Source organism: Lynx rufus, unplaced genomic scaffold (assembly GCF_022079265.1).
Source record: "Lynx rufus isolate CCGP_SWC_20201006 ecotype Redwood Valley unplaced genomic scaffold, mLynRuf1.p SCAF_3, whole genome shotgun sequence".
Lineage (NCBI taxonomy): Eukaryota > Metazoa > Chordata > Mammalia > Carnivora > Felidae > Lynx > Lynx rufus.
This window is the reverse complement of record NW_025814845.1, coordinates 167,682,913-167,754,521: the sequence shown is the minus strand read 5'-3', so window position 1 is coordinate 167,754,521 and position 71,609 is coordinate 167,682,913. Positions and strand designations below refer to the sequence as shown.

At 46.5% G+C, this 71,609-nt stretch overlaps 1 protein-coding gene across 1 annotated transcript; it reads right to left on the bottom strand.

Moving 5' to 3' along the window:
* Positions 1-32,635: 32,635 nt before the first annotated feature.
* On the bottom strand, positions 32,636-49,639 carry RHOBTB2 (Rho related BTB domain containing 2). Its single transcript, XM_047091870.1, has 10 exons — positions 49,106-49,639; positions 44,875-45,076; positions 44,095-44,198; positions 43,411-43,596; positions 41,761-42,782; positions 41,335-41,453; positions 39,532-39,682; positions 35,966-36,054; positions 35,041-35,146; positions 32,636-33,734 (listed from the first exon to the last, which is right to left on the bottom strand). Exons 2-10 carry the CDS (start codon positions 45,064-45,066, stop codon positions 33,517-33,519), a joined length of 2,187 nt encoding a protein of 728 aa, XP_046947826.1. The 5' UTR covers positions 45,067-45,076; positions 49,106-49,639; the 3' UTR covers positions 32,636-33,516.
* Between the last annotated feature and the right edge of the window lie 21,970 nt (positions 49,640-71,609).

The following is a 71,609-nucleotide window of genomic DNA, read 5'->3' as shown; positions in this document are numbered from 1 at the left end:
CATTTTTGTTCTTTCTGAAGAATTTTTTAAAGTATATCTTGCATGTCAGTGCGATTGGCAACAAGTTCTCTCAATTTTTGTTTGAGAAGGTCTTCATTTCTCATTTCTTCTTAAGGATAATTTTGCTGGATACTAAATTCTAGGTTGGTGGGTTTTTTCCTTTCACACTTTAAATATTATACTCCACGTTCTTTTCTTTGCATGGTTACTGAAGAGAAAGTCATCATAATTCTTATCCTTCCTCCTCTATAGGTTAGACAGTTTCTCCCTCAGGCTTCTTTTAATATTTTTTCTTTCATATTCTGCAGTTTGAGTATGATATGCCTATACATAGAATTTTTTTTTAATCCTGCTTGGTGTTCTCTGCGTTTCCTAGGTATGTGGTTTGCTATCTATCATTAATTTGGGAAAACTTGTTTCCCAAATTAATATTTATTATTATTATTATATTATTATTATTATTATATTGCTATTGTTATTACTGCTTCAAATATTTTTTCTGTTCCTTTTCTTTTTCTTCTACTTCTGGTATTTCCATTATGTGTATGTTACTCTGTTTTTAATTGTCCCACAGTTCTTCAGTATTCCATTCTGGCCTTTTCATTCTTTTTTTTTTTTCCTCTTGTTGCTTTGGTTTTAAAAGCTTCTATTGACATTTCTTCAACCTTACTGATTCTTTCCTTGGTCATATCCAGTCTATTCATGAGCCCATGAAAGGCATTCTTCATTTCTATAACAGTATTTCTTATTTTTAATTTTTTTCTTAGTTTCCATCTCCCTGATTACATTTCCCATCTGTTCTTGCAATTTGTCCAATTTTCTCCTAGAATCATTAGCATATTATTCATAGTTGTTTTAAATTCCTGTATGGCAATTTCAACATCTCTGCCATATTGGTCTCTCATTCTGGTGCTGGCTCTATCTCTTCAAACTCTTGCTGTTTTTTGTCTTTTAATATGCTGTCTTTGATTTTTTTTTTTTGTTGAAAACTGAACATGATATACTGTGTAAAAGGAACTGAGCTAAATAGGCCTTTAGTGTGAGGTTTTATTTTTATCCGGCTAGGAGTTAGAATGTGTTTACTGTTTGCTATAGCTTTTGGTGTCAGAGGCTATAATTTTCTTTCTTATCCTTATCTTTATATCCTCTGTTGTTTTTGGGTTTCTCTTAAGACTTGTTTTTTTTTTATAGATAGTGCAGACAGGGGTAGTGGGGGGAGAGAGAGAAAGGATGTGGGGCTCAATCCTACAATCCTGGAATTATGACCTAAGATGAAATCAAGAGTCCAATGCCCAACTGACTGAGCTACCCAGGCACCCCCCCCCCTTTAAGACTTCTTTATAAATAAAGTGTGAGACATTCCTGTGTTCATTTTTCTTTCCTTCTCCTTTCCCACATTCTTCTTCCTGATTATCCTACTTTTTCTTCTCAAAAAAAAAACTCCTTTGTGATATGAGCATTTAAAATTTTTTTTTAATGTTTATTTTTATTTTTGACAGAGAGAGAGAGAGAGAGAGACAGAGCATGAGCAGGGGAGGGGCAGAGAGAGAGGGAGACACACAATCCAAAGCAGGCTCCAGGCTCTCAGCTGTCAGCACAGAGCCCGACACAGGGCTCGAACTCACACTGCGAGATCATGACGTGAGCCAAGGTCGGACGCTCAACTGACTGAGCCATCCAGGTGCCCCTGAGCATTTTTAATATGTCACGTCAATACCACATTTTATTATAGTTGTTTTACTGTCTTCCTACTAGATTGCAAGTCCCTTGGAGCAAGTACAGCATATTTTCATCTTTGTATATTATGCCTGGTATATAATCAATGCTTAATAAATATTTATAAAGTTATTATGTGCAGTGCTAATAAACATTTTAGCATTGTCTGCTATTGGTACTCCCCATTATATATCTCTTCCTTCCAGATTGAGTTTATTCCTATCCAGTGGTTCTTAACTCTGATTCATAATAGAATCACTTTTAGCAAGAGATTTTATTTTAGTTTAGTTTAGCTTATTTATTTATTTTGAGAAAGAGAGCAAGAGAGAAGAGGGGAGGGGCAGAGAGAGGAAGAGACAGAATCCTAAGCAGGTTTCACACCGTCAGCAAGGAGCCTGTCATGGGGCTTGAACTCACAAACCGTGAGATGATGACCTGAGCCAAGATAAAGAGTTGGATACTTAACGAACTGAGCCACCCAGGTGCCCCTAGGAAGAGATTTTAAAATATATGTTCAGTCTATAGAAAAGATTGTCAATATGATTAGAAAATAGAATATCTCAGCACAGAAATGGCAAGTATAAAACAAGAATCAAAAGGAAGATTTAGAACTGATAATTCCATTATCTGAAATGAAAAATTTAGTTGGATGTTATTAACAGTTTGAACATTGTAGAAGAAAGAATGACTGAACTTGAAGAGAGATCAATAGGAACCATTCAATCTGAAGAACAGAGGCAAAAAAGAATTGAGAGATAATAAGGAACAGAGTCTTGGTGACCTGGTGGGGGGGGGGGCAATATCATGCAATATATGTGAATTTGGAGACTTAGAAGAAATGGCTTAACAAATGAGAAAAAATTGGCTGCAATTTTATCAAATGTAGTGAAAAACATCAATTTACATATTCAAATAGCTCAGAAAACCCCAAAGAAAGATAAATATAAAGAAAATACCACCTGTGCATATCATAGTCAATGACAAAGAGAAAACTTTGTGCATGAAAAAAATTTTTTTGCATTCAGAAGAATGAAAACTGACTAAAAAAAACCCTGAAGCCCAGAATCTTCAAAGTGGTAAAAACAAAACAAAACAAAACCCTATTGCCCCATTATTCATTTACGTCCAGTGAAAATATCCTTTAAGAAAAAAGCAAGGGGCACCTGGGTGGCTCAGTTGGTTAAGTGTCAGACTCTGATTTCAGCTTAGGTCATGATCTCACAGTTGTGAGATCAAGTCCCACATCAGGCTCTGCACTAGGCACGAAGCCTGCTTGATATTCTCTCTTTCCTTCTCTCTTTGCCCCTTCCCTGCTTGCACATGCACTCTCTCACTCTCACTAAATGCATACATACATACATACATACATATATACATATCTATGTGTGTGTGTGTGTATATATACATATATATATATATATATGAAAAAAGTAAAATGAAAAATTATGGCAGATCATATTTTCCAAATATGGCCATAACAATAAATGTAACTAGAATAAACACTAATTACATGATTGAAATTCTCTGAAAAAAAATAGCAAGCTGAAATTATAAGCTGTCTAAAACATACACACTTTAAATGCAGAGTCCCAGATAGATTGAAAGTAAAAGATGGGAAATGATATACAGTGCAACCAGTAAGCATAAGAAAGCTTGGTGTGGCTATCTTAATGCCAAATAAAGTAGATTCAATATAGGGCCTATATTAGCAAAGGTAAAGAGGGATAAATACTCATAAAAGGGTCAATTCATCAGAATGACGTAGCACTCAATATGTATGTGCTTAATAACAGAGTAAAGACGTGAAGCAGAAATTGACAGAATTAGTGGCAGAAATAGACAAATCTACAGTCACAGAGATTTTTAATACCCCTTGCACAACAATTCATAAAACAACTTGTCAGAAAAAAGATCAGTAAAGTCATAGATGTGAAGAATTCATCAATCACCTTGATCCCACTAGCATTTATGGAGCACTATACCCAACAACTGTAGAATGTTTATTCTTTTTGAATGCACATAGTACGTTCACTAAGGTAAGCCATATTTAGACTATAAAGCAAGTCTCAAGTTCTAAAGAATTAAAATTGTACCACAGGGGCGCCTGGGTGGTGCAGTCGGTTAAGCGTCCGACTTTAGCCAGGTCACAATCTCGCGGTCCGTGAGTTCGAGCCCCGCGTCAGGCTCTGGGCTGATGGCTCAGAGCCTGGAGCCTGTTTCCGATTCTGTGTCTCCCTCTCTCTCTGCCCCTCCCCCGTTCATGCTCTGTCTCTCTCTGTCCCAAAAATAAATAAACGTTGAAAAAAAAATTTTTTAAATTGTACCACAGTACATTCTCTGATTGCAATGGAACTGAATTAGAAATCAGTAGCACTAAGATATAAATAAAAGACCAGCATATTTGGAGTTTAAAGAGCATACTTCTAAATAATCCCTTGGGTCAAAGAAGAAACTTACATGGAAATTAGAAAGTATTTCCAACTGAATGATAATGATAATGTAATGTATTAAAATTTATGAGAAGCAGCTAGAGCAAGTCTTACAGAGTGTGAATGTTTAAATTAGTAAAGAAAGGAATATAATCAGTTATCTAGTTTGCTACTTAAAAAGCTAGAAAAAGAAGAGCAAAGTAAGCCTAGGATAAGTAGAAGAAAAGTAATAAAGAGAAGAAATCTATGAAGTAAAAAACAGAATAAACTGAAAAACAGAGAAAATTAACATAGGTAGCATAGTTATTTGAAAGATTAATAAAATTTATAAATCTCTAACAAAATTCATCAAGGGAAAATACAAATTACCAAAATCAGAATTTAAAAAAAAGGATATCACTATGATTATTAAAGATAACAAGGGAATAGTGTGAACAACTCTATGCCAATATATTTGACAACTTAGATAATGAATTCCTTTCAAAACTTCACTTGTCAAAATAGACACATAAAGAAATAGAAGATGTGAATACCACCACTTCTATTACAGTATTTGAATTTGTTATTAAAAATTTACCCCCACCGTCTCTCTCACACACACTCCTCCAAACAAAAACAACAAACTTCTAGGTCTAGCTGGTGGCATTGGTGAATGCTGTCAAATGTTTAATGAAAGCAAGGAAGAAATAATACCAATCTTATACAACTCTCAAGAAAATTGAGCTTATTTTATAAGGCCAACATAACTCTGATACCTAAACCTTACAAAGACATTAGAGAAAGAGAAAAGTATAGACCAATATCCCTCACAAAAGATACACAAAAAAATCCTTAGGAAAGTGTTATCAAATCAAATCTAGCAATATGTATAAAGGACATATTGGCAAGTGAAAATCTCTCCATCCATGTCATCCCAAATGGCAAAACTTCATTTTTTATGACCAAATTAATATTTCATTGTATATATATATGTATATACACCACATCTTCTTTATTCACTCGTCATTGATGTAAATCCATCAATTTGATTTATCATTTTAGTAAAGGACACAAGTCATATAATAGCTCAATAGATTAAGAAAAATATCTGGCAGTAATCAAGACAATGCTATATTGATACACATAATAGATCAATGGAACAGAATACAGAGTCCAGGAATGGACCGTATAGATGGTCAATTGAATTTCAACAAAGGTGGTAAGACTATTCAATGGGGAAAGAAAGTTTTTCAATAAATGATGTTGGAACAACTGGATAAATGTATGAAGACAAACGAACTTGAATTCCTACTATCCTGGGACACACAAAACTGATATGAGTGGAGCTGGAAGCTTCCTTGGGTTCCCTTCTCTCCTACCCCCTACCCACCCCTTAAATCACTCTGTGAGCATTACAAAAGCAGGATCTAGACTTGTGTGGCTTTGAGAATACTGGACCCCACCACCCCCACCAACTTGGGCCCAGCAGAGCGCTGAGTGGGGACAACTGGTAGAGACTGACCCATGAGGGGACTCCCCTTCTTGGCCCACTGAGTTTCATATGGCAGTTAGTCACCAGCAGTTCTACATTCCAAGAGCTTTACACAGTCTAACAGGGAAGGAAATCCAGAAGAAAGGCGGAAGTGGGTTTTTCCAGTTTGTTTAAGCAGGTGCTGTAAGGTTGAGATGAGAACATGAAAACCTGAAAGACAGATGATGGACCTGGAAGTACCCAAATGTGCAGAGTGGTGATTGGGGAGATGTGAAAGCCTACTGGCCATCTGAATTCCTAACCCACAAGTCATTGCCTCTGTGTCCATTCCAATCACCCATCTGCTTTATGCCAGGCAACTCCTATTGAGATACTAAGATCAAGCCTCTGACTGAGAAGCCTCACACTGGGACAGAGCTGCAAAGTGACTCTGGATAAGTGACATCCATGCACCTGGTCAATGAGGAGCAGAAGCTGAGAGTGAGCAGAAAATGGTAGAGGAAGGGAGGAAGTTCAGGGTTTATGAACAGGTGAGACATTGGCCCTAGGAAGGGGTCTAGAACAGGAAGGGCCTTGAATGCTGACCTTGAGCCTAATTTCCCTGCTCAGACCAGAAGGTGCAGCACCTCCAATTGGCCCCACACTGACTGGGTAATACCAACTGGTGTGAAAGTAGGTGAGGCCAATGGGCTCCTGGCATTCACATAGAACCCACAGAGAACAGTGCATGGGGATAGAGGCAGCTCCTGACTGCCAGGTGCCTGGTGGCTGAGTGGCTGGGACAAAGAACACTCCTTAAAGGCTTGGAGCAGTGGGGACTCAGAGCACACTGACAGCCTTGGACACCCAGGGAAAGGTGAGTCCAGATGCCATTGCCAACTCAGGAGGGTGGGGGGCAGGCCTCCACATTGGGGCGCCAGGACCGTTGTCTTCCTCGTTTTCAGTGTCCTGCTGCTGGTGAGCCCCCACCGTGGTTCCTGGCCCAGGAAGGTGGGCCTGGTGGCCAGGAGCTGGCAGGGGGAGTGGGGGACATGGTGTGGTGGCAGTGCTTGCCCCAGTCATCAGCAGCAAAGGCGAGTCAGGGCAGGACCAATAGTGGGCAGACCCTGGGGAACAGCCTTCTGGGCAGCAGAACCTACCTGGACCCATAGAGAGAAGAACTAACACCCCTCCCCCCCCCCCCCCCCCCGCCCTGCATCCTGGTCCCAAGCAGGTCTGGCTGCCCCAGAATGAATTCCAGAATCCAGGAAGACTCCACTGTGTGAAAGGTGAAATAAAATGGACTCCCTTATGTCAAGGGGCTTTAAAATGGAGTTAGAAGGCCTTTCAGGAGATGCACCTCCTTATAATCCTTAGTAGGTAGAACCATGAATTTTTTAACTGGAGCAAATTGCAAAGATTCCAAGGATTCTGCAAGAACACCTACAACTTGTTATAGTAAAGGACTTTTGCTTATTGATAGCCCTAGGAACCAATTATGTTTAGCCAAGATTAGCTTTCTGGCACCAACACTGTAGCTGTGGCCCAAGGGTGCAAGATTCAGCCACTCCCTGCTAACAAAATCCAAAGGCAGAGAGAGCGGGAGTGGTGAAACAAGAAAGGAATTTATTTCAGTGAGACCCAACACTAGGAAGGTAGTGACCAGTGTCCCCAAAACAGTCCCCAAAGTGCTTAAAATTCTGTAAAGAAAATGTGGGACAAAGGTTAGTGGATATGTTCATGTCTGTGGTAAAGGTCAAGTCCATCACTTTCTTGGAGTCAATCACATGGAGTCTTTATTGCTTGAGGGGTAGATTGGTTTTTGTCATGGGATGCTTAGCCAGTGGGGTCTTTTGCCTGAGTTAGAAGATAAGCTGGGGCAGAAAAAGATAAGCTGGAAAGAATTTAATCAATTAGAAAGTACAGACAGAGGTAAAAATGGAGTTAGTGGAAGTCCTTTCAACACAATAAAAATTCTTGTAGGCAACAAACACAACTTTTTCTTTTTGTCTTTAGAAACTCCTAATTTTTGCTCCCTAGTGGGACATTATTGGGTTGTTACCCAAATATGTGTACCCTGAATGGCAATTCTTTGATCCTAAATAAATTCTTTTGCTTAAATTATTGCTTCTTGACAATTTTAGGTTGACATTAGCAAGACTTGATGTGGCCTTTCTCTTCCTTTCCCTTTCCTTTCTTCTTTATGCCTCTGTTTTGTGAAAATTAATAAAGGGAAACCTCACTAAAATGGAGTCAGGAGGTTCAGCCAGAAAAACTCTCATGCCCTACCACTCCTCCTTAACTGCAGACTCAACAGGAAGAGACAGACCTTGAAGTGGATAGTAGTTCACTATTCCAGTAGGAGGATGGAAGGCAGCCCACCAGCCTAGCCAATGAGAGCCACAACTGATGGACAGCCACTATACTTTCAGCTCCCAGTTTACTCCAGTAGTCTTTGCATTTATAAGAACTTTCCCAACTTCCTGCTTTCCTCTATAAAAGAGCATTCTCCAACTTTGTTGGGGGAAGCTGCCTATGGTTTTACCCTGGCTTTCTTGTTCTGGATTGCAATTATCTGTTATCCTCAAATAAACCCAGCTTTTGCTGGTAAAATAGCTAATAGTTTTATATTTAAGGTTAACAGTTTAAATTCTAAAACATGCAAACTGTGTCTATTTTTCCAATCAATTTTTACAGAAAAGCAACTTTCCCACCTACTTTTGATTCAGTTCCCCTGAGTGGCCACTGTGAGCAATTTACCAATTTTTTTCTAGTCACTTCCATCCATAGGAATGCATACAGGGCTCACAAGGTAAACCACCAATAATCATACAGCAGGACCCAAGATCTATCTTAGTTTAGGAGGCTGGTGTGAAGCTCTTGTTTTGATTTTGATTTTGATTTTGATTTTGATTTTGATTTTGATTTTGATTTTGAGAATGCAACTGGTAAGGATGTGCATCCTGAAGACACTTATTATGGAAATATATGCATACTTGGAATTATTTTCCAAGTTAGTGGAAACTCCAGCCAATTACCCTTTTCAAGGTTACTTTTATGTTAAAAAAAAAAAAAAAGACAAACCCAAATCAAGGTTATAGAAATCATAAAATTGTAAATGTTTTCATTGAATAAATCAGCAAAAAATTCAGAAAAGCAGTAATACTTCAGAATTTATTTTTAAAATATCAGTTTATATTAGGTAGAGCCTGTGTTTACACTGCATGATGAATGGCTTATTTTAGTAAGGCTGTATTACTCCAGGATAAATGTAAGGATGACCTGTGTAGACAAGATCAAAAATCTGGATTTGATGGTTTGGGGAATGTAAGCCCAAACACGCCTGTTAGCCTCCCATAAGTCTTGCCTTTTTCTATGCATTTAAGATGCACTTCTTAAAGCTAATAACAAATTACATTAGCTGTTTTATGTCAGTACATTCATATTTATCTTCATTTTTTAAACAGTGGTATTTTATTGCGTGATAGAACCAAAGATTATTTTATTCTTCCCTTTTATGCATAGCTGCTTAGATTATACACTGGTTTTGGTTTTGCTAATTCCAACGTCATGATAGTAATTACACTTGTATTGATATGAAAAATGATTTTAGGATTTTGTTTTTATATCGGTAAATTCTTCTCCAAAAGAAAGTTGTTCCAGTTTTACACTCACATCACACATGCATAAGTGTAAGCATCCAGATCGAGGAAGCACCGAGAGCCCCCAACAAATTTAACCCAAGGGGGTCCACACCAAGACACATCATTAAAATGGCAAAAGTAGTGATAAAGAATTTTAAAAGCAGCAAAGGAAACAGTTACATACAAGGGAAACCCCATAGGGCTATCAGCTGATTTTTCAGCAGAAACTTTGCAGGCCAGAGGGAGTGGCATGATATTCAAAGTACTGAAAGGAAGAAAAGCCACAATCAAGAATACCCAGCAAGGTTATCCTTCAGAATAAAGGAGAGATAGGGTTTCCCAGACAAACAAAAGTTAAAGGAGTTCATCACCACTGAACCAACCTTACAAGAAATGTTAAAGGGACTTATTTGACTGGAAACAAAAGTTCATAATCAGGAGTAAGAAAGCTATAAAAGGAAAAAAATTCATAGGTAAGTGCAAATATATAATGCAAGTAGTAGATTAATCACTTATAAAACTAATATGGAAGTTAAAGCACAAAAGCAGTAAATTCAATTATATCTACAAAAGTCAGTCAAGGGATCCACAAAATAAAAAGAAGTAAAGTGTGACATTATATACATAAAATATGATGGGGGAGTAATAAAATTTAGTGCTTTTAGAATGGGCTCAAACTTAAGTGACATCAATTAATATAGACTGCTATACATTATATATGAATCTAATCTAACCACAAACTCAAAACCTATAATAGATATGCAAAAATCAAGGAGAAAGGAATCCAAGCACAATAAAGGAAGCCATCAAACCACAAGGGAAGAGAGAAGAAAGAGAAGAAGAAAGGAACAGAAGAACTACAAAAGCAACCATAATACAAGTAACAAAATGGCAGTAAGTATATACCTCTCAATAATTACTTTAAGTGTGGATAGACTAAATGCTCCAATCAAAAGGCATAGAAGGACTGAAATGGATTAAAAAGCAAAACCCATCTATGTACTGTCTCCAAGAGACTCACTTCAGACCTAAAGACCCATGTGGATTGAAAGTGAAGGGTTGGAAAAATATTTGCCATGCAAATGAATGTGAAAAGAAAGCCAGGGTGGGGGCGCCTGGGTGGCTCGGTCGGTCGGTTAAGCGTCTGACTTCAGCTCAGGTCATGATCTCACAGTCTGTGAGTTCAAGCCCCACGTCGGGCTCTGTGCTGACAGCTCAGAGCTTGGAGCCTGTTTCAGATTCTGTGTCTCCCTCTCTCTCTGCCCCTCCCCTGTTCACGCTCTGTCTCTGTCTCAAAAATAAAATAAAATAAAATAAAATAAAATAAAATAAAATAAAATAAAATAAAATAAAATAAAACGTTAAAAAAAAAAAAAAGCCAGGGTAGCAGTACTTGCAACAGACAAAACAGACATTAAAACAAAGACTGTAATGAGACAAAGAAGGACACTACATAATGATAAAGGGAACAATCCAACAAAAAGTTGTAACAATTGTAAATATTTATGAACCCAATTTGGAAGCACCCAAATACATGTAACTACCATTAACAGACATAAAGGAAGGAATTGACAGTAATACAATAATAGTAGGGAACTTTAACACCCTACTTACATCAGGGGATAGATCATCCAGGCAGAAAATCAACAAGAAACAGTAGCTTTGAATGACACATTGGACCGGGTGGACCTAACAGCTATATCAGAACATTTTGTCCAAAAACAGTGGAATACACATCTTTTCAAGTACACATGGAACATTTTTCAGAATAGATCACGTTAAGCCACAGAATAACTCTCAATTTAAAAAAAAGGAATGCATAATTGTGCCTGATTCCTTTTACCCTTGTTACACTAAACTTTCATTCTTTGCTAGTCTAAGAGGTACAAAATGATGCACTACCGTTGTGGTTTTGATTCCTTGGTGCTAACAGAGGTTTACAAGGATCCATGAGATTTCTGGGAGAAGATGATCAAGATACCTTGATTAGGTGGCAGGGGAGTGGAATCCCAGTCGTTCACCTGAACTATGTCACCTGGGGCCAGTTACTGGCCACAGCTCTACCTGTAATGAGATGTCACCCATGTCCTGGGGCTGTTGGAAGGATTACATCAGTTGGGACCCAATGCTGAGCTCTTTCCTAACCCTGCGTCTTTACTCTGCATGTGCTAGAATGGTCCCACTTCTATTCTAGGTCTTTTCCTTCCAGCTCCCTCTCTCTATGACAGTAGGAATTGTGAGCTTCAGAGGCTCAGAAGCTCAGTTAGGCTGAATGGGCTCTGATATTGGAGCTGGACACAGTGGCCCTGCTCTGCTCCTTTCCAGCTTTGGGAGCCTGGTGTGGCCCTGCTTCTTCAAGTGTAGAATGGGGAGGAAAAGAAAGCCTGCAGGGCCCTTTGTTAACTGCTGAGGGCTGTGTGGGCACTTCTGTGAGGCTGTGTGGGAGTTCAAATCACATCCTCAGGGAGGTGTCAGTCACTATGATGTTGACAGGGTCACAGGGCCACATGGTTTCCACCCCGGCAGTGGCTGCCACCTGCTTGTATTGGCCCCTTGGTATGGGCTCCCTGAGGTGGAGGCAGGAGCTTCTGAAAAGCTTCTGAGGGCTGCAGATGACTGGCCACCAATTATGGCAGCTTAAAAGTCTCACAATCTGATGACAGTTAACTAGAGAACCAGGAAAGCAAGTGGTTTAATTCAGTCAGAGTTTGAAGCCCTGAGAACCAGAGGAGCCAATATGTAGAGTCTAGTTTAGATTGAAGGCCTAAGGACCAGAAGTTCCAAGAGCAGGAGAAGACGGACATCACAGCTTTAGCAGTCAGGACCTCGAAAGATTACATGATGCTCACCCACTTTGGGAGGGCAAACTGCTTCACTGAACCACCAATTCAAATGTCAGTTTCGTATGGAAACACCCTCACAGACACACACAGAAATAGTATTTAGCTGAATATCTGGACACACTGTGATCCAGTCAAGATGACACATAAAATTAACCATCAGAGTGTGGTTTTCTTTATATTGCAGTTGGTTGGATTTCTTAGACCTTTGGCTTTATAATTTATATCCAATTTGGAAAATTTTTGACCATTATTTCCTCAAATATTTTGCCCATTTTTTCTCTTTACTGGGTCTCCAATTGCATGTATGTTAAATCCTTGATACTATTTCAGAGCTAATATAGGATCTGTTCATTTTTCCCTTATTTTTTCTCTTTGTTTCATTTTGGGTCTTCCTATTGCTCTGTCTACAAACTCACTGACATTATGCAGTATCTAATTTGCTGTTAATCCCGTTCAGTGTATCTTTAATTACAGACATTGTACTTTTTTAATATCTAGAAGTTTCATTGATGTTTTTAATACCAGCCATTTCCTCCTGATCGTATTCAGGAGATTTAATACACTGAAGAATATTAAAAGATTTAGATTAGCTGTTTTAAGTTCTTCATTTAAATTCCATTATTTCTCTTATTTTTCTTGATTGTTTCTATTGATTGAATTTTTCCTGTTTATGGAGATATTTTTTTGCCATTTTTGATGTCTGGTGATTTTTTATTAAATAGTAGACATTGTTAAATTTACTTTGTTGGGAATTGAACTTTGTAGTATTCATTTAAAGAGTGTTGCGTATTATTGTCATCAAAATTAAGAAAACTGAGTATCAGTTGGATCATCTGATACTGCCTTTTAAACTTTATGGCTTGGGATACAGTTACCTTACTTGGGCTAATTTTAACTACTAAGACTCTAATAATAAACTTCTGATAACCAGCTGGCATCCCTTTATGCAGTTCATCCATTCTGATGAATGGGAGCAAAAACAATTCCAAGACCTGGGCAAGCCTCAACCCTTGTCCAGCCTGCTGATTTCTGATGGTCTCTTCTCTGCCTGGGTGGGTCCCTGTCATGCATGCACAGATGAGCACACATCCAGACACTGGACATCTGCAGAACACTTTCTGTTCAGCATCTTCTCCAGCCCTCTGCACTGCATTCAGCCTCTTGGAACTCCTGCCTGTGTCTCCTCAACAGAAGTCACAGGGCTCCCTTTGGGTCCCCTCCCTGTGCTGCAGCCTGGAAACTTTCCTTAGGGATTGCAACAAGGCCATCCCTAGGCTCACCTTCTTTGTTTCCTAAGAGAAGGTGTTCTTATTAACCCGCCAAGCAGCTAACAAGCCCTTTACTCAGGGAAAGTCTGGGCCCTTGGGGAGGGAAACAAATGACCCATGTTTATCCTAGTCCTGGGAGGTCACAGTTTGGTGGAGGAGATGAGATCAAGGACCTAAATAACTAAAGGAAAATAGCATGGGGTCTCGTCATCCTCACCTTATCCCATCTCCAGAGAGGCTGCGATGGTGTTGGGGAATGTTATTCACCTGTATTTGGACTCTGACAGAGTTGTTGCAAGATCCCAGGTTATAATATTGCTGGCCTGGAGGATGTGATTTTAATTAAAGTCAACCTTGTGGCTAATGTTTATACCAGTCACAACATGTACTTACAAACAGCACTTAACATGTGCCAAGCTCTGTTTTTCTGCCTCCCTCTCTATACATACACCGAACCATGAGCCCACGTCTACAGGTTGGCACAGTCGATCTCTGGCTACACCCTCGGTCTCCAGAAGCAGAGATAACCACAAACTAGAATGGCTTATCCTCTACTCTGCCCATTACTTTGACTTCTCTCTTGTCTGATCCTGTTCCTGTGGACTTTCCCCTCTATGTCCACTAGTGTCCCTACACCCGTGGCATTGTCACCTCTGCCTGGGCAACCCCTCCAAGCCCTTTTCACTGTTGTCAGCCTTGTTATCTGTGTGTCTGCCTCAGCTCCCTGTGACCTGGATCTTTCGTAAGGAAAGGAAGGCCCATGTCATGTCACTGATGCTCCTTCTACAGTGTTGATCACCAGGCTCAAGACATGCCTTCCCCAGGTGAGTGGGTGGCTTGGGCTCTAATTCTCTGTACTGACACTGACATGATCTTGTCCTGTTGTAGAGTATATTTAATGTGGGTGGTGGGAAATATGACAGGTAGGTTGAGGATAGAAAAGAGGTCACTGAATATCATCCAGAGGAACTGCCCAGATCCATGAGCTCCAGGAGCCAGGTGTCAACTTTTCAGTGGGTGAGCCCTGATCACACTAGCACCATTACAGATATTTGTTTATAAAAATAAAATTGTTTGCTCTTTGGATGGGGGACGAGATGTGTGAACTCAGATGTGCCCTGAGGAGCATTTGGTACATGTCTTAGTGGTTAGGGTAAGTGTTTAGGTTGTATCAGCCTGAAAAGGAAAGTGGCAGGTGACACTGATGTGAGGGAAACAATTATGATAACACTGGCAGGGGATGAATTGAGTTCAGTAGCCCAGGTTTCCTAACCTGAGAGGTGGCAGAGGTCATTAACAAAGTCAAAGAGCACCTGGGTGGCTCTGTCAGCTGAGCATCCAACTTCAGCTCAGATCATGATCTCACAGTTTGTGGGCTGAAGCCCCCACATTGGGTTCTCTGCTGTCAGCATGGAGCCCACTTGTCTCCCTCTCTCTCTGCACCTCCTGCACTCACGCTCTCTCTCTCTCAAAAATAAACAAAAAAACAAAGTCAAAGAGTAAATTGGTAGAAAAGGGCTTAAGAATTAGGACTATGAGTGTGATTTTGGAGACAGTAGTAGCATTTCATTGCCAGAAGACTGAATGAAGGTTTCAGGTCGAACAATGACAACAAATGGAAATGTACATGTTGAGAAAGGAAGAAAGATCACCAGAAATAGAAAATATGAACCAAATGTAAAGGACTGTTATATCCTCTTAATTTCTTAAAAATATATACAAATATTGTTACATTGTTTGTGTGGTTTATAACATGTATATAGGCAATTCCTAGAACAGCTACTGCAAAAAGAATGAGAAGCGGTAATGAATTGATCTATCTTGTAAGTCTCTTACTTTTTACACTAATATTATGCTATGAAATTCAGCAATGAAAAGGCATGAAGTATTGAAATACAGAACAACATGTATGAATTTCAAAATAATAATTTGGAGTGAAAGAAAACAGAAAGGAATACATCCTCTCTGATTCCACCTATGTGAAAATCTACAAACTTCAAACTATTCTATTGTGACAGAAAGTAGATCAATAGTTCCCTGGGTCCAAAAGGGTCAGGGCAGAAGGGAGGATTATCAAGGGGCAAGAGGAAACTTTAGGGGTGATGACATGGTCATTAGGCTGATTGTGGTGGCATTTCACAGATGCATATGTCAAAATCTATCAAATTGTGTAATTTAATGATGTGCAGTTTATCATATGTCAATTATTCCTCAATAATCTCTTTTTAAGAGCCTGTCAATAGACTGAAAACAATTAAGGTCGTGTATTTTACTACCTATACCAATTGTATATTCATGATGGAAATATGTATAGTGGCACCTGGTTGGCTCAGTTGTAGAGCATGCAACTCTTAATCTCAGGGTCATGAGTTCAAGCCCCAACTGGGTATGGAGCCTACTTAAAATTAAAAAAAAAAATAGAGATGATGAAAATATGTATAGATGAAAAGCCAATACACATACAAAATGGAATTCTAAAAAATAATTAACATCAAAGTATGCAGGGAAGGAGGAACATGGCGGGGGGGAAAGACTGGACAAACAAAACAAATGGTAACTTATACAGCTATTTCAACCATATTAATTTTTATGTTTACTATAAATCCCATAAACACTGCAATTCAAAAGTAGAAGAGGTTAGAGGAATGAGAGAGTGAGACCAACTACATAATGTCAATTAGAGATGCAATTTTTTTTAAGTTTTTATTTATTTTGAGAGAAAGAGTGAGCAGGGGAGGGGGAGAGAGAGAGGAGAGAGCAAGAATCCCAAACAGGCTCTGTGAGTGCAGAGCCCAATGGGAGCTCAATTCAGGACTCGAATTCACTAACCGTGAGATCACAATCTGAGCTGAAGTTGGATGCTTAACCTTAACCAACTGAGCCACCCAGGCATCCCTAAAGACACAATCTAAAAGCATGACACAGATATATTGAAAATCAAAGGATGGAAGAAGATATACCATTCAAATAGTAGAGGTAAGAAATCTGCTGTGGCCATCTTAATGTCAGATGAAGTTGACTTCAAGACAAAGAATATCCTGAGAAAAAAAGAAGGAACTTTATTTGTCCTAATGGAAGGGGAGGCAGAGGGTGTGGACACTGAAGCCAAATGCGTGGGGAGATTCCCTGAATGGAGCCCATGGAAGTTTTCTACAGAGAGCTACTTTCTCCCTGAGGTAAAGTCATTTGCTGAGACTGAAAAGCAGTGAGGAGGTGCTGGACGAGAAGAGTAAGTGTGAAATGGTTTTTACAAAGCAGGAGAGTAAGGGGTCTGGGGACTCAGTGGCTCCAGAGCAGCAACGGGCCCATGTGTGGTTGCTGCATGTGTGGTGGTGTTTTGTTTTTGTTTTGTTTTTTAAGATTCCACATATAAGTGAGATGACACGGTGTTGGTCTTTCTCTGACTTATTTTGTTTATCATAATGCCCTCAAAGTCCAGCCATGTGATCACAAATGGCAGGATTTATATATATACATGATATGTATACAAGATAATATACGTACCTCAATTTCGTATTCATTCATCAATGAATAAGCACTTAAGTTGCCTCCATGTCTTGGCTATTGTAAATAATGTTACAGCAAACATGGGTGTGCATATGTCTTTTCAACTTAGCATTTTCCTTTTCTTTGGAGAAATATCCAGAAGTGGGATTGCTGGATTATATGTTGCTTCTATTTTTAACTTTTAAAGGAAATTCCATACTGTTTTCCATAGTGACTGCACCAATTTACAGTCCCACCAGCAGTACACAAGGGTTTTCTTTTTTTCTCCACTTCCTTGCCAGTTCTTGTTATTTCTTGTTTTTTGTTTGTTTGTTTGTTTGTTTGTTTTTATAATAGCCGTTCTAACAGGTGTAAGGTGATACCTTATTGTGGTTTTGATTTGCATTTCTATTAGTGATGTTGAGTATCTTTTCATGTCTCTGTTGGTCTCTGTCTTTGGAAAAATGGTGGTTCAGATGCTCTACTTTTTATTTTACTTTTTGAGAGGGAGAGAGGGCGTAAGTGAGCGAGGGTCAGAGATAAAGAGAGAGGGAGAGAGACAGAGGTAGAGAGGGAAAGAGAGAGAGAGAAGCGGGGCTCACCTAGGGCTTGTGTTTTACCCAAAGCAGGACTCTTGCTCACCCAATGTGGGGCTTATCTGTCTACTTTTTAATTGGATTGTTTGTATTTTTGCTATTGAGTTGTATGTGTTCTTTATATATTTTGGGTAATAACCCTATATCAGATATATGATTTGCAAGTATCTTTTCCCACTTGGTAGGTTGCCTTTTCATTTTCTTGATAGTTTCCTTTACTGTGAAGAAGCTTTTTAGTTTGATGTAGTCCCACTTATTTATTTTTGCTCTTGTTGCCTTTGCTTTTGGTGTCAGATTCAAAAACTAATCACCAAGACCTATGTCAAGGAGATTACCACCTATGTTTTCTTTAGGAGTTTTATGACTTCAGGTATTATGTTCAAAGTCTTTAATCCACTTTGAGTTAATGTTTGTGTATGGTATGAGATAGTGATCAAGTTTCATTCTTTTGTATATGGCTGTCCAGTTTTCCCAATATTATTTATTAGAGACTGCCCTTTCTCCGTTGTATGTTCTTGGCTCCTTTGTAGTAAATTAATTGATCTTATATGTTTGGGTTTATTTCTGGGTTCTCTGTTCCATTCCATTGGTCCATGTTTTTATTCCATATCTGTTTTTATACCAATACCATACCATTTTGATTTCTATAGCTTTGCAAGAGTGAATTTTTTGTAATATTAACAAGACTAATTCATCAAGGAGTCATAATAATCATATATGTATATGTAACTCATACAGTTTCAAACTACATGAAGGAAAAATCTACAGAATGAAAGGGAGATTATAACACCCCTTTATAAGCAATTGATAGAATGATTACATGAAAACTCATTGAGTCATAAGAAATCTAAACATTATAAAGCATGTTGATTTAATTAACATTCATAGAGCACATTTGCAGTATCTACTTTAGATTCATTCTTTTCTAGTGAACATGGTACATTGGCTAAGATATACCACGTCCTGGGCTATAAAACAAGTCTAAATTAAATGTAAGCGCATGAAATCATACAAGCACCATTCTCTAACTCAATGAAACTAAAGTGGAAATGAGTAACAATATCTAAGAAGACCCCCAAAATTTGTATATCAAGCAACACACTTTTAAATTATCCATGATTCAAAGAAGAAAAGGAACTTTAAAAACTCCTCTCAATAAATGCCAATGAAAATATAACACATCAAAATATGTCAGATGCTGTGAAAACCAGCAATCAGATTAAAATGTATAGCTTTCAGTGCCTTTATTAAAGGGACAGAGTGTTGGGGCAACAGAGTATGATTACTAATGGTTTCTTTTGGGTGTTAAAGAATATTCCAGAATTGATTCTAGTGATGGTTGTGTAACTCTCTAGATATAACAATTGAAATGTATACTTTAAATGAGTGATTTATATAAAGAATCATAATTATTAATTGTGTGAATTATATCTCACTAAACCTGTTAAGAAGAAAGGAAGAAATATATAAAATCTGTGACCTCAAGATCAGCATTAATCAACCATAGAGATAAATATAAATATAAACCAAGTGAAGTAACAAGCATAGAAATCAGTGAAATAGAATATTCTGACACTGATTACCAGGAGTTGGTACAGACTCCACAGGTTAAGGGCTTGGTCCCACATGACCATCCCCACTTCAGACATCAATCACAAGCAGTGGGCTCCCACGTGATCCACACTTTTGTCTGACTTGGCTGTAAATTGGGGGTTCCCATGACCCTCTCCTCAGATTCAATAATTTACCATAACAGCTTAAATAACTCTGGGAAACATGTTTATCGATTTATTATAAAGGATACAAATGAGTAGACAGATAAAGTACATTGGGTGAGGTCCAGAAGAGTCCAGAGTGCAGGAGCTTCTGTCCCTGTGGAGTTGATATGTACTACCCTCATAGCACATGGATGTGTTCACCAACCTGGAAGCTCTCTGAACCCCATACTCTTGGGATTTTATGGAGGCTTACTCACACAGTGCACTGTCAATTATTATCTCAATCTCTACCCCTCTCACTTTCCCCAGAGAATGGGGGTGAGGGGCTGAAAGTTTCAAACTTCTAATCATGGCTTGGTCTTTCAGTGACCAGCTTTCACCCAGAAGCTGTCCTGGAGCCCACCTAGAGTGGCCTCATCAGAAAAAAAGACACTCCTATCGCCCCCATCACTGAGGAAGTCATAAAAGTTCCAGGATCTCTGTTTCAGGAACTAGGGGTAGAGACTATACACACACACACACACACACACACACACACACACAACCACATGCTTCCATTATGTCACAGATACAAACAATAAAAAATACTACTGACAAAATGGAAAGTTGGTTTTCTGAAAGATCATCAAAAGTAATAAACTTCTAACTAGACTAACAAAGGAAAAGAGAACACAAAATTCCAGTATCAGGAATTAATGATTAATGTCACAACAAATTCTGCATCCATTAAAATGATATCAAGGGGATCTAGGGCACCTGGCTGGTTCAGTTGGTGAAATGTGCAACTCTTGATCTTGGGGTGGTGAATTTGACCCCCATATTGGGCATAGAGATTACTTAAAAATAAAATCTTAAAAAGGGGGGTCTTACAAAGAAATTCATGCCAATAAATGAGACAACTTGGATAAAGTGTATAAATTCTTTGAAAAATACTACTTAGCAAAATGGACACAAAATGAAAATATAATCTGAATTATCTTGTACCTAGTTATGAATTGGGATTCATTATTTAAAAACTTACCACAAAGAAAACTGTAGGCCTGGGCTGTTTCACTGGTAAATTCTATAAATATTTATGGAAGAAGTAACACTAATCTTACACAAATTCTTTCAGAAAATATAGGAGTTCTTCAGTGGTTTATGAAGCCAGCACAGCCCTAATGCCAAAACCTGACAAAACATCTCAAAAGAAGAAATATACTAATTAATATCCCTCCTGAAATTAGATGCAAACATCCTGAACCAAAGTGAACTAAATTCAGCAATATTTAAATAAGATAACATATCAGCCAACTGGGGTTAATCACAGGAATAAGTGTTGGATTAACATTTGAAAAATTAATCAGTGTTTTTCACTATATTAACAGTATAAGAGGAAAAATTATATGAATAGATGAAAGGATGCAGAAAAAGCATTTAACAACATTGAATCCCCCGTTCATGCTAAATGCTCCTATTATGTTAGGACATCTGATAAAGACCATTTTCTCATGCAGTCATATGGCAGATTAGGATAAGATGGAGCATGAGGCAATTTTCTGAAATAATGCTTATGTACCATGACCTCATAGGGCATTTGGGCTACACACACGATTGCATTTTTCAAAGCTCTTTGAGTGGTGCCCTTAAGAACTGGGCGTTTCTCTCTTTGTAAGTTTTACCATGAAGAAAACTGTCAACAAATATTGAACCCTAGTTATTGAAATATATGATGAAGTATTAAGAGAAATGTACTGATATCTACAACTGAGTTTCATCAGCTGAATGGGCAGAGGGATGGATATGGAAAGAAATATGGAGTAAAGCAGATTTGGCAAAATCTTGGTTATAGAATCTAGGTGGCAAATATATGGGAGTTCATTATATGTCTTTAAACTCTACTGAATTCTTGAAAATGTTCATAATAAAATACTGAGGGAAAGAGTCTGAGGAGGAGAACCGGGAAAGACAGGAGGGAAGAGCATTATGGGAGAGGAGAAAGGAGACCCCGCATTCCGTGGACTCAGAGGAGGCTCAGCCTGGAACAGGGAGGACATGAGGGACACACGGGAGCTTAGATGTCACCAAATGCTTGGCAGGCTTTATGTGGGAGAGGTCTGCATTTTACCTTGTTTAGATACAGTCGATTGAACTGGGCTCAAAATAAGCTGTTTTTGTTTTTTTTTAACTTTTTCTTTTCTTTCTTTCTTTCTTTCTTTCTTTCTTTCTTTCTTTCTTTCTTTCTCTCATTTAATTTAACTTTCTAATTTAAAACACTCTCATGTTAAAGGAAAGTTCCAAGACCCTGACCCAATTTCCTGTGTTGCTATTTTCTCTTTTTCTGTATGACTCTTTGGTATTTTATGAGACACTGGCAAGCTCCTTTGGGGTGAGCTTGTCAGGTTAAAGTCAGAAGTTCGTTACTTAACATGTGATCCCATATCCTGATATTTGTTTGTTTGTTTGTTTGTTTGTTTGTTTGTTTGTTTGTTTTTAAGTAGGCTCCATGCTCAGTGTGGGGCTTGAACTCATGACCCTGAGATCAAGGGTCACATGCTCTACTGACTGAGCCCACTAGGTTCCCCTCTATGTCCTGATTTTTAAAAAGTGTGCTCATAATATAACCCTTAAATGTAAATATGTGTGTGTGTGTGTGTGTGTGTGTGTGTTGTGTGTGTGTGTGTGCAAGAGAGAGAAAGAGGAAATGAATTCACACATAAGGTCAAATAAAACAAAAGGAACAAAATAATGTTGTCTCTAATTGAGGACATCACATGTGGTTTCATATTCTTATAAAAACTTTCCTTGCCCATGTTTTCTGGAATAAATACATTTTATTGTATTACAAGAGAAAAAAATACTGGAAAAATTTTTCTGGTGTGAAGTTAACTTGTTAGCACCGAAGGCCAAGGGACAAACATGAATACAAAAGAAAGAGAGTATAGAGCAGGAGGAAAGGTCCCAGTCTGTTTGCTTTTTTTGGCTGGGGTGGAGAGAATGTGAGAAGCATCCCAAGAGGGAGGAGAGTCTGGCTGCCACTCATGCCTGTCTTTACCTTGTCCCCACAGGCCCTAACTTCCTCAGCCATTCTGCAGGGCAAGACAGAGTTCACCAGCAATTAGCTGCCCCACAGAGATGAGAGCCCAGCCCCTGGGAGGGGTTGTGTCCAGCAGGTACTTTGGAAGACTGATTTCCAAGCCTTACCCTGCCCTTGTCTTCATGTCCCTCTGGTCTTCTGTTGCCTGCAGGTCCTGGTCCTTTATTTCCCTGGTGTTTATTGGATGTCTCCTGTGTGCCAGGCACTGTGTTAGTGGAAGACATGGGGCCCCTGCTTTCTGGAACTCTCCTTCTGGGGTGGCATCCAGACAGACAGAAGAATGTGTCAGTTAAGACATACTAGGAACCCCAAGAATAATTGGGTGACGGATAGGACAGAGACTAGGAACCCCAAGGATAATTGGGTGATGGATGGGACAGAGACAGATGGGAATGGTGACTTTGATACAGAGCCACTGTCTCTGGTGCAGGGAGCCAGGGAGAGGTCCTAAGAGGGCCCCCAGGAACTATTGCCCCTGAGTGCAGGGACTGGGCTTCTTTGAGCAAAGCTGGAGGGCAGCTGGGGTGAGTGGAGGGTGAAGAAGTCAGAAGGACAGGTAGAGGCAGATGACATATCCTGGACACCATGTAGGGAGCATGGGTTTTATTTTTTGAGTGAAATATTAAAGAAAGTAAAACATCTGAATGTTTTATATGGATTACATATTGAAATGATACTATGTTGGCTATTTTAGGTTAAAAAATATATTGTTCAAATTAATTTGACCTCTCTCTTTGTACTCTTTTAGAGTGGTAACTATGAATTCGAATTTAATGTGTGGCCTGTAATGTACTTGTGTTGGCAGTGCTGGTCTAATGTACATGGTAGATGGAGGATCAAAAAGACCATGGTCAAGTGCAGGAGAGTTGCTTGTTCAGATTCCACTGGCGACCAAAAGCTGAGTGCCCAACCCGCACTGCCAGCCTCCGGGAATCCTGTGGGGATTCATTCACCAGCTTCACCTCCTTCCCGGACCCATGCATCAGAAGAGAAGAGAGATTGTAACACATGCACACAAGGAGTGGGTTTTACCAATTGTTCGAATACTCCCTTTTCTGCATGCCCTGCAAATATGTCACTCAGGCACAGAACCTGTGGGCCCCATGCCCAGAGGTGGATGCAAGGTGGTGATTGCATGGCAGTCATGGCCAACCTGAAACCTGGATTCCAACTGGGTCTCCATCATGCCCTGTTATACAGTGATGCATTAGGTCCATAAAATACAATAAAAACAGAAATTACTTTTATAACGCATGCCTCCTGGTAGGGAAATCTTCTAGAACATCAGCTGGACAGAGCTCATCATTGGAGCTGTATAGGTGCAGCTAGGCCTGGCCAAGTGGAAAAGTGCTAGGTTTGAGCCATGAGCTGGGCCTGGGCCTGGGCCAGGCCCCACTTAGCCCCATGCCTTGTGCTCGGGGCTCTCTCTGCCTTCACAGCCCAGGGCCCTGTGCCTCTCCAGTAGGGCTGGGCTTGGGGAAGCCACCCAAGGGCTCGTTTCCAGCTGGAGCCCCATCTCTTGCTACCGATCCTGTGATCTAACAGATTCTTCACCCCAATCCTGATGTAATAAATAATGAAGAGTCGTACTTTTTATACATCTGTTAGTGACAGGTGAGTGGTGGCTGTCCTTTGTGTGCCCCATGTATGTTGCTGCAGAAAATGGCTCCCTCAAATTACTTGGTCAACTGAGTCAAGCTGAGTGGAAGAGGGTTTGAGTGGTGATGAAGGATTGAGGGTCGTGAGGGAAACATATCACCAAATATTTATCCCTTGTCTCTAGATGAGACGGTTAAATCCATGCAGCAGGACCACAGGCATGGAGTGTCCATGCAAACCTGGTTACTCTTCTTGGAAAAGATTCTCCTGAGTTCTGTCAGAAGTGCCTCACTAGGTGAGATGTGGGGGCCTCGGGGGCTCTTAACCCACAGAAGACCCGAGTTTCCTTGTACCCCTTTCTCCATCCTGGTTTCATGCAGCCCTGCCATCCCCTCAGCACCTCCCTGTTCCCTGAGCCTGCAGTGGTCCCTGTCTGTCCATTTTTTTTTTTTTTTTTGCATGGCCCCACACTGCCCCCAGCAGTGGCACCTTCCCACACCTCCTCAGCACCTTTTCCTCCTGGCCAGTTGAGTTTTCCACTGGGCACAGTAGACCGCTTCTTAGGGCACTTGATGATTTATTTCTTTTTGAAATATGAAGCAAAAAATTGAATAGAGTATGACCTGGTTTATGTTCATCTTTATTTCAATTCAATCATAAGATTCATTTTTAACACTTCATTATTCAAGAGAAGGCCGACGAGGACAAACGTGGCCACAGCCTACAAAGTCATAGTAGGACCAAGCTTGTAGCTCCCAAAGTTTCCTCATCCCAGGCCCCCTTCCCTCTTTAAGATGCGTCTCTTCCCCACTTTTTGGATTCAGGGGCAAAGTGTAATTGTTCTTCTCTGACACTGCATTTCTGGCTGTGATTGTAGGAACAGTCAACGGGTGGGGGACAAGAAATTCCTGCACTAAGGCTGACTGGACGATGGGGTTCAGCTTGGGAACAAAGGGGCTTCTGATCCCTGACCTGGAGAGATTCCCCTTCACAGGGGCCCCCCTACAGCCCAGGGAAGCTCCATGTAGGTCTTGAAAGGAAGCCCAGCTCCTGAAGGTGCAACTCTGAACACTTAACAGGGCCCTAGGGATTGAAGCGCGCAGGCCCAGATCCCTCCCCACCCAAACAGGGGGAGTGAGGGGACCCGGCCCTCCAGGCTGTTCTTCCCCCACTCTCTTGTCAGGGACACTGGGCCCCTGGAGCTTGCTCCCCCTTCCTCCTCAGCTTTCCAGCCTTCCCTTGCGGATCCCCTCCCTGTGCCTGTACCCAGGTGCCCGATGGGATGGTGCAGGACAGTCCCTGCACCCTCAGGAGCAACCTCAAGTGTGTCAATCAAGAGTCCAGTACCTGGCCCGTGGGGAGCCAGTGACCACTGGCCTGAGGCTGCCCACCACCAGCCCTGTCTCAGGTTCATGCTCACCTTAGCTCCCCGACCACATCCAGGATGGCAAGCTGGTTCCTCAGGTCTTCAGGGCCCCCAGCTGGGACAGAGAGGTAGTCAGTATCTTGAATGAGTGGCAAGAGTCAGGAGGAAAGGGTCGGGGGCTTATACAGCTTTGGTCAGAGCAGAAACCAACAGAGATTTTGTGTTTATTTTCACTTCATCCCTCCCCCCCTTTTCTCTCCCCTCCCTAAGCGTTCACCAGAGTTGGAATGCCCCTCCCTGTCACCAGGTCCCAGGGGCTCCTTGTTCAGTGTCTGAGGCCCCAGCCCATACCATGTCCTCCTACCATCCTTGTGGAGAGAGATGAGGCAGAGAGGGCCCTCCCCTCTGCTAAGGTGAATGCCCCCTGTCTTCTAGGCTGTGAAGTGGACCCCAAGTGCACAGACAGAGTGAGTTAGTTTCTCCAGGACCCGTTGGCATGAGACTGTCAGGATCTGCTTGCTGCCCACAATAAGGTCCTGGGTGGATGCAGGCCTCATCTGTCCTGCACTGACCCTGGCTCTCTAAAGTGGCCTGGGGGCTCTGGCTGGCTGTATGAGGGCACCTGGCCCATTGGGACCAGCCCCCAGGCCAGTTGGCCATGCTGAGCCATGTCCTTCCTCGTGCTTGTGAAACACCTTCACCCTACAGCCCTGCACTCTGGAGCATGGAAGGTGTCAGGCAGGGGTGCTGAGCGTCCTTTAGCACAGGTTCAGAGTGTGGTGTCAGCTCTGTGCACAGGTGCCGGTGCAGTCCTGGGACCTCCCTCTCATGATCCATGTAGTTTCCCTCCTTTGAGGACCTGTTGCTCCCACAGGCTGTCCTACCCTCTGACTCTTACCACATTCTGCTTTCTCACTCCATAAGCCATCTATCCTCCCAGATGGGCAATCAGCCCTGCCTTAGGGCAGGATTATCAGTTGACCTTGACTCCCCCAGGGCCTCCTGCTCAGGTGAGGCCCAGGCAGTGTGGCCTGATTTTCTGCTGATGGGATGCCCATAAGGAATGCAGAACAGCAGGCTCACCAGTAGGGGGAGCTCATTAGGTTCCACTCCTGGGTCTAGGCTTGACTGCACATCATCTGTCCTTTCTGAAATGTGTCCCAACTCACTGTCTCTGTGGCTTTCACCCAACCTAGGCTGAAACTCATCTCTGATGACTTTGCAAACTTGTGTTCTTTAATTCCTGGAACCTACTCATGCGGCAGATGGACCTCCAGGACAATGAGATCCCTGCGGCCAGGGCTCTTTAGGCATGCAGGGTGCCTTGTATGAAATGCTGGTGACCTGGCTCAACAAAACCAGGCAGGATGTTTCAATCAACACCCTACTGCAGAGAATCCAGGACTGCCTGGTAGGCCCCAGAAAGTGCATCTATGAAGAAGGCGGGACAGGCTCTGCCGTGTCCTGAGTGGAAAGACTTTTTAAGAATCTGAGCTTCCCTTTTTGCCTTTTCTACTTGAAGGGGAAGTATAAGTGGACACCAACCTGGAAGAAAGAGCAGATACTTGATGAATACTTGAAGAAATTGTAATTCAAAACCATATAGCTCTTCACAAGAGACTCTTTTTAAAATGTTTATTTATTTTTGAGACAGAGAGAAAGCAGGCTAGTGCATGTGCACCAGCAGGGGAAGAGCAGAGAGTAAGAGAGAGAGACTCCCAAGCAGGCTCTGCACCATCAGCACAGAGCCCAGCACAAAGCCCAACTTGGGGCTCTAACCCACGGGCTGTGAGATCATGATCTGAGTCGAAATTAAGAGTTGGATGCTTAACCAACTGGACCACCCAAGAGTCCCCACAAGAGACTCTTAATGATAGAGAACAAACTAAGGGTTGATGGAGGGGAGGTGAGTGGAAGATAGGCTATATGGATGATGGGTACTAAGGAATGCACTTGTTGTGATGAGCACTGGGTGTTGTATGGAAGTGATGAATTATTGAATTCTACTTCTGAAACCAATATTGTACTGTATGCTAACTAAAATTTAAATTAAAAAAAAACAAACCATACAGCTCTTGGAATATTCTAGAACTTTTTCAATGTGCTTGGAATAATTTTTATGAAATGTTGAGTGTGATAAGTGAACTGTGGTAATGTGTACAGTAAGATTCTATGTGGATTATAGTTATAGGCATACCTTATTCTACCATGTTTCCCTTTATTGCACTTAAAAGATATTTCATTTTTTACAAACTGAAGTTTTGTGGCAACCCTGAGTTGAGCAAGTCTATTGGTACCAGTTTTTCAACAGCATTTTCTGACTTTGTATCTCTGTGTCACATTTTGATAACTCTTGCAATACTTAAAACCTTTTCATTATTACTAATTTTGTTATAGTGATCTACGATCAGTAATGTTTGATGTTATTACTGTAATTATTTTGGGGTGCCACGAATTGCACCCATATAAGATTGTGAACTCAATTAGTAAATGGTGTGTGTCTTCTGACTGGTCCACCAGCTAGCCATTCCCCAATCTGTCTTCCTCTCCTTGAACTTCCATATTCCCTGACTTACAGCATTATTGAAATTAAGCCAATTAATAACCCCAAAATGACCTCTAAGTGTTGAAGTGAAAGTGTCAGTCACATGTCTCTCACTTTAAATCAAAAGCTAGAAATGATTAAGCTTAGTGAGGAAGGCACGTCGAAAGCTGAGATAGACCAAAAGCTGGGCCTCTCGCACCGAGCAGTTAGCCAGGTTGTGAATGCAAAGGAAAAGTTCTTGAAGGAAATTAAAAGTGCTTTCCGGTGAACACACGAATGATAAGACAGCAAAGCAGCCCTGTTGCTGTTACTGAGAAAACGTGGGTGGTCTGCATAGAAGATCAAACCAGCCACAACATTCTGTTAAACCAAAGCCTAATCCAGCACGCCCTGACTCTCTTCAATTCCGTGAAGGCTGAGAGAGGTGAGGAAGCTGCAGGAGAAAAGTCTGAGGCTGGCAGAGGTTGGTTGACGAGGTCTGAGGACAGAAGCTATCTCCGTGACATCAAGGTGCAAGGCGAAGCAGCAGGAGCTGATGTGGAAGCTGCCGCAGGTTCTCCAGAAGATCCGGCTCAGATAATTCATGAGGATGGTGACACTGAACAACAGGTTTACAACGTAGTGAAGCAGCCTCTGTTGGAAGAAGATGCCACCTAGGACTTTCACAGCTACAGAGGCAAAGTCAATGCCTGGCTTCAAAGCTTCAAAGGACAGGCAGCTGGTGACTTCAAGTGAAGCCAGTGCTCATTTACTATTCTGGAAGGCCGAGGGCCCATAAGGATGATGCTAAATCCATCCACTCTGCCTGTGCTCTGTACATGGAACAACAAAGCCTGAATGACCACACTTCTGCTCACTGAGTGTTGTAAGTCCACTGCTCGCTGACAGTGCACGGGTCACCCATGAGTGCTGATGGAGATGGACAACGAGGTGAACGTGGTCTTTGTGCTTGCTCACACAGCATCCATTCTGCAGCCCATGGGTCAAGGAGTCATTTCAACTTTCAAGTCTTATTATTTAAGAAATGCATGTTGTAAGGCTATGGCTGCCGCAGACAGGGATTCCTCTGATGGATCTGGGCAAAGTAAATTGAAACCTTCTGGAAAGGAGTCACCATTCTAGGTGCCATTTAGATCATTCGTGACTCACGGGAAGAGGTCAAAATAGCAACATGAACAGAAGTTTGGAAGAATTCGATCGCAGCCCCCATGGAGGACCGTGAGGGCTTCCGGACTGTGGTGGCGGAGGTGTCTGTGGGTGTGTGTCGGGGGGAACGGCGAGAGAGCCGGGACTGGAAGAGGAGCCTGGATATGGCACTGAATTGCCGCCGTCTCGTGAGCAGACTTGAACGGATGAGGAGTTACTCCTTCTGGATGAGCAAAGACTATGGTTTCTTGAGGTGGGAGCTACTCCTGGTGGAGATGCTGTGAAGATGCTTGAAATGACAACAGAGGGGTCAGAACATGACATAAACTCAGTCGATAGAGCAGCGGCAGGGTTTGAGAGGCTTGACTCCAATTTTGAAAGAAGTTTTGTTGTGAGTAAAGTGCTATGAAACAGCATCGCGGGCTGCAGGGAAATCGGAAGACTCGATCAACACGGCAGATTTCATTGTATTATTTTCAGGAATTGCCGCAGCCACCCCGACCTTCAGCAACCACCGCCCTGATCAGTCGGCAGCCACCGACATAGGGACAAGACCCTCCACCGGCAAAAAGATTATGACTCGCTGGAAGCGTGGATGATGGTTAGCATTTTTTAGCAATAAGGTATTTTTTAATGAATACATCGTTTTGGACATAATGCTATTGCACATTTCAATACACTACAGTATAGTGTAGACATAAGTTTGGATGCACTGGGAAACCAAATAATTCGACTCGCTTTATTGTGATCGTCGCTTTATCGGGGTGGTCTGGAAGCGAACCTGCAGTATCTCCAAGGAATGCCCGCTCAAGTTTGCATGTGCACTGCGAGTTGTTTTAGGGTGGCATTCTTTTCAATTCGTGGCACTTTGTCCTCTTAACAGCGTTGCACGTTTTACTTGCATTTATTATATTGTAAGATGCAGTCATGTCGGATGTGTGCATTTATGTGTAACTATTAAGGCTACAAGATGTGTATCTTCCGTTTTTATATTTTTGTATAGATTTATATGAGCATAAAGAACCTTTTGAAATGTACTCATTAGTTGGATTACCCAAGTCACCTGAATGGGAGGAGGCCACCATGAAATGAGGAGGAATACAAAGGGGGAAGATGAAAAAGCCCACTTCTAGGGATGGCACTGGTGGGTTCGGTGCTCCCTCATACCCAGTTAGCGCTTTCCAGGATTAGACAACCAGAAACTTCTAAAGTGCCCACTCTTTTCAACATGATACTTTTGTGGCTGTATGAGTATTTATGTTATTGCTAGGCAGATGTTTCCAAGTAAGGAGAGTGAGGGGAAGTGGTATCCACGTGTAGCCCTGTGTTTGGGTGCTCCCAAACACACTGAGGGCAGTCAGGCGTGGGCCTCCTCACCTATGGATGGGGTGGGGGCAGGGGATGGGTTAGATCTGAGTGGCAAATAGGTTCTATGTCATGTGTCACTGCACATCACAGGAGTAACCCTTCAGCCCCATTTTCCTTCTCTAGTCCTTCCAGCATATCTATATTCCAGTCGTGGCGGGATGATGTTATAGAGGTCATGCTCGGGGCTCTTGTTTTTTTCCATCTCAAAGGTCTGTGTGTCCCCAGACTGGTATGGCTGGACCCAAACTGGAATCGCCTGAACGTCTGGGTACTTTCAGGGTCTCGGTGTTCTAGTAGAGTTCTGTGGGGGCACAACCCTCACGGCCTTGCTGTTTGTCTCTCTCCCACTTCCTTCCAGAGGCCCCGCCCTGTCCCTTCCCTTTCCTGGAAGACACGAGTGTTTCCTGCCTCTGCTGTCCCTTCTGTGTGGGGCACTGTATCTTCAGGAGGAGCCAGGAATCTTTGTCAGTCAAGGTTCAGCTCACCTGTCCCTTTCCCAAGAGGACTTGAGCGCCCATCCAAAGGATTAGCCTCATCAGTGTTTGTCATGCTTACTCATTTAAGGTAAGCTGCGTCAGAGGACGAAGCCGATCCAGTCCAAATGGCACTTGGCGCTCAATAGGCACTTGATACGTGTTTCATTAGTGATTGGTGTTCTTTCGTGCTTCTCTCCAGTGGAAGGTGCCACCTTTGAAGAGGTTGTTGGACAATATCAAACAATACAAGGAAGGCCATTAGGTACAAAATACTCATGTATTTATGAATTCATGACCAAATTAAATATGAAACCTTATATAAAAAGAGGTGTGTGTGTTTTTTCTCCCCCACCCTCCCAGTCTCCACTAAAGCAGCTTTGAGTGACACAAGTACAGGGGTGTGTTCTTGTGACTTGCCCTTCCTGTCTCCCGGGGGGACTGGAATTAAGCCCCTCCTCCCTCCCTTCCCCCTGGGAGGACACTAGCCCTGGTCTGGCTCCCCCAAGCCTCCCCAGGTGGCATCTCTGGCTTGCCCCTGGGCCTGCTGGGTTCCCACAGAGCAGCTAGGAAGAGGCAGCGGGTCCCTGAGGGGTGAGCCCACCCTGGTTGCTGGGGTGGTCCTGTGGCTCCTCTGCTGTGGGCTTCCTGCACCTCCTGGGCCACCCTGACTTTCCCTCCCCTTGGCCTTCCTGCATCCTCATCAGTGGGCCACACTGCTCAGCCCTGCAAGCTCGCAGACACCCATTTCCCCTCCCCTCGGACGTGAGGTCTCTGTCCTCCCTCTCATCAAGAGTTCCTGGGAGGCCCCGGGCCCCACCTCTGGCTCCCTTCTCCAAGAGCCAAGGTGCAGAGTTGCACCCCCCTTGCACACTCCCTCCTGCCCCTGCTCATTGGCTCATCAAGTCAACCTCGCCCTGAAGCCAAGGGTGAGAACTCAGCAGGCAGGAGCACAGGTCTGGCTTGCCAGCCAGCCAGCCTAGAGAAGGGGAGGCAGCCACGGCTCTGGAGAAGTCTGCAGCTCAGACAACAGAGGTCACGGCCACTCCAGACCTGCCACGTCCTGCTCCTTCTCCTGATGACTTACCATCAGATCTCTAGGTCTTGGCACCACAAAGCTGTTGCAGGCTTTTCCTCGGTTTCTGGGTTTGCTTGATCCCAGACCTAAAGCCAGGGTCTTGCTGGTGGAGCCCACCCCAGGGTTCCACCCATCATCAGCGGGACTCTGGCTTTTAAGTCTAAAAATGGTGTGGGGGGTGAAATATGGGTCAGGATCACAAAATAGGGAGAGGTCAATTGTGGCCCAGCTTTTCCCCATGGAGCTGCAAGCTGCTGTCTTAACCCCCACAATCCTCCAGTCTTGCCCCTCTCTTCCTGGGACTGACCTTGCTTTGCCCCCTCCTTCCCTTTTACCCCAAACCACTGCTAAGTGAGGTTATGTCCTATGCTCCTTCATTACAGGGACTCCTATTCTCCAAGTTGGTGTCCTTTCCCCTGACCTTTGACCCCCAACGCATTCACATCCTGTGAAGTCACTCTCTGAAGTCGAGGGGGATAACTGATTCTCAAGATGGGCAAAGTAGGGGTCCAATGCCACGTTTGAGCCCTGAGACCACCCCGCCCCTGCCCCTGAAGCCTCAATCCCAGCATGTTAAGTCAGAACTTCTGCTGTCCTCTGAGCAAGCCTGCAGGGCCAGGGCATCCTCAGTCACAGCCGGTGACAAGTCCTTGCCTGACAGGCACTGAATCAATTCCACAACCTAAACTTCTATGTCATCAAACATGGAGGCCCCTGTGCGTAAGCTATACAGGATCTTCTTGTATTTTTCTTCCTTTGAGGGAATAGAGAGGCTAAAGTGTTTTGGTGGGTGGTGATTTTGTTGTTGTTTGGGGGTTTGTTTTTTTGTTTTTGCTAATTTGGCCCCACCGTGCTAAGAAGCCATGCTAACCAGAGGCAGGAGGAGGAGCCCAGGAGAGCCTGGGGTTGCTGCGCCCAGACCCCACCACCCACATTCTCCTCTCCCCCTGTCCCAGCTGTTTCCTTTGGCTCCCACCTCAGGATCTGAGTGGGGAGGGATGGGGGAGGGAGAAGTTTCCCACTGCACCAAGAGGCACGGCTCTGAGGCCTGAAGCTCTGAACAGTCTCTGCCATCCTTTATCAGGCCCAGACGCCTACCGCCTAGGGAGGGCGGGATGGCTGCAGAGTGCAAGCCTTCCACCTGTGGCCTCGGCAGCTGCACCCCAGGATGTGGAAGCCTGGAGTTGGGCTGAAGGCTTAATTTCTACCCTGACTTCTCCAGTGAGGATCTGAGTAGGCGCCATGCGGAAATGCCCACAAAACATCTGCAACCCTCAGGTCCATTGATGGAAAAAAGTGGCCAAGAGAGACAGGACCTTCCCTGCGCGCTGCCGCGTCCTGGGAGGGGGCCACCTCCGCAGACCAAGACACATAGCCTCATGGCCAGGAGAGTTTCGCTCGGGTGCCAGCGTTCTCCAACCCAGAGTCAGATGCCAGAGCTCTCCATTCCTTCCCTGCTCTCCCCACCTCCCAGCAATCGTCCGCCTCCTGCCCTGTTTGGAACTGGAGACCCCCGCAGGGGTCCCTGTCCTGATCCACAAGGCCCCCCTCCTCTCTTGCTGAGCTGTGTTGGCTGGTGAGAACAGCCCTGCCCTTAGGGTCCTGGTTACGCGGGTCCCCTTGTCCCTGGGAGGTGGAGGGGGCGATGCAGAAGAGCAGAGGGGCGAAGGCGAGTGGGGAGAACAGCAGCGGGATCAGGAGAGGGTGGCAGCGTCTCAGACCACAGCCGAGGAGGAAGATGGGGACGACGAGGAGGCCGCAGAAGAGGACGGTGAGGACGGACTGTTCCAGAACAGCCACCGCCGCTTGGGCTGCCGTTTCAGGTGGAGATAGTCCTCCTTCTCACGTTCCTTCCGTGCCCGCTGGTAGTGATCTTCTTCCTTTAGGTACCAGACAGGCGGCCACCGGTGCTTCTCAAAATACTCCTGGTTTTCTGGAGCAGAACAGTAGGGCCGTAGTTAGAGGGCAGGAGAAGGGGAGAGAGGAGGGCTGGGGCATGGAGGGTGTCCAAGGGATGCCCGCAGCGGCCCCCACACTGCCATGGGGACTTGCAGCGGCCCCCATCCAGGTATCAAGCCCTGCCTTCAGAGCCCCCGGTGCAGGTGCAGGGCTTCCTGAAGAAAGTCAATGCCAGCAGTGGGGCCGACAGCGTTGGGAAAAGGTCCTTCCACTATGCTGCACTTTAAAGGCAGAGGGCACACCCAGATGGGCTTCACATGCCCTGGCAATGAACTAGGCTGGGACGGAGCATGAGGAGGGAGGAGGGCAGCAGGGTGCTGGGCATGGCACAGGCAGTTGGTGGAGCTGGGTTCTGAGGGAAGCATCGGGAGGGAGGGCTGCAGGAGTACAAAGAGGGTCAGCCTTTAAAGGAAAGGCTAGGCTGAGGGGTTCAGACTGATCCTGGAAGGCGTGAGGGGGCATGCAAGGTTTAGACCAGGGCAGTGATGTGGTTGGAGCTGTGCCCTACACAGAAAATGCCACAAGGGTGCAAAGGAGAGACCAAGGGTAGGAGGACGGGAGGGTGCAGGGACAGCCTGGCAGCAGGGAGGAGGGCACCACAGCGTGGAGGGTGCCCAGTGGAGACCTGAAGAAATGGCTGGCAGGAACCTGGGGAGGCCAAAACATCTCTCCCCGGGGCTCGGGCAATTCCTTTCAGGCGCCAGGACTTCGAGACATTCATTAAGCAGAGGTAGGACCGCAGGGACCTCAGAGGATACCAGGACCTGTGTTGTCCAAGCTGTGCCCTTTCTAAGTTGTGAAATCAACGTGGTGGGTCATGAGCAGCATTTAAAAACAATTTGTATAGTTTTTTATATGTGTACCAGCTCCCAGCATAAAATGCATTTCTTATTGTGGAGTCTTGTCTGAAAAATACCAACTCTGGAAAAAAAAAAAATCAAGTCTGAAATACCAAAATACCAAAACAACTAAAAAACACACAAAAAAACCCAAGTCTGAAAAACACCAAAAGTCCAACACCCTCTTTGTACTCGTGAGAAATAGAAGCCCAGAGAAGTTAAGTGAATTGCTCGACGTCCCCAGCTGCCCTGCCCTTTGCCTGGGCTTCCCTCTGCTTGGCTGGATACACCTTTGCAGGCTGCTCCCCACCCGCAAGGTCAAGTTCAGCCCAAGGATCTTTGGCAGCCGTCAGATGCCCTCGGGTCGAGTCAGAGATCTGGACCCAGGTTGAAGCCCCTTCAGCAGACGGGTGGAGCAAAGGTCCTGTGGGAGATGCTTACCTGGGGACATGGCCTTCATGTCTCGCGGGAACTTGCGGCACACGTTGTTGTAATTGGTGCAGATGTGGTGAAGACACCAGTCGGCCAACTGGTACGCACAGTGGAACTGGGGATAAACAGGAGAGCATCTGTGCTGGAACCCCAGGGCAGGGTCTGCACAGACACCTAGTGCTGTCTTCAGAGCCACGGCTTTGGTGTAGACAGGCAATGGCCCTGCAGTTGTAAAGGGCCCATCTCGAGAGGCAAACCCACGCAAAAGTGTAAGAAAACATTTACTTTGCTCTTTGGCACCACCACCACCATCACGTCACCTCTGTCCTGCCCCCAGCATCCGGGACATCCACAGCTGTGTGTGGTGCCTTCCTACCGCGTCCGTCCTCCTTAGATCCCACCCCAGAGATGCCCCCCTCCTCCCGTCAGGGACCAAAGCAGTCTCCACTAAGGTGTAGACACCCAGGCTTAGAGAGCTGACCTTCCCAGCTGCATCTAAATGCCTCAGAGCCACAACTCCAACCTCATCAACTAACTTCTGGTGGTAGAATTCCTACACTCAGAGGGCCGATGCGGGAGATTTCGCTTGTTTGCATGGGGATGAGGAGGTGGGCAGCTAATATTAGAGGAAGGGTCCTCAATGACCGAAGGCAGGCTGAAACCACGTCTACACGCGAGACTGGGCTTCCTTCCCCTGCCTTATGGTTGTACGATGCCTCAGTCCCTTCCCGCCATGGCCAGCCTCTCCTCTCGGCATGTCAGAGTGTATCCTCTTGCAGGAAGGATGAGACGGGCTCTGCCGAATCAGGGAACCAAGTCTAAAAATGGGCTCCCTTCCTGCCCACCGCCTCCCAGGCTTCCCCAGTCGCTGCCAATGAGCATACAGAGCCCAGAGTCAAGAATGTTGGAGAGATCCCTTCCCCAGCCGTCATACCTGAGCCAGTTCGAGGAACACAAGGACATCTCCATCAATGTCCACCATCATCTGAGTTGCTTCCATCAGCCCGGTCACTGTGTACTGCTCTGTGACACACACAGCCAGGAATTAGCCGAACCACATGAATGGATATGTACTCATTTATACCCCCCGGCAGGGACCCCACTGCAGGGCAAAGAGAGATGAGGCCAGGTGGAAGTCCCAACAGGCCGAGAAAGGCCATAGCCAATTTAAGTCTGCTCCCACCAGTGAGGAAATTGGGATTACAGCAAGACTTTCCCAGTGCAGTGGGGATGGGGAGTGAAGGTGGATGTCAGGATCACGTAAGAGAATTGTTCAAACTACGTATGTCTCACCCAGTAGTCTGATATATGTAGGGTAAAAGCCCCCAGTGGAACCAGCCATTGACACGGACGGGAGACGGCAGTAAGTCTCAGAGTTCTCTCTTTTGCCAAGAACTACAAATTAGAACTATGGATTAAACCTAAGTGTTTGTATTAATTTAGATTTTAGAACAAATTGTGTACTAACCTTACATTTTATGTTAAAACATTTACATTGAAAAAGTAAACACTCTTAATCCTGAAGTTTAACTGTATCAGTATAGACTCATGAGGTATCTTTAAAATATACTTCCCAGCTCAGTCCATGGAAAAAAACCTAGAAACAAGAGCTCGAAATGATACATTGGTAATGGGCATCCCTCATGCACAGATTATAGCCTGGAAATACCATTTCCTATAAGAAGCAGACTTCTTAGAGAAATGGCTGATTCCAGGTCCAGGGCAGGAAATGTACAAAACGAACCTGGAACATCTTGTCATTCCACATAACCAGAAAGCTCACTCCGATGCCAACTTGAAGAGATCCCTGCTGGCAAAAGGTGCGGTGCAGTACTTTAGCGTTAATAAAGTAACTGCAATTATTTGAAACCGATCAAGTACATTCAAATCTAAAAGCTGGTAGTAATCCTTCAAAATAAAAACTAACGGGGCACTCTCCAAAGGTGATGGGAACCAAATGTATCTTGAAATCTGGTCAGTGAAGAGGAAACAGTCAAACATACACCTGCCCCTCCTGTATGAAACCATACTACTCGGTAAACAAAAAGTAGGAGGGAAGCTTCTCTCCTTTTAGAAGGATTCCAACAGATAAAGAAGGAATGCCTGAATTGGAATATTACCATTTCACAACACCTAATAAATCAGCAGACCCATTGACACTCAGTGGCTGCTAACATCGCAAAAAGAGAGAAAGCTTCTTGATGAGAAACAGAAATGGGGCACCTGGCTGGCTCAGTCAGTGGAGCATGTGACTCTTGATCTTGGGGTTGTGAGTTCGAACGCCACGTTGGGTGTAGAGATTACTTAAAAATAAAATCTTAACAAACAGACAAAACAAAAACAACCTATGAAGTAGTCTTAGCAAAAGAAAATTGAATACGAATCTGATCTAGCCTGTAGAACAAATGACCAATCAGTGAAATCTAGATTTTCTAGAACATCAGTGGGCTTTTCCCAATAGATAAGTTGCAAGGAGGGAAAAAAATCATGGACAAGGAACCTCTAGATTAGAAGAAACTTAAAAGGCATATAAAAAATAAGACCATGCTATAGTGTTTAAGGGTGCACACTTAGAAGATAAAACTATGAAGAGTAAGGCAGTGAGGCCATAAAAAGTACCCTACAAAAGACTAATAGGTAAAGTGTTACTCCTGAGGAGGGAGAAGGACCCGGCACTCGGGTGGACAGGCAGGGGGCTTCTGCTGTGGCTGGCAAGGGCCTAGCTCCTGATATGGGTCATTTGAGTCTATAATAATTCATGAAGCTAAACATATAGTTCATGTATTTGTGTTATACTGAACAATAAGAAGTTTTAAGCTTGAATTAATAACTTCATAGAAAGCATACCTCATGAAACATAAAGCATCACCAACTGTACCACATTCAACACTTGCTGCTAATCCGTGACAAGTACATACACAACACATGCTTGTATGTTTTGTAGTGTTTATGGGCCATTTCCCAGGACGAGTCATTCAACGGTATTTTCTACAAGCCTTTCCATGTGGCAGTGCAGTGTAATATTTTTGATGGCTCACTTGTTTCTGATTGCCCACCATGATAAGGCAAACTTACAGAAATATCTTTATACATATTTTGCCTTTGGGTCATTTCTTTGGAGATAGTCTTTCAAAAAAGTTGAATTACTCGGTCCAAGAGTTCGGGAGCTGTCTGTGCTCTGTGAAGACCACACCTCTTTTCACAGGCAGTCCTGGTGGACTTACTGTTTCAGCTGTGATCTTTAGAAGCCTCTCTCTTGCTCCCCACCCGAAAGCCCTCTGTGTCTCCAACTAGGCTCCCAACTAACATTCCAATTCTTTTTTTTTTTTTTTTAACGTTTATTTATCATTGAGAGACAGAGAGAGACAGACCATGAGCAGGGGAGGGGCAGAGAGAGAGGGAGACACAGAATCTGAAGCAGGCTCCAGGCTCTGAACTGTCAGCACAGAGCCCGATGTGGGGCTCAAACTCACGAACCGCGAGATCATGACCTGAGCCGAAGTCGGACGCTTAACCGACTGAGCCACCCAGGCGCCCCTAACATTCCAATTCTGATCGGCGACTTCTTCCTTCTTCCTACGACCAAGCCCCATCTTATTTATAACTAATTTCTCATCACGGTTTTGCTGTTTTCCTCATCTGTAAGTCCCAGTCTTCATCACCTGTACAGTGCCCCAGCAGCTCTAATGCTAGGTCCTTCCCTTAGTCTCAGCTCAATATCTTAGGCCCTACTCTCTGCCCCCTGACCTGCCCAAGAACATGAACCCCGATATCAACACCAGCACAGGCACCAACACCAACACCAACACAGCACAAATGCCAGTTCCAACCTCAACGGGAGCCTTCTGCCTGCTTGCATCACTGGCCCCAGACCCCCTTCATCTGGACCATTCCTGTCCTGCAGCCCCTGGGCCCCCAACAGCCTGCTGCTCAGTGTCCCTGTTGCCTCAGGCCCTGCTCCATCCCGAGGACCTCTGCATTTGGCCTTCTCTAAAAGCTGAGCTCTCATGGTCTTTTCAAGGAACTAGGCAGGTCAATGTTTATTGTCTGTTTCTGGAAGAAGAACCAGAAAGCGAAGGTGGAAGAGAAGGAGGAGGAAGAGAAGAAGGAAGAGAAGAGAAAAGAAAGAAGGCAGAGGAGGAGGAGAAGGACCCAAGAGGGGATGGGGAGTGAGGAACTGCGTTCTATTCCTCTTGACTTGAGCTTGCCAGAGTGAGATCCAGCTGGGAGAACACCAGGCGCTGTCATCTACCGGAGACAAGATGGTTGGGCCCAAAACCCTTCGCGGAGAGCCTACAACGTGACACCACCAAGCACGTCTCTCTCACTTCTTTACATCTGTGTCCTCTCCAAACCCCAATACACATCGACATATTTCACTGGGTGTAAACACATTCCCTTGGTGCTAGCAGCCTGTCCCTTGGGAGGAGACAGGTGAGAGAAGAAATAATGACTTCTGGGGGTTTCCCTGGCTTCTCCCCCAGGGAGATCCTCGCGTACCTGTGAGGGCAACCAAGTGTGGCAGGCAGAGGCGGTTGGCCAAGATGATGAGCTTCATGTCGTCCAGGTCGGGACTGGAGGTGAACATGCCCGTGTAGAGGTATTCCAGCACTGCCCTCATGCAGCTCTTGCTCGTGTAAGGAAACACCACCTGCAGGGGGAAGGAAGACAGAGAGCCTCAGTGAGGTCCAGCTTTTGGGAAGGAGGAACTCAGGTCTGAGAAACTCAAAAGGCCCTGGTCCTCGCGGGCCGGGCTCCCCCAGGCTGGCCAGCCATCCCGCCGCTGCCCCTGTACCGACTCGGGAAGCCCTCAAAGGCCTGCATCCCAGAGCAAAACCCTGCACGGAGCCCATGTGCTGACAGCACCAGTGAGCAGGGCTCTGACAGCTTTTAACGGGACCTAGATTCTCACTGGCATGCTTCCAAAGCCATGCTGGCTTGGAAGGTGTTTGAAGGAATCCTTCCTTTCACCTGAACCCACACCCCAGCCCCTCCTGGCCTTGCAGAGGGCAGTGCGAGTGGGATCGGCTTCTCTCTGGCTGCCTGAAGAGGCTGCTTTGGGCCCCTGGGATCTCTTCAGAGCAGTGCTGCAACAAAAACTGCTTTCTCATCAGGCACAAGTCTCCCCAGGCGGCGTGCAAATCGTCTGGAGCTTTGAAGCTGCTTCTATGGTACCCAGAAGTGCGCAGGGCTGGCCGCCCCTGGGGCTCCGGGGAGCGCCTGGTCTCACACTCACAGAAGCCAATCCCACTCACACTTCAAGGTTCAGAGACCAACTCACATCTCAATCCCTCCACTTAGCCTTCCGGAAGGGCTTCCTTCCCAGAAATGTTAAGAAATTCCTATTCTGTGTCACAGGACGCTATGCTGTGTTAGTCCTAGTGCAGTCTTTCGCTCAAGTGTTTGGTGAGCTCTACTGAGGGACTAGTGTGGATGGGGGGGGGGGTGGGGACGATTTGGCGCAAGTGCAAGACCCAGTCCCCACACTTGAAAGAAATCCCAGACCAGTCGAGAAAACTGTGTGGATACTCCGAACCTCGTGCGGTTGCACAAACTTGTACCTTGTTAACTGCGAGGCTGAGTGATGGACAATTAACGGTACGGGAGCTTAAAGAAAATAGAGAAGGGGCGCCTGGGTGGCTGAGTCGGTGAAGCATCCAACTTTGGCTCAGGTCATGATCTCACCGTTTGTGAGTTCGAGCCCCACATGGGCTCTCTGCTGTCAAGACGGAGCCTGCTTCAGTTTCTCTGTCCCCCCCTCTCTCTGCCCCTCCCCTGCTCTCTCACACGCGTGCTCTCTCCCTCTTCTCTCTCAAAAATAAAAAAATAAACCTTAAAAAAAATAATGGATTCATTTTAGGACACACAGAACTTTTTCCAGTTGGTTCATATGTGTTAGGGAGAAAGCAAAATACAATGTATAGAGCCAAGGAATTGGAAGTCTCAAAGTCCGAACCTCTCCTTTCTACTTATGTAACTTTGTACCACACACTGAACTCCTCAAGGGCCTCACTTTCCCTATAAAGTGGGAACACTATGCCATATGTGTGAGGTGATACAGGAGATAATGTATCAAAAGTGCCTTCTAAACCACAGAGTGAAGATGTTACTATAATTCCCTAATATATCGTAAAATCCTTGGCTATGGGAATCATCTCATCACAAACGTCTCTGGAGTTGGTCACTCAGCGGTTAGCAAGCACACAGTCGGTGCCGAAGAAAGTACCAATAAATAGCAGCTGCCTCAGGTGCGAAGTGTGTAGGTCTGGCTCTCCCTCCCACCCAGTCCCATCCTGGCCTTACCTCCCTGGTGGAACTCTCCACAAATGGCCCCCCAAACATGGCAGCCATCCAGTCACAGCTGGAAATCAACAGGGGCTTATGGGCGCTGATGGTGCCATCATCCAGGATGAAAGTCACATCTGTCCAGGAGGAGAAGAGGCATCACGTGAGGATGTGGTGAAAGAATGTGGGACAACCAACCCCAAAGATTGCCACCGTGCCCAGACAACCCACTTCCTTCCGAAGCCACGGCTGTAGAGTGCTACGTGACCAAGCTCTCAGGCTTAGGGGACTAGGCTTCAGGAGCAGAGCCACCACAGCTCCAGGACATCAGCAGCTGAGATGAATGACTCAGAATGCTAATCAGACCAACCTGGACTCTTGAGAAGGCAAACTGGAGGGAACTTCCCTGCCTTCTGGAAGTCAGTTCCTAAGCACAATCCGTACCTGAGAAGGTGCCCTTTGCCAAGCACTCCTTAACCCGGTTGGTCCGACGGACATGGAAGGCCTTAGTGATCTCTTGGTTCATGAAGGCCTCATTGTTGAGAATGTTGGCCACCATCATGCGTAAATCAAAGACCTCAAGCAGTTCAGCAATGTGGGCGATGTGCATGAGGTCCCGCTCGTTCTCATCCAGCTCCCCGGTGTACAGGTACTTGAGAACAGCCCGGAAGGGCCCCGGCTGGATGGAGTTGTCCATTTTTACCACCACCATCAGCCGGGATTTGTAGGTCAGAGGATCTTCAGCCATCTCTTCCTGGATGCTCACAAAAGCTCGGCTCCAGGAAGACAGTACTCGACCCCTCCCTGGAAGATACCCTGTTCCATTGCCCCGCAAGATCCCATCGCTGGTTGAGGCGCGGAGCCCAGCAGGACCCGAGCCCCCGCCCTCCTCCACGCTCTCGCATACGTCAAAGCTGGCCGCCCGAAGCAGGAAGTCCCGGCCATGGTGGTGGTGGTGGTGATGGTGGTAGTGGTGATCAGGATGACCCCGGTGGTCCTCTGGGCGGGGGGCCCCTGGCCCCGAGGGGCCCCCCAGCTCCCCCTCACTCAGGTCCATGAGGAACAGGTCGTAGAACTTGGAGGAGGAGGTGGAGAGGTAGATCTTGTGGGCAAAGATGCGCACCCGCTCCTGCAGCACCAGTATGACATCCGCGCACAGCGGGTCCTCCAGGAGGTGGGCGGGGCACTCCTCGCTGCTGGAGGGGGGATCTGGCACCACGATGATGGGGGGAGGCGGCTTGGGAGGCAAGAAGGGCGCCTGCAGCAGAGGCCGCTGCACATTGCGGAGGTGGGATTTCCAGAACTGCAGGTGCCGGCGGGAGATGAGTGCGGCGCGGATGGCGTTGTCAAAGACGTCCTTGATGCCGAACTGGGCCACCACGCTGGTCTCGTAGTAGGGGATGCCCAGCTCCTTGGCTACCTCCCGACCCTTCTCTGGGGGAAGGATCTCATTGGGCTTGATGGGCCTGGGAGGTTCAAGAAGGAAAACTAAACATGTTGGTGGGGGAAGAGAGGAGGGGCGGGGCAGGGAGAGGCAGCTCTCCAGAGCCTGCCTGTTCTCCAGGGGGCTGGAGATTCTCTACACAAGATCTGTCTCTGCCCCACTCCTGCCCTTTCCTCCTCTGTCTAGTCAAATCTTACTAGTCCTTCAAGTCCCCTTCCAATCCCCTCTTCTTGCAGGAAGGCTTCCGTACTTCTGCCAGAGCCCCCGTCCCACCCGCTGCCAGAAACTTCTGGCAATGAGCATGCAATGTTCCACATTGGTTTTTAACATGTTCAAACATCAAGTTCATCTCTCAGCATGATCATAAGTCCCTTTCATGCAAAGACTACCTCTTTTTCACCTTCTCTCCCATAGTGCTTAGCCCAGTATTACCCACACAAGGTATAAGAGATGAATGAATAAATGAATGGATGGATGAATGAATGAATAAATGAATGGGAACTCTTTCTGGCCCCCTATATGGCTTGCTTCAAACGGAGGGTAAGGTGTGAGGCTGAGTGGATTCCATCAGAGCTGAACAGGGAGCCATGGAGATGCACCCCCTCCCTCTGTCTTCCTCTTCCCCCTCCCTGGGCACCCACACCCCTCACCTAGCCAAGGGTCGCCTGGCCCTATTGACGGCCTCCAGGTCAGCATAGCGCAGGTCCAGCTGGCAGCCCACCAAGATGACAGGTGCTCGGGGGCAGAAGTGCTTGATTTCTGGGTACCACATGGTCTTGACATGGTGGAGGGAATTGGGGTTGGCAATGGAGAAGCACAGAACCACCACATCGGATCTGGGGGCGGCAGAGTGAGGTTATGGGTAGAGAAAGCTAGTGGTAGGTTACCTGCTCCTGGAAAAAGGGAGAACGCACAACCCACCCCACCGCTATGCTACAGTCCCACATCTGCCATATGTATCTGCTCACATGACTTTACACAGAATGCTTAGCATTTTAGAGCTTTCAAAAACCCTCGTTTTGACCTCACAGCTATCTTACAGTTTAGAAATTACCATTTCACAAACCATGGCTGAGAAAATCATTTAGAACAGTTCCCCTAATTGCTCATAGTCACAGAGCTGATAGGTAGCAGGGCTCAGAGTCTAACCTGGCCTCCTGACTCCAAACCCAGCTCCTTCCACCACCCCGGGCTGCCTCCCCTGTGAGGGTTTGCCATGCTGTTTTCTCTGCTCCCTCCTCCCAGGTTAAATTTCACAGTGTTGCTCCCTCCTTGGGAAAGCAGAGAAAACCTACCCACTTGGCTTCCTGTAGGCAACCAGAGGCCTTACCTACCTCCCATAAGCAAAGCGGCGGTCTTTGTGGTGGTCTCCAAAGGTGTCCCAGAGGCGGAGGGAGACGCTGACATCATCTACCACATCTCTGGAGCGTTCCAGGACCTGTGGGGTGGGCCAGGGGAGAGGAGTGGGAATCGAGGGCAATAGTTCTAGGGGCCCCCACAAGTCAGCTCAGGCTGGTGCCAACTCAGCCCTGAGGGTCCCAGACAGCATGGGGGTGGAGGGACAGAGCTAATACCTCTGTCTGTGTGTCCTGCCCAGCACTATATCCAGGGGCCACCTCTGCAGACTCAATGGCAAGAGCGGCCTCTAAGCCGGCCAGCCGGGAAGGGACTCTAAGAGGGCCGACTGTCATGGTGTGGAAGGGGGCCTGCCCCGTTCCCAGCTTTAGCTGCAAATAACAAGCCTCTGATTTTAGTCTTGGCCAACAGCTTCTCTCTTCCTCTCTGCCCTCAGCCCTCCAACGCCTCCCTCCCCTCAGTGCTCCCCATTACTGGGGGCTGTGATTATACAAGATGCTGCGTCCCAGGCAAAGCTTGGGTCTTAGGCACCAGCCTGGCCACACAAACCCCAGATGGTTAAGGATCCCTTCGCTGGGGTGGGCTCACCTCAGACCTTTCTCCAGGGGCTCCTTCCTCTTCAGCTGCCTCCACCCCATCCCCGGGGGCCTCCGTGAGCTGAGCACAGGCCCGGCCGAGTTTGGAGACACTGAGCCATGGTTTGGGAAGAAGCCCAGATACGCAGGGTGGGACCCCCAGCCAAGTGGTTGCAGCCTTACCTCCTGGCACACCCGATACTGGTCGATGGCCCAAACCGTGGGCACATGGGTGGCAAGCAGCTGGTACTGGGTGAGCGTGGCATTGCAGGCCCGGGCACAGATGAGCCTGGTCTTGCCCACCGCGTTGTCTCCCACCACAACGCACTTGATGGTCTCTACGTTTGGCCTTTCATAATCCATGTCAGAATCCATTAATTGGGACCTGAGGAACAGGAGCATAGTGGTCAAGGTGGCTCCACACACCAGCCCCCTGAGGGCCAGGGCCAGCGGCTCTCCTCAGCCGGGAGCGGCCCCTCTGCCAGCATTTGAGCAGAGAGGGAGAGAAAGGAGCAGGCAGCCATCTGGGCAATAGTTCTGTGGGGCCTAAGAAACGGGGGGCCCATTCAGGCCTAGAGGAGTGGTTCCACCACATGAACCACTGGTCTGCCTCCTGTTGCCACCATCCTCCCGCTGGGCTCCTGGCTGGGGGAGGCCTGTGAGAGAACCCTAGGCAGAACCTGCCTCGGGCCTGTCCCCACTCTCCCAGGAAGAGGAGAGTCCGCCTGGGAAGCGCACTCATCATCCGCTCTCCTCCTCTAGGCAGCAGAACAACAAACAGCTGAGAGAGGCAGAGTCCCGGCCAGGTCCCCACCCCTTCCCAGCATGCCTGAGGGTAGGGCCACTTTAAAATTTAATGGACTTGTCAAAGCTGGGTGGCAGCTCTCCTGGCCTCCACTTTTGCCTGTCTCCCTCCCTGGTGGTAGATTTTCAAACCCTGGCTTGTCTGTGGCTCCCCTTCAACGCTAGTCCTCAGCCTCTTTCAGGGAGATGCCAGAGTTTTTCTTCCCAGTCCCTCTGGGTTGGAGAGGCTCCTGGACGCACCTGGGCAGCCCGTGGGCCTCCCCTCCCCTCCTCTGGGCCTGTCATGTTGCCTGGATGGCTCGCACGGCTGCAGGCCCAGTTTTGAGATGGCAGAGGGGATAAACATGGGCGTGTGACTGTATACTCCATGGTCAGGGGGCCTGGCCACCCGTACTCAGGTGTGCCCTGTAAGCACCTGCAGGCAGCCTCAGGGAAAGGGAGATACGCCCCCTTCCACACTCCCCATTCCTAGAGAGGAGGGCTCTCAGGCTGGAAGCCCCCAGACAGCTGGTGCTCCTGGAAGGGTGCTCGCTCAGTTGGCTGCATGGGTGATGGGACTGCTGGGAGACTCAGAGGACCAGAAACTTGGACCGGAATGTCCAAGCAAATGCTTGCCTCGGTTTCCTTCTGTGTTGGGCACAGAGGGAGGGCTTATCCACCCACAGAGAGGGATGGCTCAAATTAACAAACAGAATGCCCTTTGGTAGTTGAAGTGTCATATCAGTGTTTAAAAGCTGTCACCAGGAAGGGCCCCTCAGCTTGAGGGCTTAGGGGGCTTTGGGTGGCAGTCGCCCAGTGGTATCTACTCTCCTGAAAGGGGAGAGGGGAGGGGGATGGGGTTGGGCAAGGCAGGCATTATTAGGAAACTCAGTTTCACCTAGGTCACTGGCCTGCTCACAGTCCCTGGGTGCACGAAGTCAGCCGGGGGCTGGAGCACACTGGAGGACTCCTTCCTAGGCCAAGGAAGGCTGAGCTCATAAGAGTCCTGGAGGCAGTCCAGGTGCCCTCACTGCTGAGCCATCCAGCAAGAGAGCAAGGCCACCAGCAGCAACAAAGCAGCTCCATTCCTGCCGGGCTGTAACTGGATGCCAGCCTGCAGGAATGCAGAACTGAAATATCCAAGTAACGATGGCAACTGGATTTGCGCGAGTAGATACATCTCAGCAACCTAAGCAAAAAGTGCAGCAAGGACTTTTCAATGAGACAAGCACCCCCTCCTTCTTGGAATTTTACAGGAACTGGACTCTAAACAACAAGGGGTCTCCATGCAGTCCCTCCCCGCTCTCCAGAGCAGGATTCCTCCTGCCTCCTCTACCCACCTCACCCTCCTCAGGGGCAGCCGTTATTCTAACCACCACCTTGCCTCCGCCCTGCTCTCTCCTGAGCTGAGGACCAGGAACCCCACTTTGATGGTTCCTGGTCTCAAGTCAGACAACTGGGAAGGAATCATCCGGGCTGTAGTTTCTGTTCCATAAATTGAAGAACAAAACTGACCGAATCCCAAATACAAATACGATTAGCTGTAGGAGACTAAAACCCACTAGCCCATAGAACTTCCTTCTCAAATTTAGGTTCTGATGGCATGTGGGTGTGTAAGCAGAAGGGGGGATGGGGAGGCATGGAAGAGGGGCATCAGTTCTTCAATTCAGGAGCATCTGGAAGGCGAGGAGGGTGCCAGAACACCAGCAGAGCAATGCAAGTTCAAAATCAGAGAGTTTATGATAAAAATACCCCTGCACACCTCATGCACCTCGAGGGTTAAGTAGGGGACAGCCAACCAACAAGTAGGAGAGGAACACTGCTGTGAGTTTAGACAGCAGACCTGCTGGGTGCTACTCAGGCTGGACAGCCTCTCCTCATCCCTTCTTCAGCCGCTCTGCAGCCTTCCCCGCTTGTCCTTGGACCTCCTCCTTATTTTTACCATTTTCACCCACTCCACCCCTGTCCTGACTGCGGGACTTCATTTCTAGGAAACTTCATACCTAGGAAAGGGCAAATCACTTCACTTCTCTAGGCATCAGTCTGCCCTTCTGGAAAATGGGTATGAGGGCTTTGGAAGAAAGTTTCCCAAATCGTGGTGAATTCGTGCCAAGAGAGTCTGGGCAGAAAGGAGGTATTTGTCTTCTTACGTAATCTGGTATTATATAATGCTAGATTACATATCTATATATGTAATTCTCTCTCTTTTTAAGATACAGACTGGCCCAATTAAGCCAGCAGACAAAACTCTTAGTCGAATCAGGCCCGTCTTAAAGGCGGATCCTGCACTGGAGACAGCATGCCAAAGCCACCAGTAATGTAATTTTTTTTGCTCTAGAATATTGCTACTTTACTGTACCATTGCTGATGTATGATGATACAACCCATTCAATGAGCTTCTCAATTTCCGTTTCCCTGGCACTCTCCTTCAATGACTCTAGACTTTTCCACATCCTCATTCTTTCCGAGCCTCTAGACTAACCACCATAAACTATGGCTTCCTTGCCATCCAGCCCTGGGTATCACAACCCCCAATTCATTCCTCTCCTTCAGTGATCCCAGAATCACATAGATACTCCCTCCCCACCCTGTCCCATGATCCCTGTCCCTCTCTCCACAAACAGCCTCCTATCCACTGTTCTCCTAGATCTTTGTACTCAGGCCAGGCCAAAAGGCAAGGTGTGCTCAGATTAGCTACAACCCTCAGCGGCTCCCAGTCCCACCCCCACACCCCTACACACACTCTTTGCAGAGCCCAGAAAAGCCCCCCTTTCCCTCCCACAGCTGATAGGAGGCTTGTTCATCTGTAGCTGCCCTAGTCTGGTTGTCAAGGAAACAACAGAATCTCCCTGGGAGCCTGGCTTGTCTCCTAGCAACCAATATCCCACATCCTGCATCTTACAAAATGCAAAAGGGAGGAATATCCTGAAAATGAAGGTAAAAATCGAGGAGGATGGATAGGAAGGGAGAATCGGGAAGAGAAGACCAGAGAGGGTGGCCTTGGAATTAAAAGAGGCTGCCAGTGGGTTGCTGACATTGTAATATCGGGAAAGGTGGGGAGATGAATCCCTCCTGCAGATCCAATGGGCAGCAAGACTCAAAGGGATCTTGAATGATCGTATTAACAAAAAATGCAAACCTAAACACATGAAAAAGCCTTCTCAGACATCAACAAACAACGCTAAGCATCTCTCCCATAGTTTGCCAGAACTCTGATGCACAGACTGCAATGGAGTTGGGTTGAAAGAAACATGTCCGGAACGGCGAGCAAAACATCCAAATTCCATTGGTTTTTAACAGAAACATTTCCACCACTCTGGACCTTTTTTCCTGACACGCTGCTCTGCACACACACACGAAATAAAAATAATTTATTTTAAAAATGGGGAGAGGGGAAGGCCACGACACGCCAAGGCAATCAAGTCATCCGCCTTTCCCTAGAAAAGCCCGGAAAAGGTTAGTCCCACGCCCCCCGAGACCCCAACAGCCAAAGCTATACCGAAGGGGAGAAGGGGAGCGGAGGGAATGTCAGAAGGGAAGCAGATAGGGCCGGGAGGGCACAGGAGGGCGAAGCGGCGCGTTTCCAGGTAGCTTGCAACCCGGCCATAACAGAAATTAATCATTTACTTACACCACTACATGTGACGGGGTAATTTCTAGTGTAAGGAACACATCTCTTCCTGCTAAGCACGCTCATTTTAGTGAAATGTCTGGGGGTCACTCCGCGCGTGCAAGTTAGGACGATGCCGGCGCCGCCGCCGCCGCGCTGCTGCTGCTGCTGCTGCTGCTGCTGCTGCTGCTGCTGCTGCTGCTACAGGCTCCGGGCCCGGGTCGCGCTAGATCAGAAACTCTGACAGAGCAGCCCAGGCCGGACGGCGGGCCGGGAGCGGCCGCGCGCGCGGCACTGCAGCCATTGCCTCTTCCGGATCAGCATCTCCCCGCGCCCCGGGCGCCCAATGTCATGGAGGCACGCCGGAGTGGGCTGTGCGCGGCCGCTCAGACCTCGGGCGGTTGGGCCGCGCCGCCGCCGCGGGTCCTCTGGCTGCGGAGGCTGGAAGCGACGCGCAGTTGACGAGAGGGGCGAGGCCGCCGCCGCTACGCGCCCGGCCCGCTCCGAAGGCGCGGCCGCGAAGACGCCTAGCGCTGCAGTCCCGGGGACCGCTCACGACCTCCTTTTTTCATTCACAAAAAAAGGAAAGGGAAAAAAAAAAAAAAGAAAGGGAGGAAGAGAAGGCGGAAAAAAATCGCACCCAGGGCGACGGCCGTGACAGGCTCCGCCCACCGCGGAGCTCGGTTGGTGGAAAGGGGTCTGGGGGCGGGGAGGGGGCGGGGAAAGAAGGGGATTGGGTGCCCTGCGGCCCCGCCCCCGGCCCCGCCCCGCGGGGCCTCTCTCTCCCTCCCGCCCTCCCTCCCTTCCCCCCGCCCGGAGGCACGCGGCTGGGAGGGTCTCGGCTCACCACCGGTGGCGGTCTCCTCCCTCTACCTGGCAAGGGGCAATACCTCGCTGGACTCCCACGGGGTTTTCCCCTTTCCTCCGGGAGGCTGACAAAGAACTCTGAGACGCATCTTAGCCCTGGAAGGGATGCCGGTTAGGGAAGGGGAACTTGACATATTTTCCTTGTCCCTTAAACCCAGGCCTCCACCCCTTGCCCCTGGGGAGAGGAACACAGCGTTTCCATACAGGCCCTACTCTGGCTTGAGAGTTTTCCTGGCACTTGAGGGCCTTCCTCCCTTGATCACCACCGTGCAGCTAAAGCCTGTGCCTCCGAGTGCTGTGGCACATGAGTTTTAGAGTGGGTCACTGTATCGCCTGTATCTTTTCCCATCGAGATCTTCTCCTCCTCTTCAGCAGTCTCTGCTTCCATCCCACCCCCATCCTATTGCCACCTAGAGTTTACCAGTATCTTCTGACCTCTTAAAAGAAATGCCATGAAGACACTAGCCCCAGAGAAGTGCCTAAGACACCTTTGAGTTCTCCGTCTCGATTTACTCCTCTGTAAAACAAAGAGATTATAAGGGGTGACATCTGTAATATGAGCAGTCCCCAAAGGAAGTTTATATGTTCAAGGCTGGTTTGATTATGATGATCTTGACTACTGGTAATTACAGCAGCCAGCTCAGTCCAGTTTGATCCATCTTGTCATAACCTCTGGACAATTTTTAAAGTCGAGACTGACATGCCTCCCACCTAACCCCCTCCAACTTGTGCTCTGAGAATGCAAATCCACTTTAATACTAGTTTATGCAAGATATGATCAGGAAGAGAAATCCATTGCCAAAAAAAAAAAGCCGAATAAAACATGAATTTTGTATTCTCTGAAGCATGCTTTCCATCCATGAATGCATATAATTGGAAGCAGCCCATTAAGGTATTTGTGATAAATGTGCTTTCTGGCCTGGTCCATGTTCATTCAATAAGTGCCTGATTGGTGGGGGATGCTACCCCTGCTCCTTCTGAATCCACCCAGAGCTGGAGAAGAGGTTAAGAATGACTGAGGGTGCCGCTTGACCCCTCTAGTGAGGATACAGTCTCCATACGAACAGAAAGTATTGGTTGGAATACACGCGTTGGAAAGAAACTTAACCATGTACAGGTGTGTTCTTCCCACATGTTTGGCATTGAAGAGCCTCAGCCCATCTTCTGTGTGCTAGAGGTCCCTGCCCCAGAGGACAGCCTAGCATGACATCTCTGTGTGGGTGCCACAGAGGCCATGGCCTCTCCCACTGACACCCGCTTGCCCCCACCCAGCTCCAGAGCGCCAGCCTGTTGGCTTCACGTTTCACACAACACAGAAGGAAAACAGAACTGCCCTCTGCCCGAAACCATGGGCGCCTAGGCCTGCCTCTGTGGAGCCAATGCCTCCTCCCTCTTTGGGAAAAGAGCCAGCTGAGCCTGCGAACGCCCCTGCCCAACCGGGCTACCCTGTGGGGGTTCAAAGGTGTAAGGCTGGCCAAATGAAATTGCACCCCCTGTTCCCATTTGGCAAACTGCCTCAGGCAGAGCCAGGGTCTCCCGCTGAGGGACAACAACTTAATTCCCTGTCTTGCTTTTTGCACACAATCTTCTTTCTCAGCTTTTCTTGAAATGAGAGTCCTCCCTGATAGCATCACCTCTCCGGCATTCCCAGTCAGAGCCTCCTCCAACATCCCTTCCCTCACCAAAGCCCTCTTGTGACTCCTTCTTCCCAGTGACGTAAACCCCTTGAGCCTGTCCCCACAAGGCACCCTCTCCAACTAGCCCCATAACCACCCTCCTCAAGGACATCACGAGCTGCCATTTTCTGAAGCTGGTGAGCAGGAGGCCCAGTCTGGGGAGAACACTCTCCTTCTTGGTTCTCAAGAAGGCACCCATGCAGCAGGCTCTCAGCCAACGCCACAAGCCCTCCTCTCTCTGTGGCTCTGAAGCGCCTCTTCAGTGCCAGCCCAAGCTCTGCAGACCCTGCTTGGTGCGTCCTCCTCCACCCTGCACGTTCCATTTGTTTCACAGGCAGCTCCAGCCTTTCTACGGTTTGTAGGCTACTGGTCTCTCTTCTCTCTACTCTCTCCTGGAACACTCAACCCTCTGCAAAGCCCACCCCACAGGCCTTCTGACATAAAATCTGCCCCCCTCCCCAGCAGTGTGCAGTCTGGGCCACATGGCATTGCCACCCTGTGTTTGGGACCAGCTGAGAGCAAAAACAGAGGCATCTCAACATGCAGAGCTGGTCAGGGTGAATGAGCCAAATCTGGAAAGTCTAGAGTCTCTCAGCCTCCTTGCCCAGGGCTCAGGGGACACCACCAGGTACTCACAAGAGACAGAACCCTTCTGCACCTTTGCTCAAACAGTTCTCTCAGCCTGAACACTGTTCTCCTTCCCATCCCTCCACCTGGATAATGCTTACTCATCCTTCAAGCCTCAGCCTAGATGTCACTTCTTCCAGAAAGCCTACCATGAATACTCCCTAAAAGTCTGCAAGGTTCCCTCCCCTTCTTCTGTGCTCCCCTAATAATACCAATCACAATGTTCTATCATTGGGTCTCTCTCTCTCCCTCACAGTACTGAGAACTGTTTAGAGAAGGGACCATGCTTGTTCAAGAGCTTCCTTCTTGCTGGTCTGGCAACTAGTATGTAATAGGAACTCAAAAATGCTTGATGGAGGGGCGCCTGGGTGGCGCAGTCGGTTAAGCGTCCGACTTCAGCCAGGTCACGATCTCGCGGTCCGTGAGTTCGAGCCCCGCGTCGGGCTCTGGGCTGATGGCTCAGAGCCTGGAGCCTGTTTCTGATTCTGTGTCTCCCTCTCTCTCTGCCCCTCGCCCGTTCATGCTCTGTCTCTCTCTGTCCCCAAAAAAATAAATAAACGTTGAAAAAAAAAATTAAAAAAAAAAATGCTTGATGGATGAACGAATGTTTGGGCGGGGAACCTGATGAGGAGGAACTTGACACCACCCAGTGGCTACTCACATGCTGTCCAGAGAGGTCTTCCACAGCTTGTACTGGCCTTGTCTTTGGGTAGCCATTGCTCTGTGTTCCCTCCGGGCTCCTGCCTGGGCTGGACAGAAGTGAATGGGGCAGCCCAGGGGAAGACTGTGAGAGAAGTAATAAATAGCTGTAAGTTACCCAAAGTAGTGCCCAGGTCAGTCAGCCCAAAACAGAGGATCTACTCAGGGCAGGAGTGTGGCTCCTTCTGTTCAGGCCCACTGGGCTAAGACACTCAGCCTGGAGGCCAAGACAGAGGCCACCCCAGGGAATCAAGAGGCTCCTTGAGGGACAAGAACTGGGTTCATGGTCCATCCCATGCTGCGCATTCTGAACTGGTTTTGGTGATTTGAAAAGAGCAGTCCGTTGTCCACTAGGAGGCCTGGATTCTGTCCTCACACAGCTATGCGACGTTAGACAGTTGCCTCCTGTCTCTGAATCTGTTTTCTCATGTACAAGGGTTGGGTCAGGTTCATCCAGCAATGATATCTAATAAGGGCTCCTAGCATGGAAGACCTATGTTTTATTAGCCATCCTTCTTCCTGAAGAAGCTCCTGACCCAAATTGGATTCAGCAAAATATCAGCTGATGGCCACAAAGGCTTAGAACGGAAGAGGGAAATATTTGGGGGCGGAGCGAGGAGGGAGGAATTGGAAACATAGTAAGAGGCAGCGATTCCCACTTTCAGCTTCCTTAAATGGTCAGTCACAATCTTGGGAACAGTTCAGCCAAAGAAAATTCTAGAATTTTAGGAGAGATAAGGAATAATCTAGGGAGGGCTTGGAGAGGCCAGTTGGATACCTCTGGAAGCAGGTTAAAGGGTAATGGAGGGGCATCTCTGTGACAGTCCTCCAGGGACAGGGGACAATAAGGTAAAAGCTAAGGCAAGAGAAGGCTCCCCACCAAGCCCAGTAAGGGCAAGGATGTGGACAGTAGGATCCCCAAGAGTCCCAAAAAAAAAAAAACCAAAGTAGAGGAGCAGCCATTGCAGTAATTTGTGCCAACCTTGGTTCTAGTCTCCCCTTTACCAGAAATTGGCTGTGTGACTTTGGGCAAGGAACCTAATCTCTCTAGTTTCCCATTGGAATAATGTTACTTGCCAGAAGACAGGGGATGGCCAGGTGATCTTCTCATGGCCCCTTCCAGGTCTGAGATCAGAGATTCTGTGATCCCTCTAACTCTTCCTTCATTTCTGCTTGCTCCCCGTCACAGACTTATGCTCAGTATCCCTGTGTAAAGGGGGACTCGGGAGGTAGGTGAGAGATAGGCTAGATGGGTGATGGGCATTAAGGGGGGCACTTGTGATGAGCACTGGGTGTTGTATGTGAGTGATGAATCACTAAATTCTATTTCTGAAGCCAATATTGCATTGTATATTAACTAAAGTTTAAAAATAAAGAGAGAGAGAGAGAAGGGATGGGAAGGGATAAAGCGGGACTCAACCCCCATTTGTGCCTATGCTACCTAGGTCCCCTATGGTGATCAGACAGCACAGAGGGTGTGGAATTCTGACAGTCTAACCTACCAGGGTTGGAAAATCCATGCCCACCTTGGCCCTGGTGCCCAGTGGGTCTCCTGAGAAAATGAACAAACAGGTGAGGCAGTGAAAGGAACACAAGTGAGAATTCTGCTTGGGATCTTCAAAGCACACCCAGCCCCTTGCAACCTTCCTACACCACACTGTGTGGGTGCTGGTGGGGCTGCTCAAACCAGGAGCTGAAGAATCTACTCCCAGTCTGGCCTGGCCAGGCTGCAGCCAGCCCCTGCTGGCAGACAGCTGAGCATGCACACCCCTCTGCCCACTCACCCAAGCCCCTCCACCCTAGCCCTGCCTCCTAGGAAGCCAGAGCTGGCTGAGGCCTCCACGCAGCATAGACTGCAGCTTTGAAGCAGCTCTTCGCTCAGCAGAGAAACCTGAGCGCTTGTTGGCTTATATGCTTTAAGAGCTGCAAATACTACCACCACTAATGCCACTGGGGAAATGCATGATCCACCCCAAGTCTCCTGGGGTGTTGATTTCTCAGGAGAGTACACCAGAAGCCACCACTAGATAGGCCTCCAGCAGAAAGAAGCTACATGGTGTTACTACTGTCCTGTTTCATAGGCAGAAAAGTTAGAAGTGGGGGGCAAAAATGCACCCCCTAGCCTGTGCATCCAAGGGCCAAGATCCTTCACTTCAAGCAGGCTGCAGACCTTCTGAGAGAGGACAGGCTCGTTCCTGGAGCCCCGCAGAGCTGCAAGTGAGAAGCTCTGAGGAGGCTGATCACCCCAAAATAGACTTGTTTCTTTTCACAACTTTTTCATGAGGCATTGGCATCTCTTGCAAGCATGGAAAAAAAATAGCCTCAACTGTTAACAAATAAAGATTATAAAAAGCCCCAACTGTTCCCCATGGGTTTCCATGTGGCTGCGGTGTTCTAGAGGGGGGCAGGGAGGAGGCTGAGAGGGAGGCCAGGGGAGATGGGCGTCCAGGAGCCCCCTATCTCCTTTCCTCTGACCCACTTTTCTCCCTGGGTAGCTAATTCTTCTAGAGCTCATAGGGATAACAATCCATGTGAGAGATGGAAAAGATTTCTGTTGACCTGCAGAGGTGGTCCACTGTGCATGTGTATTATTGTTTATTTACTGCTTCCAGACAAAAGAATGCACGGCATGGAACAGGGAATCTTAAAAACTAAGAAGAGGACAGGGTTTGTTTAGTAAATACTTAGGAGGCTCAGTATTCTCAGCTTAGTCTGAACTTGGACCCCACCCTGGGCATGGCAGCACGTCAGTAACCAGACAGGAGTTTGGGGGCCGTAGCTGCTTTTGAACCAGGTTAAAGGATTGTGTGGGGCTTCCCCAGAAGGGTCCTGGCCCTCACCCACACTCTGGGTTCCCCTTGCAAGGCTCCAAGCCGGACCTTGCAGAGCACCCATGCACCCTCTGTCCTAGCCCTGGAGCCTTCTCTTTTTACTTGAACCTCCAACAACAGAAGAAGGGAAATGGTGTAAAAGGCACTGGAATGGAGTCTGGAACTGGGTCCCCGTCCCCTAGGAGTTCTCAGGAAAATCAGGTAGTTGACCTGGATGATATCTAAGGAGCCTCTGGCCCTGACTTCCTGTAACCAGAGGGAGAGAATTCCCCCAGCTCCCAAAGCTCCACGTCCTCCACAAAGTCTGGGATCAGCCAAAGACCTACCCTACCCACCGTTATGGCATTCTTTCTCTTCTCCTCTCCTCCTTACCTCTTGTTCTTCCCTTCCTTTGCCTCCCCTATTCTTCCCTCTCCCTTCCCCCCACCTCCTCCGCAGAAATTTCTATAAAAATATCCTCACATGGCTCTGGCTAGGTCAAAGATAGGAGGACAGCCAGCTGGCGAACAGGCAATGCACCAGGGACCCTCATGGGCATTATTCAGCTTTGGATGGTTCCCCAGAACAGGCATCTGGGGAACGCTGGGCAGAGCTTTCCTGAGGTGGTGACAGTGGTGAGGGACCAGCAGGGCAACTGCATTGTGTCTGGACTCCTCTGGACCCAAAAGTCTTCTCTCGGGCTCCACCAGCCAGAGTTAGTAGCCAGCTACCCTGGGAAATTGCAGCCCCTTCCAGGGTCATGGTTGAATAAGGGGGTGGCTACGGACAGAGTCCAGTGTCACCGCTGTCAGTCAAAGCATTGCACCACAGGGCGTGGCCATTCCTAGCTTAGTAGCCCCTCAGGGCAAGGCATGAAGTGAGGTGGGGTGGGGCCTGACACAGAGACAGAGGGTGAAGGAGGTGGTGCTCCGAGTTGGAAGCTTCCCACAGAAGCTTCAGTCCTTTAGATAGCCGGTGGCATGGGTTCCTGGGCAGATGGGAGGGTGTGGCCGGTTGCTGCTATGCAGCCCCCTGGAAACAGTCTAGGGCACCTCAAAGGCCACTGAATGCATGCCTCAGCTTAGGCTGGTAGTTTGGACAGTTCACCCCCGCTTCCGCTGCCTTTCTCCCAGCCCACCTTCTTCTTTCTCCTAGAGGACGTGTGCTAAGAGCTGTCCGGCACTTGAGCTGTGGGTGGAATTCTTGGGCTGGAGGCAGCCCCCAAAGGAGACTCTTGTGCTGCCATCTCCACACCCCGACAGGAAAGCCTTTAAGGTGGCCAAGCGGCTCGAGCAGACTTTGGCTCACAGCCAAACCATCCATCTTGTACACGTGGAACTGAGGACCGTGGAGCCGTGGTCCCAGGAGGGATCAGAGTGCCGACCACACTCAGCCTCTGCGCGGGCCGACCAGTGGCCACACTGCAGCCAGAGGTGGCATGGGCCACTAACAGCCTTGCCAGGCCGAAGGCACATGACCGGCTCATGCAACCCAAGTTACATCGCCTGCTTACCCTGAGACTCTGGGGCAAAACTGAGGTTTGCTCACTCATTCACTTATCTTTTGTTCTGTTGATCACACGCGTGTTAAACTCCTACTAGTGCCACGCTGGTGATTGGGAGGACTATAAAATGATAATGATGCCATCCTGGCCATCAAGATGCTTATCATAATAATCAGAATTTATCAAAAGTTTATTATATGCCCAGTATTGGGCTAACATACTACTTCATTTACACTTCAAAACAATCCTCTGAGGAGGTACTATTAGTGTTTATTTTTTTTTTTTTAGAGAGAGAGAGAGAGTAAGCGGGGGAGGGGCAGAGACAGAGGGAGACCCAGAATCCAAAGCAGGCACCAAGCTCCGAGCTGTCAGCACAGAGCCTGAGGCGGGGCGAGCTGTCAGCACAGAGCCTGAGGCGGGGCTCGAACTCAAGAACTGGAAGATCATGACCTGAGCGGAAGTTGGACATTCAATAGACTGAGCCACCCGGGCGCCCCACTGAGGAGGTACTATTATCCCTACTTGGTAGATGAAAGAAACTGGAGCTTCAAGAAGCGATGTGACAGTCCATGGTCGCAACGCAGGCAGGCCCAGAGCCTCTTGGAGGAGATAGCACAGCCCCTGAGCCCCCACCACCCCCATGCTCTGATTTTAGAGCATTAATAGGTTGTTCTTAATTCACAGCAAAATAACTATCTTACAGTTGGGAAAACCGAGCCAGAGCAGAAAACAGCTCTGTGCAAAGTCACACAGGGAGTTTACGGTTATGTCAGGCTCAGTGCTGTCGCCCTTTCCTCAGACTTTGTCTCTGTGGGCCTCTGTTTACTCGTGTATGAGACCAGGTGGTTCTGGTGGACGATCCCCACCGATTTTGAGATTCTGACTGTGTGATCTTATTAGGTGACATGTTTTCTGCCATCAGAGAGGATCGTTGTAGGGAGACAGAAGGCGGAGGAGCAGTAATGGACCAGCTGAGGCTTGCCTCAGAGCCTTCCCAGCCCACGTTCGCCCCACAACCCCTGCCCCAGAGGGAGTCGAGAATGTGGGAATGTTTCATGTCTCAAGGCATGGGCTTTTTAACTCAGTGATGGAATATATATATATATATATATTTCATATATGTCAGAGAAACTGACAGGGCTTCACAGCTGGAGGGAAAGAAATATGCCCTAGAAGTGAAGGCACAAGGAGGAGACATACAATTAGAGCCCAGGGCAAAGGTCACCTGTAAACAGGGGGAGCTGGAGCCTTAAATGGTCCCTTCACAGAGCCCCCCTCGGCTGGGCTCTGTCCAGGGCTGCGCTGTTCACCTTCCCTAGGGCCCACGGCCGCCCACCTCTCAGCATCGGCCCCTTGTCTGAGTTACCAAGCGGGACATCCTCAGGCCCCAAGAAGCCTGTCTCAGCCCCGTCCCTTCCTAAAGCAAAAGGAGCTCCCTTACTCGGCCACTCCTTTGCAAGGAGGTGGAGGCTGGCTGGGGGATCTCGGCTGCCCTGGAAGGCCTTCCTTGCGCAAGTCTGAGTACTTGGCCAGGTGTGACTAGAAAGAAGGGCCAGACTGGGCTGGCGAGGGCAAGAGAGGGCGAGGATTAGAGTTACGGATGCTGCTCCATTTCTTTTTGGAGAAATGGATCCCGCTGCCTGAAGGATCAGGCAGCTCCTGGGGTGGGGAGGGAAGATCAAGGGGCTGGACAGGGCCCTGGGGTGAGCAGTGAGGAAAAGCCGGGGGCAGGAAAACCAGCAGAGGGGGGCATCCCTGGTATTGGGAGGGGCCCCTCAGACTGGAGAGGGGCAGAGGTAGAGCGGGCTTGAGGGCTGAGGTGGCCCCAGAAGCGCAGGCTTTATTTACTGTGCTCCACCCTGGCCACTGGCAGCTTGGAGTCGGACGAAAAGGGCTCTTGGAGGAGGAGAGACCCCTGCACCCCTTCCCTCCTGGCTAGGTTCCAAGGAGAGAGTGAAAGCCAAGTGTGCCCTGGCTCATGGCACCTGTAGACACTGCCCCTTGATGCTCCCGCTGCATGTGGAATCGCACCCTCCCCACACACAAAATTTCTGCCTTGGAACTGGCTGCCTTGGGTTGCTGCTCCACAGTCAAGAGGCTGTGTTAAGTCTCTTAGTTAAGACACCTGATTCCTTAACCCACCTTCCCCCTGCCTCCACATCTCCCTCCTCCTGAGGAGAGCCCATTCTGAGAACTGCTCATTGTGCTGAGTTCTGGAAGGCACCAGGTGAGGACAGGGGGAGCAGCCAGAGCTGGAGTTCCTCTCCCCTAGGCACAGCAAAAGGGCCCAGGGGTGGTCTCGGGATGGCGGGGCGTGGGTCACGGACTCACCTGCTGCCTTTCCTCTGGGGCCCAGCTGGCCTATCACTATTCCCTGTCCGGAAGCAGTGTCCTGGGCCAGGTCAGGGGGAGGGAATGCATGAGGAAACAATACACGGATTTTAAGGGCTGGGATCCAAAGCCCAGCCTATGGGGAGCCAGGTAAGGGTCATGGTTACTGTATCCAGGGGTGGGACTAGTAGGCTGGCCTCCCGGTCACTTCCCTCCTCATCCAGGTCTGTGTGGAGTCCAGAGATAAGCCACCTGGGCAGGAGGCCCCACTCCCATCTTTGGACAGACGAGCATTCTTGGTATCTGGGCCCAGCCCCTGACCCCCAGGGCCCTTATTTGATCTGCCTTCGGGCTCTCATTCTGAGTATGGTCCTGGCTTCTCCTCCTCCCTGGTGACTCACTTGGCTTTGGAATTTCACTCACTGTTTTTTTCTGACGCACATCCTGGGAGCCTGGCCTAAAGCCAGGGAACAGCGCTGTTGCTTCAACCCTACCGGTGATTAATTCTGGCAACCTGAGCTGGAGGCTGTATAGAGGGAAGCGAGGCTGGAGAAGCAAGATGGGAGTTGGGGGTGTTGCTGGGCAGTAAGCCTTTCTTCCTGCTTCTGCTCATTTGCACTCAGGTAGAGATCAAACAACAGAAAAGCTATTGGCTTGTAGTGTCAGATGTACCCGGCTGGCCAGCCACGGCACTAAAGAAGATTGAGCAATTAGACTGGCCACCGTGCTTCTTGGAATCGATTTCTGGACCTCAGTTTACCCTTTTGTGAGTCTTAAAGGTTGATAGCCCCTAACTTTGAACGCTAAGAACAATGGCCTTATAACTCGGTTGGTGGAGCTCTCACAATGGCTGGGACTCTGTTATCTTCCTGTTTTGACTTTGATGGGAAGGGTGGGTTTTGGCTGGGATTGTGGAGAGGGCTGGGATTCATTTCCAGGTCTGCCATCACCTCTACTTGTCCCCATCAGATGCCTCAGCAGGAAAGGGAGAGGATCACCATGGCCTCTGGGTCTCTGGTGCAAGCTTCGGTAGCATACATTGGTCCCCTGGGTTCTGTGTGATATCCTCACTCCTCCAGAAGCTGGTTGCTTTTCCCATCCCCTCCCCAGACTGTTCTCGATCTCTTACCTTCCACAGCTGCCCAGGGCTCAAGGATTCACAGTCCCACTGTGTCCCTTCCGGCTCCTCTCCTGAGAAGTAAAGGGATCTGTGCCAATCAGATCAGCTGACCCCGGGGAGCCTGTACATAGGGCAGGGCTGGGGGACACCCTCAATGTATTTAGGGAACAAAGGTCTCACCCCTTTGTCGAGCCTCAAAGAGTGACTGCAGTGAAAAGAGCCAAGGGCCAGGTCAAGGGGGTTTGGCCTGTCAGCAAAGATGTCACCTGGGGTTCTGGTGGACACCCTTCTCGCTGCTGGGGTAAATCTTGTTTGTAGGGGGCGCAAAAAAACCATGCTTTTGGCACTACTCAGCCTCGCTGGGGGGACCATGACCATTTGGGAAGATGTGAAGAAGTAAAGGGTGGGGTTAGGAAATAAGTCTGTACCTTGATACCCATACCGATGATTATAATCAGAATATTTTTTTCAAATTAAAAGCACTGTTAATAAGACAATACATCATGACCAGATAAGTTTAAGAGTTTAGAATCCCAAGTCAGACTGAGTTCAAACCAAAGGAGTTCCACGTACAGGTTTTGGATATCCCATATATTACATTCTATAGTCATTAATATTTTTAAATGATATAATATATGGTGCATTAAAAATCACACATATCCAAGTTATAATAAGGACCCAAACAACTGTGAACCCCTTACTTGACTTAAAAAGTCTAACCCAACACTGAACGGTTGAAGCCACACGTGTGTGACGCCTCATTCCCACTTTGAATCTCTCCACACGGGGACCCCTATTCTGCATCTGGTGTTTGACATTTCCCTGAAGATTTAAAATATTTCCTATCATGTTGTGTGGACATCCCTAAAGATATACTGTTTGGTTTGCTTGTTCTTAAGCCTTGAGAAATGATATACTGTCTGTGCATCATCTTGTTGGACTTGACTTTTCTCAGCTTTATGTTACGAAGATATGGTCACGCTGATGTGTGTGGCCATGGTGCCTTCATTTTCACACCAGTGTTAATTCCCAGGGCAATGGCATGTTATTCTCCTGTCCAGTTTTTTGCTATTATGAAAACTACTCCTTTGAATATTCTCGTGTTTGTTCACGTTCATATGTTCAAATATTTCTCATTGGGTAGGTACCTAGAAATGGAATTGGTAGGCCATGGGGTACGTGCATGCTCAACTTGACACGATTGCACTGAAGTGTCTTCCCAAGTGGCTAGAACACCTGCAGTGTAGAAGGGTTCCAACCGCTCCTAATTCTCATCTCCACCTGATTTTTCAGATTTAAACTTTGGACTCTCTGTGGGGTGCCTAATGGTATCTCAGCAGTAATATTCTGTGTTTCTCTGATTACTAAGAAGGTCCAGTGTGTATCTTCGTTGGTTTTGGTACATTTGTGTTTCTTCTGTGAGGTGCCTGTTCATGTCCTTTGCCCATTTTTTTGACACTGTCATTTTCTTATCATCAGCAATTTGTGTGAGTTATTTACATAGTCTGGAACTAACATTTTTCAGTTATATGAAAAATATTATATATTATATATTAACATATATTTTTAAGTATCATGTATTTTAATATACAAAAAACATTTCTAGTTTTTCAGCTATACATGCAACACATATTTTCTCCAGGAGTGTGGCTTATTATATGACTTTCTTTATGATGGCTTTTGATGAACATACATTTTAATTATATCACAGTTTATCAAGTTTTCTTTCATGGGTAGTATATTTTGTCTTAACAAACCCTTCCTTATCCTAAGGTGATAAATATAGTTTTCTATATTTTTCCTCAAACACATTAAGCTTGTCTTTCCTGTTTAGATCTTTCTCTTGTAATTGATATTTATCAGTTGGGGTTTTTGCTAAGAAAAAAGCCCCAGTACTTTATTTTAAAAATATTTCTTTGGGGCGCTTGGGTGGCTCAGTCAGTTAAGCGTCCGACTTTGGCTCAAGTCATGATCTCACAGTTCATGAGTTCTAGCCCCTTGTCAGGCTCTGTGCTAACAGCTCAGAGCCTGGAGCCTGCTTCAGATTCTGTGTCTCCTTCTCTCTGCCCCTCCCCCACTTGTGCTCTGTTTCTCTCTCTCAAAAACAAATAAATTAATTAACTAAACATTAAAAATATTTCTTTGGATTAACAATAATTAACAAGGGCTCATTAATAAATAGTAATAATTACAGAAAACTTGAAAAATATGAAAAATTGAGATTTTTTTTTGCCACCAATTGATACAGATATCTAAACTACATAATCGGTATATAACACCATTCATAGAGCATTATCCTCTTTTAAAAAAATTTTTTTATTAATATTTATTCAATTTTTTGAGAGTGAGAGAGACAGAGCATGAGCAGGGGAGGGACAGAAAGAGAGGGAGGCACGGAATCTGAAGCAGGCTCCAGGCTCTGAGCCCTCAGCACAGAGCCTGATGCGGGACATAAACTCACATACCGTGAGATCATGACCTGAGCTGAAGTCAGATGCTTAATCGACTGAGCCACCCAGGCGCCCCGTTATCCTTTTGTAAATCTTATTTTTCCTGACTTTATAGGTTCGTAGTAGAACATTTAGAAGTAGAAAATAAATAAAGAAAAATGAGTGTGTGTTTCACACTCCTCTGAAATTGTTCAGTGTGCCTCCCAAACACCCAACCTGGTTCTTCAGGAGCAGAGGTCTCCACTGGCAAGATCATGGCCATGACCCTGCCCATGGCAGACTCTTCAGGTGCATCATCCTTGGTCAGGAAGAGACTCATGTGCATCCCCTGGAATAAGGATATCAAGAAGGGGCCCCTATGCCCCAACAGAATTCCAAACGGGCCCACTCCAATTCCAAAAAAAAAAAAAAACCCCGTGAAATGAGTTATTAAATGATAAATAAGTCATGCCTCCACCAAAACCCTTTTTTCCTTGAGGTAGAAAATAAAAAGATAGTTATGATCACTATCACCAACACCAATTGTTTCTCCCCCACATTTTACTTATACTTTACTATCGCCCTATTATCAGCCCCAGAGTTTCAGCTCTTTGTAAAGAAAGCTATCCGAACTCTATTTCATTGGGTTGGTATAAAAGTAGTCTACAAATTAGTGCAAACGTGTCTACCTGGTGTCTGTATACCCACCACGGAGGGGGCAGGGAGAGCTAATCAGTCGAACCAATCACCATACTCATTATTGTTTTTCAATGTTTGTTTGTTTATTTTGAGAGAGAGAGAGCACAAGCCAATGAGGGGCAGAGAGAGAGGGAGAGAAAGAATTCCAAGAAGGGCTCCGGGCTGTCAGCACAGATCCCCACCCGGGGATGGATCTCATAAACTGTGAGCCAAAATCAAGAGTCGGACACTTAACTGACTGAGCCACCCAGGCACCCTGGTGGTACTCACTATTTCTAAACTGAAGCCAGAAGGTGCCTCGCAATCCACAAGAAAGATGGTGCCTGTACCAATGGACTGGAGTTTGCACAAAATCTAGAGTCTAGTTTGTGAGGTAGTTAGTTCCACCTTGGTACATCAAAAAGACTTGAGAATGAAGGAGAGGCAGGAAGGGGTAACGGACGGCTGGAAAGAAGATACTGGAGCAGAGCCTTGCGCCAACAGATGGAAAGGCCAGAAGACCGGGGAGAGGTTTCAAAACAGGCATTGCCATCTTGCCCAGGCCCCCCCTGGGCCCGAATGATGGAAACGAAGGTAAGAGCCGCGAGCCAGCAGCCTCTGACTTCTTCCCGCCTATGGGTTAGGTGAAATGCTGAGAGAACAGAGCTGGGGATCACTGGGAGCAATGGAAGGTTTCTCTCTTCCAGTTCGGCTGCACAAATGCTCAGGCAGGCTCAAGTGATTAGCCTCTCCAACGACGGACATCACCTTCGACTGGGGCCTTTGGGAACCCGGTCGGGAGGCCTGGGGTTGAGAGAGTGGGCAGAAGCGTGAGCTGTACCTGAGCGCGAAGTGGTCCAGACTTTGGGCTGCCTGGGCTGAGCAGCACAGTGCTGCTGGAGCTGGAGCTCAGCTGACTGGGCTCAGGGCCAAGCTCGGGCCCTAAACTCCTCTGGAGAACCTGGCGCTTTCCTATAAGCACATGCCAGCCAGAGCATGCCTACTGCTCGTTCTGCAGACCCTGGAGAGCAGATAAGAACTGCTTCAGCGGCAGGTAGGAGGAGAAAGGGGCTGCATGGTCGGTACCTACCTTTGGTCCCTTTCCATCCTCGCCTCCCCCCTCCCCGCTCCCCCCTGGTGCCCCCCTACCTTACAGGAAGAGCCTGCACCAGCTGCAGCTGTGAATTCCTGGCAGGGACAGTGGCTAATTCGAATGAATCAGGCTGGCAAAAGACTCAGCTCTCAAAACCAGCCTACTTGGAACAATCTCGAAGGGCCAGCCCTAGTGAGGAGAGCATCTCAAGGCTCCATGGAAGCAAAGAAGAGGGTGGGGGTGGGGAGGTCACTGCATCTCAGGAGGCTTCCGCTGGAGAATGAGCTCCCGGTAGGGTAACTCGCCAGACTTGTGGCGCTCTTTCTTTTAGTGGGCTATCCAGTTAAAAGTACGTGTCAGCACAACCAGAGTTAAAAAGATGGTTCGCTCGTATCCGTGGTTGAATCAGCTCCGGCCAACAAACATTTATTGTATTAGTTACGGCGGGCACCGTGCCAGGCACTGACAATCAGCTTTTACAATAGGAAATGAGATTGTAACCAAGAAACATATTCTCCCAAGCAGACCTTTTGTGTATACTGCAGTCAAATTCTGAAAAATACATTTCTAAATTTCAGAGGAAAATCAGTAGATGGTTTAAAATGTGAACAATGTTTGGGGGCTTAAATCTCTGCAGATAAGGTATCACACTTGGAAGAAGGAGCAGCTGAGAGCAATTCTGTGTTTTCTTTTGATGACTTATGGCGACAAGGGAAAGTTAAAAATAGGTGACGTGAACCAATGTTATATGTTGTCTGGGGGTCATAGCTAGGGGATGAGATGCACTTAATGTAATCATGCAGAAGCACGAAGTTGTAATTTGGAATTTCTCAAGTATTTGGGGACATCACACAAAGCTGTTAGAAGATTGGATTCCTTGGAATTTGGAGCTCTGATTTTAAATATCCACAGAGTTTGTTTTTTAAAAAAACTTGGTATTGGACATTAGTTCAGACTTTCACTTTGAAGCTAGCTAGGATAACAATCAAAATTGTCCTGATGAAATGATCTGACCCTTCTGTTTTTTAGAATTATTAAGGAATTTGACGATTAAATGAATTCTTATTTCTCTTCACACTGGTAAGATAAATACACAATTTTTTCACTGTTTGTCCTCATAAATATTCTAATGTAACAACTGAGCATTTAAAACCAGAAGGATTTTCATTTACCAGCAAGAATTTTAGCAAAAACAAACAAAAAAAAATAGGCAGAGCACACGCAAATATAATTTCCTTTTTAAAAGGAAACAAATAGGGAAACAAACATTTTTTAAAAAGGCTTAACCTCAGTTATTTTTAAAAAGTACAAATCAGATAAATTTTTAATCTATCAAATCAGTAAGAATTTTTTAATGATAATACTCAACTCCCTCTGCTTGATGGAAGTGTAAGTTAGTACAATTCTGAAAAACAATCAGATTATATATGTGAGGGCCCACTCAGAACCCCTGAGTTGGTATAAAGATTATTTTAAGGTTATTTTGGGGGGTGGGGAGAAGAGAAAGCACAGGTAGAGGAGGGGCAGAGAGAGAGGAAGAGAGAGAATCCCAAGCAGGCTCCTCTCTACTAGCACAGGGTCCGAGGTGGGGCTCAAACCTATGAACCGTGAGATTGTGACCTGAGCCAAGATCAAAAGTGGGATGCCTAACTGACTGAGCCACCCAGGCACCCCTAAAGATTATTTTAAATAAAGATTATTTAATGCATGAAGACATTTGAGAGGCAACAGGTGAATAAAGAAGGCCTCTCAGGGGCACCTGGGTGGCTCAGTCAGTTGAGCATCTGACTTCAGCTCAGGTCGTGATCTCATGGCTCGTGAGTTCGAGCCCTGTGTCAGGTTCTGTGCTGACAGCTCAGAACCTGAAGCCTCCTTCTGATTCTGTGTCTCCTTCTCTCTCTGCACTTCCCCTCTAGTGTTCTGTCTCTGTCTCTTTCAAAAATAAATAAACGTTAAAAAAATTTTTAACAAAAAAAAAGAGAAGGCTTTCAGAGCTTCCTTTATCTGACAAAAAGCACCAGACTCTGGGAAATAAATATGCCATAAATTCTTTCTTCAGGGCAGACCTATTCCCAGAATATATCAAATAAAACCTACCCGAAATCTCTTTGCTGGGGATTTTGTATGGCCCTGAAGGAGACAGAAAGGCAACTCATACCTGATAGACAAACACCATCACAAACTTTCTTATCTCTGAAAGAGATTGTTCTGAAAATCCATTGTCTTTCTTAAAAAAACAAACAACAACAACAACCAAAAAATTTATTCTTCCTGTAGAAGCCTTTTCTCCTCCTTTCCTTTTCCCTAATAAGTTAGGTAGATAAGCCTTTACCTTTAACCACTTAACAAGCCAGCCACTTCATTTGTTGGTTCCCACGTGTACCCCAAAAAACCTTTCCCACCCTGTTACTCTGCCTTTTGTTGGTTTAATTTGCAGGCTTAGCAACTAAACCTAAAAGGCAGAGGGAAAGTATCTTTCCCCTCTTTTACATATGTATTAAGAGGCTCAAAAGAACACAATATACTTTGATCCAAGAAAACTCTAAGAAAACAAAATCTAGGGAAATAATCAGAAGTCAGGAAAAGATTTATGTGAAGGATGATCTAGTAAAAGTCCATGTCTCGTGGTTTTTTGGTTTGTAAACACCCATCTTCTCTCTGTGTTCTTATAACAGTGAAAGGGGGCGTTGATCTCTCTGGAGTCTCTTTTAGAGGGCCCAAGTGCCATTCCCAAGGGCTCCTAATCACCTCCCAAAGCAAATACCATCATGTTGAGAATGAGGTTTTTGGGCACTCAATCAGTTAAGCGTCTGACTTCCTCTCAGGTCATGATCTCACTGTTGTGAGTTCAAGCCCTGCATCTGACTCTGTGCTGACAGCTCAGGGCCTGGAACCTGCTTCAGATTCTGTGTCTCCTTCTCTCTCTGCCCCTCCCCCACCTCAAAAATAAATAAACATTAAAAAAATTTTTGAAAAAAAAGACAATGAGGTTTCAACATATGAATGGGGTGGTGGTGGGGGAAACATTCAGTCTAGAGCCCTAAGTGCCCTACAACAGGGGAGGTTTTAAAGAACTGATGATATATTCATAAGATTAAATGTTTATTGCATACACACACACACACACACACACACACACACCCCACAGGATGCCTGGTTGTTTATCGGCGTGATCTCAACTAATAAAGAAAAAATCATACATGAGAAAAAGCATGGAAAGAGATATCACCAAATGTAAACTAGTTATTTCTGGATGTTGAAATGAAGGGCCTTAAATTTTTCTTTCTGTATATTTTAGTATTTTCCAGATTTAAAAAATAAGTATGTTAATACTTTTTATAGGGGATGGGGGCAGAAGCAAAAAAAAAAAAGTAATTATTAACCAAAATAATAAACAAATCAGTTAATGTTGAGGGAGGAAAGGTAGCACAGAAAGAAGGAGACGTTTTGCCAAGTCTTTCTCTTCAGCTGTAAAATGTCACTAAGCAATAAATGCGGGTAGTTTTTTCATAAGGTACAAACAGTATTTTAATTGTTTTATTGAATCCCATAGGCCAGTGATAAAAGAAAAGGTAATGTAACTCAAGTTGAAACACAAAGTTGCAAGTTGATGTGTTAAATAACTTGGTGCATAAAAGGCTAATAAAGTAGGCATACTAACATGGATATAGATCATGACAATAAATAAAGGATACAGGAAGTTAGGCAGTGAGTTGCTTATTGCAAATAGCTTTGAAACATGCTTTTCAAAGATAACAAAACATAAAAGGAAGTTAAATAAAAGGTATCTTCCTGGGTGGTTTAGTTGGCTAAGTGTCTGACTCTTGATCTCAGCTTAGGTCTTGCTCTCAGGGTTGTGAATTCACAGAGCTCTCATTGGGCTCTGTGCTGGGCGTGAACCCTACTTCAAAAAACCAAAAATCCAAAAAAAGATGTCTTCCATAATTTCAACATCAGAGTAGCAATTCTTTTCAGTTCTTCTATCTCCATGTTATTGCTTTTTATACATGTTTTGCTTTTTTATCAGTCTTAAAAGATACTAGATTTTTCTTCTTGATTCTAGCCTCATGTTGTATGGTATACGTAATATTTAAAAATTTTTTATTGTACATATTTTCAAACATACAGAAAAATTGAAAAGAAGTAGTTTAATAAATACTCATTCTCATTACCAAGATTTAACGATTGTTAACATTTTTCATGGGGTTTTTTTGGCCAAAACTTTTCAAAATAACTTGTGGATGTTGGGGAGGAACATCTTCGAGGTCCTTCTAGCTGGACTAAGATCAAATTGACCTGAGACAGATTAACAGGAGAAAATCCTTTTTTTTTTTTTTCATATGCTTGGGGAATCCACACCAACACAGAATTTCAAAGACAGGCAGACAGAATGAGGTACTTGTCACCTGAACTTAGGAAAAGGGGCAGGGGTCTGGGACTTCAAAGGGAAGGAATGCAATTCACAGGAAGATGATAAAGAGTAAATGTTTGGTAAACAATGTTGGCTGGGGTGGTGGAGGGGGCGGGTCTGGGGGGGAACTCAGGCCACTCAGAAACAACTCACAGGACTTTGATCAAACAGGCCTTCCAAGGTTCCTCCCTGTCTAGAACACTTGGTTCACATCATAATGTAGTTCTCTATGGTGACAGCTCTCTTCCTCCACCTAAATTCTTTTTAGGCAGCTGAGGGGGAGGTAAAGAGATTTTCCTGAATCTGTTGAGTTTTGATTGCTTTTTTCTTTAATTTTTTAATGTTTTTATTTATTATTGAGAGACAGAGAGACACAGAGCATGAGCAGGGGAGAGGCCGAGAGATGGAGAGACCCAGAATCTGAAGCAGGCTCCAGGCTCTGAGCTGTCAGCACAGAGCCCGACGTGGGGCTCGAACTCACAAACTGTGAGATCATGACCTGAGCCAAAGTTGGATGCCTAACCGACTGAGCCACCCAGTCGCCCCTGGTTTTGATTGCTTTTAACTCAAAATCATCTTCATGCTAAAGTGGCCCATCTTAGGGTAGCTGTCCTTGGCCCCTACATAGACATTATGACACTTACTCTGAAATACTTTAACATGCATTCTCCTACATAAATAACCACAAAACCATCATCACCTTGAAGTAAATTAACAAAAATTCTTTCATATCATGTACTACCCAGTTGGTACTCATAGTTCCTGAATTGTCTCCAAATATATTTTACAGCTTTTTTTTTTTAATCCATACCTTTTTAACAGTTGCCTAATATTATCACCAATGGATACACCATGATGGAATTAACCAGTTCTTCTGGAGTTAACGCATAACTGTCAAGGAGCTTCTTTCTTTGCAAATTTGTTCTTTCAACAAGTGTTTCTTGAGTGCCGGAATTATGGGGTAAAAGTCATTTTCCTGCCTTTGAGTAGCATGTTGTCGGTGCAAAAGGAGCCTTTATTTCTTCACTGGAACATTTCTAAATTAGGAGAAACAGGAGAAACTGAATCAAATAGTGAGAACTTGCATCTTGATATGTATTTTTTTCTTTAAAAAAAAAAAAGTGTTCTACTGATAATGCCATATCAACAGAAACAATGCTTCTGACATTTACCCCAACTGAAAATGACACTATTCCTTCTTGGGATTTCTCCCTCCCCCCACCCCATTATTTTTCTTTTTAGTATTTCATTGAGTACAAAATGATATTGCCTGTTCTTTATTCCTTAATGAAGCAAAATGGATTTTTCTTCTCAAATCCCCCCACTGCCTCTACTTGGCTGTGCTTTCACGGTCCTTTCCTTTTGTCCTTTTGTCATGGTTTTCCCACCTCTCAGGCATCCTTGCCCCTGGAGAGAGGAGATCTTGCCCTGGGAGACCCGTTGGGTGGTCCGCAATCCTCTACCTGCCACGGTCTCTGTCTCAGCCTGCAGAAAGTGTCTTACTGCCTCCACACTCCCACTCCAGGAGCCCCTTGGGGTAATGGGGGGGGGGGGCAGGACTTGTCCTGTCCCAGGGAATGGGAAGAGAGATCAGAGGAAGGAAAGGGGCCGTCCAGCTGGAAGGATACTTTGGATTCAAGCCTCCTCAACCTGGCTCCGCCATTTTCTCCCACCCCCCACTTTGCTGTGTTCTCAGAGCATCCCACGTACCCTGTGTGAGGGATGGGCTTTGCCTGACCCTGCCTCTGTTCCTTTTCAGGGCTGTGTCCCTGCCTAGAATGTGCTACCCATTCTCTCCTCCATCCCCAGTTTTGCCACCCCTCCAAGCCAAATACTCAAGCTTTAAAATTTCCTTTCACTTTGGCACTTGGCTCACACCTCAGCCACCTCGGCTGCCACAGCCTCTCTCTGTCCCTCCCCCTCCTCACCAAGGCCATCTACCAGCTCTCCCAGGGGAGTGGCCTCCCCACTTCCTTCGCTGCTTCCCAACTCTAGGGGGAGTCACCTGATCACTCAGGCGGGCGTGCACGACCACTCAGCAACCTGAGGGGAGCCATTGGCTGACTGGATTGCAAGGGGTGTGGGCACAGGCCCAGCTGCACAGTACAAAGCCAGGATTCTTTCCCCGCAGTCCTGAGGGGATGCAACACCAGCATCTCGCCAGCTGGCTGGGGAAGTCCCCGTCGGTGTCCATTCTGCCTGTCAAAGGCAGACACGTGTGGGGCACGTGGGAGACCAGGCGGACAGCAGCTCCCTGGGGTGGGGGCTGACGTGAGTGTG

Excerpts from the sequence above, each read along its gene's own strand:
- RHOBTB2 (XM_047091870.1), bottom strand. The coding sequence starts at position 45,066 with ATGGATTCTGACATGGATTATGAAAGGCCAAACGTAGAGACCATCAAG. Across the intron at positions 43,597-44,094 it reads CGCCGCTTTGCTTATGGGAG|ATCCGATGTGGTGGTTCTGT; the intron begins GTAGGTAAGGCC and ends TGCCGCCCCCAG. Across the intron at positions 33,735-35,040 it reads CATGAAGGCCATGTCCCCAG|AAAACCAGGAGTATTTTGAG; the intron begins GTAAGCATCTCC and ends GTTCTGCTCCAG.